The 72,089-nt window shown below is 44.4% G+C and overlaps 1 protein-coding gene and 3 long non-coding RNA genes across 5 annotated transcripts; 2 read left to right on the top strand and 2 right to left on the bottom strand.

The window, feature by feature from the left end:
- Nucleotides 1-25,404: 25,404 nt before the first annotated feature.
- Gm52067 lies at nt 25,405-40,669 on the bottom strand. Its single transcript, XR_003950714.1, has 2 exons — nt 40,594-40,669; nt 25,405-25,780 (listed from the first exon to the last, which is right to left on the bottom strand). It is a non-coding gene; the product is annotated as a predicted gene, 52067 (long non-coding RNA).
- Gm46405 lies at nt 40,249-55,745 on the top strand. Of its 2 annotated transcripts, none has more exons than XR_001780882.2 (2): nt 40,249-42,025; nt 55,429-55,745. It is a non-coding gene; the product is annotated as a predicted gene, 46405 (long non-coding RNA). The 2 variants fall into 2 exon arrangements; XR_003950713.1 differs by having other exon boundaries at nt 40,883-41,103.
- On the top strand, nt 47,223-52,003 carry Sox4 (SRY (sex determining region Y)-box 4). The gene has a single exon (NM_009238.3). The coding sequence runs from the start codon at nt 47,901-47,903 to the stop codon at nt 49,221-49,223; it is 1,323 nt and encodes a 440-aa protein (NP_033264.2). The 5' UTR covers nt 47,223-47,900; the 3' UTR covers nt 49,224-52,003.
- Gm46406 lies at nt 52,816-55,534 on the bottom strand. Its single transcript, XR_001780883.1, has 2 exons — nt 55,406-55,534; nt 52,816-52,942 (listed from the first exon to the last, which is right to left on the bottom strand). It is a non-coding gene; the product is annotated as a predicted gene, 46406 (long non-coding RNA).
- Nucleotides 55,746-72,089: the final 16,344 nt, after the last annotated feature.

The raw sequence follows: 72,089 nt of genomic DNA, 5'->3' as shown, positions 1-72,089 counted from the left end.
TTTGTGAAATTGTCTATTCCCAAAGTGCCTCACCAAAGTGACTCAGGTGTGTTCCATTTTCAGAGGGGGTGGGGGGTGCTGACAAATGCCAATCAAAGGACAGATTCAGAGTGACAATGGATTTTCTGTGCTTGGTTCTTTCCTGTCACTAATGCTTATGCCTCTGATAATTCAAAATGGGACCAGCCACTCTTCATTCACCCTGTCACTCAGCATAGCACTGGCTGTGTGACACGTAGTTAAATACTGTTGCAGCCTCCAGAATTACTGTCTGCATTTAAAAGAACAGAAATAGCCTTCTTGTGTTAAGAAGCACATCAGAAGAAAAACAGTGGAGACAGGATAAAAATCATGCAGAGTTGAAGGTGACCCTTTGATAGTGAATTATAAGGTATATTGATTTAGCAGGAGAGCACATTTGTAAGAACTAGAGTTCTAACTAGATTCATGAATGGTTTCTGTATGCACATTAGATAGATGAACAAACCTTAAGATACAAGCACCTAGTTGGTAAACATCTCAGACTATGAAAGATAGGAGGGACAGGGTCTTGCAATCACAGGGGCTATTAATACCTTGGGAAATCAAGAAGGGTTTATTGAGAGATTGGAGTGGATACAGGACTGGAGAAATGGCTCAGTAAAGAGCTTTCCAGACAAGTGTAAGAACAAGACTATAACCCCAGAGCCCATGTAAGAAAGGTGGACATTGTGATACACATTTGTTATCCCAGTGCTGGGGAGACTGAGGCTCACTGGCCAGTCAGCCATGCCTGCTTGGTGAGTTACAGGGTCATTAAGAGATGAATTATGTCTCAAAACATACGATGGATGGTTCTAAAAAAGACCAAACGTTGACCTCTGACCTCCATATCACCACACATTCGCACTAGCACACAAATGTACCCACACAAAAATCCACCTACACAGAGAGATAATTACATAAATAAACATTTTTTAAAGGTGGGTACAGCACACATAAAATATTCTTTTTGGTTTTTGTTTTGTTTGTTTATTTTGAGACAGGATCTCTCGGGATAGCCTTGGCTGTTATGAAAGTCACTACATAGACCATCCTGGCCTCTAACTCACAAAGATCCTGTCTCTTCCTCCTGAATGTTAGCATTAAAGGTGTCTGCTGCCATGCCTGGCTTATATATTCTTTTGCAAAGTATAATTAACACGGACTCAATAGAAACTTATGTTAGATTATTTATTTATCATCTTTTCTGGAAAAATTTTATGGCTGAAGAAAATTCAAATGTGATAAATTGGAGATAGTGAGACAAATATGTCACCGGATGGAATTATAAAGGAGACAGGAGATGAAGCCAAAGGCAAGGCCGAGAAGTTGGCCTGGAGCCTTCCTCCTAACCAGATGAGTAAGGTGACTCTCCTGTAGGAAGCAGCTTGTGGATTCTGTCTCTGCAACATGAGATCTGGTCAGAAAAGACAGAGGCTAACATTGTATTAGGTCCTTGTCTTTATGGCTATGACAAAATTCTGGACAGAAGGGGGGATTTATTTTGGCTTTCAGTTGCAGGGACACAGTCCACCATTGCTGGAAGACATGGTAACAGGGGTGTGAAGCAGTGTGTCACATTGTGTCTACAGCTAGGAAAGAGAGAAAGATGAACACTGCTCCTCAGCTAGGCTCCTTCTCCTTTCCCATTTTACTCAATAGGATTCCCCAGCCCATGGGACAACATTCTCCATATTTAAGGTAGGTCTTCTCTTCCTCCGTTAATTTTCTCTGGAAATGTCCTCATGCCCAGCAGAGTGTCTCCTAGGTTGAGTTAACAGTGAAGATGAACCCTCATAACCATTCTTCTAGACACAGATACTACAGTGATTTTAATGGCAGTCACAAGTTGAGTTGGCTTCTGTCAGTCAACACACACTTCTCTTTCCAAAGTACTATAATGTATAAGAAAATTATATAGGATCTTGGGATTGGGATCAAATCTTCATCAACTCACTGGCCAAGGTTCTTAGGCCAAACTAATTAGAATGCTTAATTTTCTAAAAAATAAGAAGAAGGTTATAGTAACAACCTACCTCAGAGAATTACTATCAGAAATAAATGGGACAACTGCACATTCAATACACACTAGCTTTTAGTATAGTTTCATTTGTTCCAACATAACATCTTACATAATCCAGGAGAGCCTCAAATCCCTATATAGTTGAAGCTGACCTTGAACTCCTGATCCTCCTGTCTATCTCCTAAGTGCTATGGTTGTAGGTTTGTACCACTATGCCCAGATCTAGATGTTGTTTTTATTGCTTACAGTATTCTCATGGTAAACACAATTTTAAACATTTTTTAGGTGTTGTTCATAAGCATTCTTTGGTCTATCTGTGGAGAGTCGGTATTTTAGCTTCAGGGTAAGACTTTAATTTGACCATCTTGAATCCTATACATGAGATTTTTCTTTTTTTTTTTTATTGAATTCTATACATGAGGTCCTTTATTTCCCTGAGATCCCTTTGAGTTCTAAACTCAATGCACATCTACGACCCTCATATCTCTTCTGAGAACCACAGCCAATTTCACACCAATTCTATTTTCACATTTTCTTTAGTGAAAAACACTGGTTTGGTTCTGTTGTAGCAGCAGAATGAATTGAAGTTCTTTCTCTGCCAGTATCACTTGCAGTTGAGCCGGGCAGTGGTGGCGCATGCCTTTAATCCCAGCACTTGGGAGGCAGATTTCTGAGTTCGAGACCAACCTGGTCTACAGAGTGAGTTCCAGGACAGCCAGGGCTACACAGAGAAGCCCTGTCTCAAAAAAAACAAACAAAAACATAAAAAACAAAACAAAACAAAACAAAACAAAAAAGATGTGGTAAAATGAAAAGTCTGTAGGTGGGCTTTCAGGTAAGTTAATTTAAAAAGCTATAGCCATCAAAATGGAAACCAGAGTCTAAGAATAATAGAGAATAAATCAAAATGCAAATGCTGTCTGTCTACCTGCTCCAGCCACCATCTCTAGAGGTCTCAAAATATTTGGAGAGGATTTATGAGATGATTAAGTGGGAAAGGGTTCTTGAAATTAGGCCTGCTGACCTGAGTTCAATCTCCAGTATCCATGAAATGGAAGGAGAGAATAGATTGCCACAAATTGTCCTCTTTCTTCCACATATATACTGGGGTACAACACACACACACACACACACACATACACACACACTAAATGTAAAAAAAAAAAAATAACTAAAAAATAACTAAGAAACAAAGTATTTGGAGGGTGGCTGGAAGGCTGCCTCAGTCAGCAAAGTACTGGCTATGCAAGCATGACAATCTGTATTTGGACTGTCCACACTCATATAAAAAATCAGGCATGCAAGCTCATGCCTATAATCCCAACAATGTAGAAACACAAACAGGAGCTCCTGGATATCCAACCTAGTTGAAATGGTAAACTCCAGATTCAGTGAGAGGCACTCTCTCAAAAAGAATAAGGTTGACTGAAGTGGAAATTTCCCATTTCTTTGGAGACTCGGTTGTATCATATGATTTTTTTCTGGAAACTCCTATGTGAGGATGTTTTGAGACAAATACTCCTGGAAAAAGAGCATATGACGTTTTGCTAGAGTGGACACTTGAGAGAACATGTAACATTTGGAAAGAGTGTACAACCCAGAAGACAGTGGACCATGCTGTGGCACTGGTTCACCTTGCCACTCTTTTCTGGCCTTTGTTGGGCTTTGCTGATGTTGGTCTTCACTGACAATTCTGTGGCATTGATTCACCTTGCCTTCTTTGCAAATCATCATTTGTCATGACTTCAATAAGAGAAACGCACCAAAGAACTCCTTGTGATATACCAACAGCTTCTTCCCACTTCTGTGGACTCAGGCTGATTGGCAGAGCCTTGAGTTTTCTTCTGGATTGAACTGCTGTTGGTGATTTGTGAATGCTGTTCATGAGTAGATCAAGCTGCTGATTCATATGGACTGAACTGCTGGTATCCTGGTGATGAAGATTGGAACTGCCCCAAAGAACTATTTCTACACAGGTCCACATCCCCCTTGCCTTATTAACCTTTCCTTTTTACTGCCTCTGGTGGGTGGTGGTCTAGAAGAGAGGTTAAAGTGTTCAAGAGCCCTTATTAAAGTAGTTTTTGAAAAATCTAAGCCCACAGTGGACCCCACCCCTTTGTCTTAGTTCCTCAACACCCAAGACACTCTCAAAATCTGCTAGCCACACAAGTCAGGGAATCAAGTAGGTAAAGTTTACTCCCCTTCCCATAATCAAATTCCAGTTCCCAAGTACTATCTCCAGTATTGTAGCAGACCACCTGCAAGGGCCTATCTTCACTGTATGCCTTCATTCCATGGGAACTCCACAGATCCTCATGGCAGAACCAGCTTTCCTCCTTCCTGTGGATCTCTTCAACCTCACACTACCCCCCCCCCTCTTGCCTTCTAGCCCATCCTCACACATTCATGTCAGCTTCTAATACCTAGAAGCAAGTTCTACCCAGGACACTTGACAGGATCATGATTACTCCCGACCAGGCAACCCATTTCTACTACATGCTCCTAAGATGCAGAGAGGACAACAGAAATGTACCCAACAAACACAAGAATAGATATCAGCACTTAAAATTCAAATCATCCCAAGCCCAGATGCCTATACTCCAACGTAAAAACACAATAATAACAGCCAGGGCATTATGTCCTCACAACCCAGTAATACTACTATAGTAGACCCTGAGAAATGCAACTTTGCTGATACATGAGACAAGAACTTCAAAATAGCTATTATGAATATGCTTGACATTAAAGAGACTATGGATAAATCTATCAATGAAAACACAAACAAACAGTGGAATGAAATAAAGAAAACTGTACAATCAAACTGGAATCTGAGACATTTTGAAAATCTCAAACCTAAGAATATGATTAGAGGAAGGAAAAGAAACCCAGGTCAAAAACACAGCATTTTTTACAATCATAATAGAAAAGTTTCCTATTCTAAAGGCATGCCTATAAATGTATAAGAAATATACAGAACACCAAACAGATTGGGCCAAAAAAGAAACTCCCATAACTCATAATCAAAACACTAAACACGCAGATCATCATTATTATCATCATCAACTAATGCTAAAAGCTGCAAAGGAAAAATACAAAGTACTGCATATAAAGGCAGACCTATTAGAATAACACCTGACTTCTCAACCAAAACTCTAAAGTCAGGAAGGGCCTGAACAGATGTTCTACAAATTCTTAGAGACCATATGCAAACCTAGCCTACTACACCCAGCAAAGCTTTCAATCACAATAGATGGATAAAGACAATCTATGATAAAAACCAAATGTAAGCAATAGCTGTCTAGAAATACAGCCCTAAGGAAGGAAAAAGTCAGTCTGAAGATGTTAATCATATCCAAGAAAACACAAAGAATAAATAATATCAGACCAAGAAATCAAAGGGGGTAGAGGACAACAACAAAATAACAGGAATCAACAAAGACTGCTCATTGGTATCTCTCAATATCCAAGGTCTTAATTTCCCATTATAAAGACATAGACTGACAAACTGTCAAAAACAGAATCCATCCTTCTGCTGCATCCAATAAACACAACTTAATATCAAGGATAAACATTGTCTCAGTGTAGAAGGATGGAAAAAGATATTTCAAACAAATGAACCTAAGATAGAAGCCATTTTAGTACCTAACAAAATAGACTTCAAACCAAAACTAATCAGAAAAGATAGGGAAAGACATTATATACTCCTTAATGGGGGAAAAAAAATCTATGAAGAGATCATGGTGGGTGCACTGAGTAAGAATGGCCCCCACAGGCTCATATATTTGAATGCTTAGTATCAGGGAATGGCACTGATTGAGAAAGGTTGGGTGGTATGGCCTTGTTGGAAGAAGGGTGTCACTGAGGGTGGGCTTTCAGGTTTCAAAAGGTCAAGCCAGGCTTGTAAAATTGAATGAAAAGGAACATACAACATACCAAAATGCATGGGACACAAGAAGGTCTGTTCTAAGGGGAAAGTTAGTAGTACTAAGGGCCGACAATAAATAAATAAGGAGAGATCTCATGCTAGTAAGCTAGCATACCTGAAAGCTCGAAAGCAAAAAGAAGAAATTGCAAACAAAAGGAATAGATGACAAAAACCAATCAATAAAGTATAAACAAAAGCCAGTCAGTGGTGGCAAATGCCTTTAATCCCAGCACTTGGGAGGCAGAGCCAGGTGGCTTTCTGAGTTCAAGGCCAGCCTGGTCTACAGAGTGAGTTCCAGGACAGCAAGGGCTATACAGAGAAACTCTGTCTCAAAAAACCAAACTAGATAGATAGATAGATAGATAGATAGATAGATAGATAGATAGATAGATAAGTAGGTAGGTAGGTAGGTAGGTAGGTAGGTAGGTAGGTAGGTAGATAGGCTAAAACAACAAAGAATAATCAAGGAAATAAAGCGTTGGTTTTATGAGAAAATCAATAAGACTAACAAACCTTTATCCAAGTTCACTAAAAGGCAGAGGGAGAAGATCTAAATTAACAAAATTAGAGAAAAAAGGGAGGACATAACAACACATACCAAGGAAATCTAGAGAACATAAGGACACCCTTTAAAAACTTGACTACATCAAATTAGAAAGTCTAAAATAAACGGATAATTTTGTTAATATATACTACTTACCAACGTTAACTCCAAATCAGATAAACAACCTAAATAAACCTATTAATCCCAGTGAAATGGAATTGCTAATTAAAAGACTACCAAACAAAACAAAACAAAAAATTCAGGGTCAGATGGCTTTAGTGCAGAGTTCTACCAGATTTTCAAAGAATTAACCCTGATATTCCTCAAATTATTCCACAAAATAAAAACAGAAGGAACATTGCCCAAATATTTTTATGAGGCTATGTTTACCCTAATACCTGAACCATATAAACAGAGAGAATTACACATCAATTTCTATTATGAACATAGATAAAAATTCTCAATAAAATACGTGCGAACTGAATCCAATAGCACATCAAACATCTACCATTATCAAGTAGACTTCATTCCAGATATCAGGGATGGTTTCAATATACATGAGTCAATAAATATAATCTACCAAACAAACAGACTGCAACACAAAATCTCCATTATCATCTCATTAGATAGAGAAAAGGACTTTGTCAAAATCTAACACCCTTCATGATAAACATCCTGGAGAAACTAGGGATACAAGGGATATCCCTCAACATCATAAAGACATAATTTACAGCAAGCCTACAGCCAACCTCCGCCTAAATGGAGAGAAACTTAAGGCATTACACTAAAATTAGGAACAAGACAAGGCTATCCATTCTCTTCCAAACCTATTTAATACAGTTCTTGAAGTCTTAGCTAGAACATTGAGACAACTGAATGAAATAAGGAAAATAAAAAATAGAAAGGGATGAATATCTTCATTAAAAGGTGATATGCCAGGCTGGAGAGATGGCTCAGCGGTTAAGAGCACTGACTGCTCATCCAGAGGTCTTGAGTTCAATTCCCAGCAACCACATGGTGGCTCACAATCATCTGTAATGAGATCTGACGCCCTCTTCTGGTGTGTCTGAAGACAGGTACATTGTACGCATATTAATTACATAAATAAATCTTTACGGGGAGGAGGAGGGGGAGGAGGAGGAGGAGGAGGAGGAGGAGGAGGAGGGGGAGGAGGGGGAGGAGGGGGAGGAGGGGGAGGAGGGGGAGGAGGGGGAGGAGGGGGAGGAGGGGGAGGAGGGGGAGGAGGGGGAGGAGGGGGAGGAAGAGGAGGAGCTGAAGGAAGAAAAGCTTGAGCAGAAAAGAGCAAAGACTGAATGAACTCTGTGACATGTGACAGGAGTCACTTTGCTGCTCTTTGTGTAGTAGACCATATGAAGGATACCTCACGTCCTGTACAGGGGGCAGACGCACCGCTGACCCTTTCTCTCAGGAGATGGTGTGCAGTCGGTAAGTATAGTTAGGAAAACTGGGAGCAATGTTGGAAGAGTCTTCCCACAGTACCAATAAAGACGCTGGAGCTCAGGGGCCTCGTCCCACTCAAGCGTCCAGTAAGTCCCAGAACTGGGCTCGCACTCACTGCGCCTGACCCCGGATTTCATTGATCACCTTCGCAATCTTCTTCGCCACAGATTAAAAAAAAAAAAAATGTTGTTCTTTGTTTTTTCAGATGGGGAAATTTTCAAATGATTGTGCTTTGCCTCTGAGTCTCCTGCTCACAGTCACAGGGAGCTGGGGGGGGGGGGGGGGGATGCACAAAAAGGCACTTAAAAGCTTCTGCAATGGTCACAGTGCTAAAACAAACACAGACTGATAAGGGTCCCAAGTTCCCCATTGGATCTTCGAGTGGGTCTCTTCAGTGTGCCCTTGACGCCAGGATCCTGGTATGCATGGATTTTCTGGGACTCTTTCCACACAGCAAACAGTTAGTAAAATGTTCTTACTGCTCTAGCTTGGGACAGTACTAGCATAAACATTTCCTTAGTATTTAATGACTCCACCTCCCTCCAACTGCTGCAGCTGCAGTAAGGCAGGCGACGCAAGCAGAGATTAGATACAGGATATGCACCTGGCTGGCCATAAATGCTTCTTAGTTGTTGGTAAAGGTTAACAGGCCCAGTTCTCTTTTCTCCTCAGACCCAGAATGCGGGGACATGAAAGGGAGCTGTAATTATTTATAAACAATAAAAACTTCTGTGTGAAGCTTGCAATGAATGGATGGGTTTATCTGCCCACTTCAAGTGAAGTAGACAGCTTTTGCTGTTTGTTGTGAATAGAAATGCCCCCATTTCCTCCTCCTCCTCCCTCTTCCTACATTTCCCCTTCCTTCCCCTCCTCCTGTCCCTCCTCCTTCAAGTGGTCCTGAACTATATGTGGTTAGACTCTGTTTTTTTCTCCATCAGAGTGCCTGGGAAATCTGTGCTGGGTATGATTCTTTCTGCCCTGGGTAGATTCTCGTCGTGAGGATCTGAACAGGTCTTCCTTTGGTTCTTTCTGACCCATCTGCTCCTAGCTGGCCTCTGTTCGTATCACTCTGGTTTCCCCGACCCAGCAACCACCCTGAAGTAAAAGAAGTATCTTTCAGCATGGTTGATGGGACAGAGCTGGCCGGGTTGCACTGAGTCCTTTCCTGAGTCTGCGACTCCTGACTGTTGGGACTCTCCATTCTGACCAGCGCAGCTGTCTACCATCTTCTAAACTCCAGTGTGGTCCTTTTGAGAATGCTTTCATTTTCTAAAGCTGCTCAAAGACTCCACCTTGGCAGATCGAGCAACCGTGCACTCTTACCCACACCCCTGCAAGCACCCCTACTAACACACTACACTCCTGTGACCAGTACATACAAGCACAAGCTCTTCTTAAAAATCTCTCTGATTCTGTAGAGTTCAGAGCACACCGGAACTTCAGATTGAAACCTGTCCTGTTGCTATCAGTTCTCTCTCGGTTTCTGGTAAGTTTTCCATCTCTCAAGTATGAGAGTCCACTATTTTACATGATAACATTTCTCTCTGAATTGGGAATACCGAAAGCTACCATGAAAACAGATGTTGTCTATCACTGTAGTGACGGCTACAGCAAAAAGAAGCACACACAGTGTACGCATTGGGCTACAGGGAAATGAAAGCACATAGAATTGTTCTATATTAGTTATTCTCTCTTGAAACTCAATATAAACTCCAGGGCTCCTAAAATTACACGAAGGAGTAACTTTCCAGAAGTTTAAAGCTCAATGAGACAGCGGTTACTGTAGAAGGTATTTATTTGTTTACTTATTTATTTATTTTAAAGATTGATTTTGCTAGGCAATGGTGGCATACACCTTTAATCCGAGCAGGCAGAGGCAGATGAATATTTGAGTTCAGCTCCAGCCTGGTTTACAGAGTGAGTTCCTGGACAGTCAGGTATGCACAGAGAAATTTTGTCTCAGAAACAAAAGCAAAAACAAAAACTTAAAGATTGATCTCATTTTTAATATGGGGGGGGGGAGGGAATGTGAATGCTTGGATCTCCCTGTTACTGGCGTTTCAGAAGGCCGAGAGGCACTCTGTAGTGTTGGAAGCCAATCCCAGGTGTTCTGTATGAGCAACAAGTGCTCTTAAGCACTGCGCCACCTCCCCAGCCTCCTGTAGAAGGTCGTTAAAGGGGTGACATCTGTTCAATTCATCTTGTAAAACTGGTAAACCCATAAGTCCCTTGGAAGGAAAGAGGAGGAAGCTAGGAAGCTACCTTTGGAGTTAAGCCTTGATAGTATATCCAGCATATGGACACTTTGTTGTTATTAATTTATTTATTTATTTATTGGTTTTTTGAGACAGGGTTTCTCTGTATAGCCCTGGCTGTCCTGGAACTCACTTTGTAGACCAGGCTGGCCTCGAACTCAGAAATCCGCCTGCCTCTGCCTCCCGAGTGCTAGGATTAAAGGCGTGCACCACCACACCCGGCTGTTATTAAATTTTATGTGTATGGGTGTTTTGCCTGCATGTCTATCTATGCACCACACATAGGCACTCCTGATGTCCTCAGAGACCAGAAGAGAGCACAGGATCCCCTGGGACTAGAGTTACAGATGCCCATGACTTGACACCAGCACGTTGGGAACCAAACCTCAGTCCTCTGGAAGACTAGCTAATGTTCTTAACTGCTGAGCCATCTCTCCAGCCCCTGGACACTTTTATTTTATTATTATTTTTTAATGGAACATTGTAATTAGATAAAATGTCTAACCAGCTCAGTTTTCTTCCTTCTTACAGTGCGTAACACTTCGTCAGCATAATGACTGCATTAGCAGTCATGAGCCACTCTTGAAAAATCCCTATTTAGTAAAACCACATTAAGAGAAATACAGAGTGTATGATGAGCACCCTGATTTAATTTTTACACAGGATTAACATATTGAGCTATCGTAGCTAATTCTAAAGCCGTGTTCTCTCTATTCAGACCTGTAAAATAATCCTCAGGTAATTGGCTGTGCTTTATACGATGCTTCTGGCTTCACTTCCTCTTTGATTTGGGCAAGCAATGGGTCCTAAATGATTCTCTGATTCACAGTCTAAAACACAAAGCCCAATGCTGGAGGAAATTACAGCTCTTTTTTTTTCCCTTCCTTCTTTTCTCTCTCTTTCTCTCTAAAAAGTGGGGCACAGAGCACACTACATCTCCTTCTCCCTGTAACTCCCCACTTGTATTTCCTCCTCAGACTTTACTCTTCCCAGTGAAACTGTTAGCTTGCATCCTGAAGAACTTCACTGGGGGAGGAGAAACAGAGCGACCAGCCTCCCATTTCCAGGACAATCTTGTCTAGATAGTGAGCACCAGAGCAGGCAAACATAAACCGCCTGCAAATAACTCCTCTGCAGCCTTAAGAATACTCCAGTTGCAGCCATTCTCAACCGGTGGGTCCCGACCCCCACAGGGGTTGCAGATCAGATATCCTACATATCAGATCTTTACATTACAATTCATAACAGTAGCTAAAAGTACAGTTATGAAGTCACAACAAAATAATTTTATGGCTGGGGGTCACCACAACCTGAGGAACTGTATTAACGGGGTCACAGCATTAGGAAAGCTGAGAACCACTGCTCCCGGAAGGAAGTTGCTGGGTGCTGTTGAGAAACACATTCCTAAGCAGACTTTACTCCAGTTTACTCAGTGACTCTAAAGAGCCTGAGGGGAACCTGATAACCTCTCCTGATGGAGCAGCCCAGGGAGACGCGGAGGAGGGAAAGGCCTGAGTGACTGACAGATCAGACTAGCAATACACACTTGACTACCAGTCTCCAAGGGCCTCACACATACACGGATCTCCACAACGGACAAAAATCAAGGCTTCTCCAAATCCTGTTTTGAACACCAGGTCATTCTTCGTATAATGGAACAGCACGCAGCTGAGCCCTCCCCTTTCTGGAGCCTGCCTCTAAGCAAAGGCTTCCTGGATTTGCATCCAGGTGCAGCGGGGCCGAGTGTGGTAGGAGCCCATCATCCAAATGCAAATATTTTCTACAAGACCGAAATTCTTTTGCTACTGGACTGTAGAGGCCAGCCTCTAGAAAAATTTGCATGTTGACTGGTAAAAACAGGCCAAGCCTTGCTTTAGAAATGAAGAGACAAAGAGATCATTGCGAAATCAAATCAACAAACAAATGCAATGCAAATAGACTCTATTAACTGTCTACAGAGCATTTCTTAAACAGGCAGAGAAGGGAATTTAGAGTGCAGGAAATGCATCCAACGAAAAAAGATACAAAAAGGAAATGAAGAAAGATTTTTTTTTTTAATGAATTACAACCGGCTTGATAATTACTGGTCCAGCTGGATCATGCACAGCCCAGTGGAAAACAGGCTCTAAGTCACCTCCTGGTGACCTGTGGCAGGAAATGACTCTGTTCCAAAATGGGAACTCTATGAAGGTTGCAGCTTAAGATGCAGTGATAGAGTTGCAGCTCAGGTATATGGGATATGTAGGTGTGCTGCTACTTTTACGGAAACTTGACACATGCTAGAGTCATTTTGGAAGAGGGCACCTCAATTGAGAAGTTGTCCCCATCAGCCTGACCTTCTGCAGAGCCTGTGGTCCATTTTCTTGATTGACAGAGGAGGTCCCAGGCCGTTGTGGGTGATGTCACCCCTAGGTTGAAGCAGGCAATGCAAGCCATGGCCAGCAAGCCAGTAAGCAGCACTCCAACCATGGCCTCAACATCAGTTCCTGCCTCCAAGTTCCTGCCCTGCTTGAATTCCTGCCCTGATTCCCCTCAATGGTGGACTGTTACCTGAAAGTGTACGATGAAATAAACCCTTTCCTCCTCAACTTGACTTTGGCCTTGGTGTTTTGTCACAGAAATAGAAAACCTAACTAAGACAGCAAGATAATATTAGAAACAAAAAATTAAATCTCCAGACAAGTATTTTTAAATTACTTGCTCATATAACACATGAAAATATTTTCTAGGTTACTTAAAAAACAACTGAGCGTGATGGTATACCGTATATTCCACTCTGTGGGAGGCTGAAAGAGGGAATTATGAATTCAAAGGGAATCTGTACTGCACAGCAAACAAAAACTTCTCTCAAAGAAACAGGAGAGAAGGGAGAGGAGGAGGGAGAGGAGGAGGGAGGGAGGGAGGGAGGGAGGAAGGGAGGAAGGGAGGGAGGGAAGGAGGGAGGGGAGAAAAACAAGAGCTGGTGAGATGGCTCAGGTAATAAATTGCTTGAAGCACAAACTTGGAGACCCGAGTTCAGATCCCTAGAGCCCACATAAAAAAATGGGCATGGTGGCCTTAATCCTTTCGCTGTAGAGACAAAGACTGTAGGACCCCAGCCAGCCTAAATAGACAGTTCCAGATTCAGTGAGAGACACTGCCTCAGAAAGTAAGGTGGAGGGGGATGGAAGAAGGCACCAGCATCAGTCTTTGGGCTACACACATGTAAACACACACATACCCCACATACACACTCAAACACATATACACTGATACAGCACACGTACAAAGTAAGATGTTTAAATACCCCTGTGCTCACTCTGAGTGATTCATTCTGTGGGTCATTCCATTGACATTTAAGTAGAGTAATATGTTTTGTACTATAATGAAGTTTAACAATATAGTTCTGTGGCTAAAAGAGGAGACCCAGAATAGCCCCAGGCAACATACTTATAGGACTTTCCTCTGCTTCCTCATCAATAAAAGAGATACAATTGCAGGATCTGTTTCCTAGAGTGAAATAAGTGAGGTAGGTCACGTGGGGTGCTCAGTCCGAACTGACACATTTTTACTGATCACATTTGCTCGATGACAATTATGGTTATATATATGTGTGTGTATGTGTGTATATGTATGTGTGTATATATATATATATATATATATATATATATGTATATATATATGTATATATATATGTATATGTATGTGTATATATACATATATACACATATATACATATATACATGTGTATATATATATACACGTATATACATGTATATACACATACATATACATATATATATGTATATATATGATACGAACTTATATGGGGACTGGGAGGAACCACAGGTACATTTTGAGTATCCCTGACTTCTTATAAATTATGGGCAAAATTAAGGTAATTTGTCTAGATTTAGCATTTTTGTCAAATTCTCAAAGTGGAGAATGAGGTAAAGAAAAGCTTCAGACAGAGTGAGCTTAATTAGTGGACATGCAGGACAGAAAATTTCGCCTCAGCAGCCTCACAGTCTAACAGGTGCAATAAAAACATAAAAAGTTATTTTTTAAAAATGTGACATCAGTTATAAAAGAATGAGCCCAAGATGCAACGGGACACAAACAATAGCCACCAAAGGAGGGCAGTGTGCTTCCCAAAGCTTCCTAGAAGAGTTCACATCTCAGATGAGTCTGGACCATGAACAGGAGACAGAGGAGCGACAGTATCCCAGGTAAGAGGTAAGGTACGAAGCACCTTAAGCAACATTCCCCACACACACCCCTACAAGGCTTCAAGGAGAATCAGGAAAGGGGAGGTAGCGGGACAAATGTCAAAGTCAGAGGATATGACATAGCTTTTGCTCTCATCATCTCACAACAGGTATGATTACCTGCATAGGACCCAAACTCCCAGCATGAATGGAGAACTCTCGAGCCCCCCCGGACCCCTTACCAAAGAGCTGTTGGCAGTTGACAGCTGCTGGGAGGGAGACTCATTCTCCTTTAAGAGTGTGGCTACTGATAGGTTTCCCATGCTCCAGTGGGCGGCCCCACTTGTGCACATATGAGGAGCAAAAAATGGACATGGGAGGTCTTGGAGAAAAAAAAGAAGAGGAAGGAAAAGAAGAAGAAGAAATAATGAAGTTGGGAGGTGATGCGGTAGATGGGATTTCAGTTAAACTCAAGGTGGGAAATGGAGGGTGAATATGGCTATATTTCACTGTATGCACATGCGGAATTCTCTATAAATAATTTAAAAGGGTACTCTAGGTGGAGTGAGGGTCACATGCAGAAGAGTGAGAGCACGCGGTCTGTTTAAATATGTTCAGTATGAGTGAAACACAGCTGTTGCCTCGTGGTTTGAGCACTGAAGGTTTATCACTACAACAACGCTTGACTTAACTAGCGCAGTTCTGGAAAGGCATGGAAGTCTTTCCATGACTGTTACAGACTTGAGCTTATTAGGCATGGTATGGATATCACTCTAGGAACACTATCACTTTTATCCAAGAAGGGAGAGAGCTGCAGAGAGGAAGAAGCCCCTACATCTGCTATAGACTGAATCACTCGGTTCTCAGGCAGTGGCCTTCAGGAGGTGGCGATAGGAACCTCAAGTCCTGCCCATCCCTCCCTTCCTCCTTCCTAGGAAGATATACTCTAAAGATAATTGGAAAAGAACTGAATCAGTGGGATAGGCTCCTGGTCCTCAATAGAAAGGACATACAGTTGTATCTTCAAGAGCTTGCCTGAATGATAACAGCCTATAAAGTTCAGACACCGACATGATCCAACAAGAAAAATAAAACTGACCAAGAAAGAGCAGCACAAAGATGTTCTGTTCCAGTCGGTATTGCCCAGAGGGGATCTTCCTATGATACCAGAAATGTGCCAGTCTCTATACTGTTTAGTGTGATGTCAGCTAGTAACCACACATGAGGACTTTCTTTTCTCCCTTCCTTCTCTCCTTCCTTCTTCCTCCTTTGTGTGGTGTGTGTGTGTGTGTGTGTGTGTGTGTGTGTGTGTGTGAGAGAGAGAGAGAGAGAGAGAGAGAGAGAGAGAGAGAGAGAGAGAGAGAGATGGAGGGGATCTAATCCAGAGTCTTATACAAGCTCCAAACAGCATCTCTGGCTCTATGAATCCTTTCTTAACCATAAAAGATATATAATTCCTGCTATTATAAGGACATGTATTTCTCAACCTAATGGAAGCCATGATCTATAAATACCAGCTACAGCCACTGATTCATGTGGTAGAATTTGGAAAATCTATTAGGAAGAGAAAAGGAGACAAGTGTGAAAGTTAACATGTCTATGAAAAGCATGTTCCAAGTGGATTATACTGGGCTTAGCAGCCCAGCTGAAATGATCTTGCGTGTCCTTCACACACATAGCATAAAGGGCATCTGTGGTCATTTCAGCAGTGGGCGCTGCTTTTTACACTTTCTGAAACTAAAGCTAATCGATTCTGTACCTTCCTAATGGTCCACCCTGGGGAGTTATTATTTCTGATGGCAATTAATCAAAATTAAAGCAGACCATACAGGATAGAGCAAATTCTAGTACTCAGACTCAGTTGGGAACATCTGCACATTGAGATTAATCATGGCCCTGCTTTGGTCTGACGGGTATATCAATATCAGAGCGAAAAGAGAAGGAACATTTGCAAGGAGTTCCCAGCCTATGCCGAGAAGCAAAGGTTCCGAGCCTGTGTCTTGGTGGAACAAAACCACCTGACACAGCTGCCCGAGGCTACCTATGACACTGAAAATAAAGTTGTTTCCTTCCAAAAAGTGTAGGGTGTTGAGACAATCTGTGTTACAAAGCATGGAATGTCATTGTGGAAACCCCAAAGCAGGTAGAACCTATATGAAATGGCCTGAATAGTATCAAAAAGTATCGAGTCATAGTTGTCTTCTTCCTCTTCTTCTTCCTCCTCCTCCTTCTCCCCCTCCCCTTCCCCTTCCTTTTCCCTGTCCTCCTTTGAGATAGGGTTTCTCTGTGTAGTCCTGTCTGTCCAAAAACTTGCTCTGTAGACCAGGCTGGCTTCAAACTCATAGAGACATGTCTGCCTCCACTTCCTAAGTGCTAGGAAGGAGTTTATACCACCACTGCCTGGAAGGAGTTTATTTCTAAGCTATTCATAAATATAAAATTAAAATTTAATCTCAAGTTTTTCAAAACCTTTTTATTCTATGCTAAGTATGGTTTCATCAAACCCAACCACTCTCCTGTGGAAACAAACAGCTGGTATAGAACTGTAATGGGGTGGCTCTTAGATTATGTGTGGGAGCTGGAGCGATGGCTCAGTGACTCAGACCACTGGCTAGTTCTTTCATAATGGAGAGATTCAATTCCTAGCACCCACATGGTGGCTCACATCCACCTGTAACTACAATTCCAGGGGCCCTAACACTCTGACTTCTGAGAACACATGTAGATACATGTGCAGAGCTACGCACAAACACACACATAATTTAAAATGCAAATAAGCATAACTGAAAAAATGTAAATAAAAAAGAATGGTCCCTGGCGTATAATCAGACCTTTACAATCAACGGTTGGTTTTATTCTCTAGGCTCCAGTTACTCTATTTGTTAGTTACTGTGGGGGCAGCTCCCATAGTTCAGTAGTGTTATGAAAAATAAGATATTATCAGTGTGTATTTTCTAACTAACATACATGATAGCAACAATAATGGTGATGCTGACCGAGTGCTTCATAGGGATCGATCTCTTTGTATCTGTTGCCTGCATGGTAAAACATACCTGGCTTTAATAACAATGCACTGTACAACTGAAATTGCTAAGAGAAGCCAGTGAGCTCAGCGGGTAACAGTGCTTGCTACTGAACCTGAGGACCTGGGTTCAACCCCCCCAAATCCACACAGTAGAATAAATAACAAGTTCCCCAACAGCTACAGTGTACTCATATGCCTAAAATAAACAAATAATTCTTTTTTCAAAATCTTTAAAAATAAATATTGAGTGGTGATCTCATTAGTACATATAGGTTCACCAGCCAGTGGTGGCCAAGGGTGTTGTCTCTGGCCTCCGAGTACACCCTCTCACAGGTCATGTACCCTCTTCTAACACACAATTAAAAATAATACATAAATGCAGAACTAAAATCACTTGCCAAGAGGGCAGCCTTGGAGTGTTCTGATCAATTAAGAATGATTAGCATATGGGACAGTGCATTTAATAATTAGCTTGACTTAATAATTTCACAATGTATACCTATACTGAAACATTTTGTGTACCATAAGTATACTTTTTTATGTCAATAGAAAAAAATATAAGACCAAGGAGTCTTTTTAAATGGAAAACAAGCCAGGCACTGGTGGGACATGCCTTTAATCCCAGCACTTGGGAGACAGAGGCAGGTGGATCACTGTGAGTTCAAAGCCAAGCCTGGTCTATAGAGAGGAGTTTCATAACAACCAGGGCTATACAGAGAAACCCTGTCCAAAAAAAAAAAAGTAGAACAATAAGGTTGGAGATTGTGGACTGGAGAAGTATTCAGTGGTGAAGAGGGCTTCCTGCTTCTCCAGAGGACCCCAGTTCAATTCCCAGCTCCTACATCAGGTGCCTCCCAGCTGGTGGTAACTCCAGATACCAATAGTCTCTGTTGGCCTCCAAGAGCATCCACATACATGTGCTATACACTCAGGCAGGCACATGTGCATATAACTAAAAATAAATAAATATTTTTAAGGAAGAATTTTATAAGCTACACTGTTTTTATTAATTTTTTAATTGGGTATTCTCCTCATTTACATTTCCAATGCTATCCCAAAAGTCCCACATACTCTCCCCCTCACTCCCCTACCCACCCACTCCCACTTCTTGGCCCTGGCATATCCCTGTACTGAGGCATATAAAGTTTGCACAAATAATGGGCCTCTCTTTCCACTGATGGCCGACTAGGCCATCTTCTGATACATATGCAGCTAGAGACACGAGCTCCAGGGCGTACTGGTTAGTTCATATTGTTGTTCCACCTATAGGGTTGCAGATCCCTTTAGCTCCTTGAATACTTTCTCTAGCTCCTCCATTGGGGGCCCTGTGATCCATCCAATAGCTGACTGTGAGCATCCACTTCTGTGTTTGCTAGGCCCGGAAGCTACACTGTTTTACAGACTTCTTTTTGTATCTTCAGGGGAAAAAAATTGCATATTGAAGTTTATCTGTGACTCTGTGTGTGTGTGTGTGTGTGTGTGTGTGTGTGTGTGTGTGTGTGTGTACACGTATGTATGACACATACGAGTGAAAGCTTCTGTTATCCAAAACGGAGACATCAAATCCCCGGGGGCTGGAGTTACAACGTTGGTGCTGGGAACCAAACTCAAGTCCCCTGGAAGAACAGCAAGCATTCTTCCCAGTGAGCCATCTTTCTAGCCCCACATTAAAGTTTAAACAAAGTCAGATCTGTCCCTCGGCCACCACTGGCTAGTGTACTTATACGTACTAATGATATCACTACTCAATATTTATTTTTAAAGATTTTCTTTAAAGAATTATTTATTTTAGGTATATGAATACACTGCAACTATCTTCAGACACACCAGACGATGTGTCTGAAGGCATCAGATCCCTTTACAGATGGTTATGAGGCACCATGTGGTTGCTGGAAATTGAACTCGGGACCTCTTGAAAAGCAGTCAGGGCTCTTAACCTCTGAGCCATCTCTCCAGCCCTAAAGATCTTTTAATTAGAGCAAGAGAGCAAACACTAGTTAAATTGCAAATGTGTTTCTACAGTGTTGGGTTGTTGTTGTTGTTTAAAAAACAGGTCAAAGTGAGTAAGACAGGAAGCATCAGTTAACCTTCATTTGTGTAACAAATATTTGTTGCATTTCTATTTTGTACCCTATGTTGAGTATGAAAATACAACTGAGAAAGGAAGAGAAGGGGAACGGGAAGGAGGTAGGGGAAGGAAGGAAAGAAGAGCATATAGGAGAAAGAAGAAGAGGGAGGAAGAAAAAGGGAAGGAAGAAGAGGGAACAGATAAGAGAAGAAAAGGAGAAGGAAGGAAAAGAGAGGAGAAAGAGGAGGGAAGGGAAAGAGAAAAGGAAAGATAGGAGGGAAGGGGACAGACACTCTGTCCTGATCCTTCAGATGTAGAATTTGCTGTTCAGTGAGAAAGATATCTGAATGAACAGTCAACAGAGGTACAAGAGAGGAAGGTCAAAGGGGAAGAGGCAGCCTGTCCTTATATAAGCCCTGAGGACAGAAAGAGGGTGGAGTTCTCACGGGGGGGGGGGGGGGGGGGGTTGGCAGCTTCACAAGTAAACTGAGACCTGGAAAGCTTAGGGGGTGGTGACATGATCACATTTGCATATTCAAATGACTGCTGGAGGAGGAGCACTGAAGGGAGGCAGGCAGACAGGAGGAGTTAGAGTGAGGCCGGCCATGGGATGTGGGCAGGGGAGAGGGGCTGAGGCAGAGGTGGAGAATTCATAGAAGTTGGTAATTGGCTGGAAGAAAGGGAGGAAAAAGGAGACTACTGTCTGTCTCGCTTCGGTTCTCCAAGACAGAAAGCCCGAGACAAGAATTCAAGTCCAAATAGATCATTTGAGAAGAATGGGGAATGTTGGAATGCTGGTAGGAGCATGCAGATGTGGCATCAGAAAGAAAGGCAGCAAACAGGGTGTGTCATCAAGCTCTGTAGACTGAGAATGTCTGCATTATGTCCCATGAAGAAATCCTGCACATGGGGAAAAAAAAAAAGCCTCAGCACTGCCTCAGTCACGAGACTGGGACTGGAAACACCACACAGTCCCGTAATTCACTGGCTGATGAGCTTTCAGTATTCAATATTTCCAGTTTGCCTTCTTGCTTACTAAAAGGTCCTCACGCCAAAAAAAAAGGGGGTGGGGGTGGGGGGATTAGACAGATAAATGACAGACAGATAAAACAGATTCTTGATAGTTCACAGATAATAGATGATATACAATAGGCAGATAGACAATAGATGGAAAATTGATAGTTGATTAACAGAATTGGATCTATTCAAGTTTTCCCTCTTGATAACAACTCATGTGAGATCATTACTTCATAAAGAGAAAATACAGGAAATGGCTCAGTTGATAGAGAACTTGCCTAGCAAGCACGAAGCTCTGTGCTCTATCCCCAGCACTGCATAATCTGGCCATGGTGTGGCTCATCTATAATACCTGCACTTGGAAGATAAAAGTAGGAAGATCAGAACTTTAGGCTACATAGCAAATTCAAGGCCAGCCTTAGCTACCCAGGGGTCTATCAGAGACAAAGGCTAGGAGCAAGAAAGAGGAGGGGAGAGGGATAGAGAGGAAGGAATATTTTGTCTGTCGATTTTAGGATCTCATTCTCTATCAGCCTATTGGTTTGTGCCCATAGCAAAACATATACGGTACTAGAATCAAATGACAAGGTAACCCACTGACATCATTAGTCAGAAAGCAAACATGGAAAGGAGCAGAAACTGGACAGGATCTCTAGTGGCCTTCCAACTAGTCTCCACCTCTCAAAGCTTCCACACTTCCCAATAACATCGCTTTACTGCAGCATTACAGAAATGCTGCAGAAATCCACTCTAGCACAAGTGACAACTCATGACAGCTGGAATTCTGGGACTTTCTGCATGACTTGCAGGCAGTTCAACAAATTGAAGACTCTCTTTCAGGTGGCTTGACTGGCTAGTCAGAGTCTCTGCAGAGTCCTTACGAGTTATACAGCCACAGGAAGGACAGACCTTGTGCATCTGGTCAGTTTCAGGAGCTTCCTATGACTTATGAATTGTGTACTTCCTGAGTCCTCATGAATCTTCCTTTAGAACTTCCTGAGTGTTAAGAAGCTTTTCTCCAGAATGGAACTCTTCAAGTCAGAGAAAATTGTCACTCAACAGTTTCCAGCTCCAGCGCCCCATACTTGGAAACAGAGTCTAATTACAGTAAGATAAGATCATTTAAGTACATTCTAACCCAATAAAACGGAGGCTTTTATAAAAGGAAGGGACAGGTAAAACAGAGGATCCCATGTGCCAATCAAGGCAGAGATGAAAGTGGTATATCTCCCATGCAGGCTCACCAGCAGCATCAGGTTAGAGAAGAGGATACAAGCAAGGAACCTTAACCCATGACATCTTCATTTTAGACCTCTAACATCTAGACTTGCAAAAGCATGGATGTCTACTGTTAAAGCCACCCTGTTTGAGCATTTTGTTAGGCAGCCCTAAGATTAATATACTCTCTGTTGTTACACATGACTTGGCCTGCACCGTAAGTACATGTCATGGGACTCAGAGTCACGGGACAGCAGCAAGGCACTGCAATCAACTCTGGGGCAATTTATGATCTCTAAATGCGGACCTAAGTTGATCCCTGGGACCCACAATATAGGAGAAAGGTGACTGCAGTGATTGTCCTCTGATTTCCACAGATACATACCATGGTAGGTGTGCATACAAACACATGAAATAACTCAAATCATTACAGGTGACTACCTGCTGTTTACTGTTCTCTTTCAGATCGAAGTCATGCCCAGTCGATGTACTTTGGTGCTGTTGACATATTATGATTTAATGTCCCATCTCCACAGTCCATTTGTGTGCCAATGAACAAGGCATATCTGCATGAACCCTTCCAATGATTAAGGCATATCTACATGAGCCCTTCCCTACACAAGGAATAGAAAATGGTGTATTGTTAGCACATGAACCAACATGGGCAATGTCAGGGCATCTTCCTTAGCCAAAGGAAGATACTTTTTTTTTTTTTTCACAAACTACTTAAGACTTAAATGAACCAACAGTTTCGAGGAGTCAAGGGGGCAAGTGCGACTGCCCTCAAAGGCTGGGAAAGTCATGAAAATAAGAAGGTGGCTAGATTGTATTATCGGACATCTTTGCTTACACATTAAGCATGCAACTTCACTTCCACCCAAGAATGTATGGTGTTCCCTTTTTCTCAAAACACGGAACGCTGTTGTGCGGGTCTTCATAGGACATGACTGTACACACGTCTCCGGGTATGCTTTTATTCTGAAACAGGCAACAGGGCAAGCACCTAGGTCACAAGCACTCAGCGGAGGGAGGAAAACATACAAATCCCATTTCAGAGTGGCAGACTGCCTTGATGCAGTTGATCCAGGCCAACCTGGAATGTGAACTCGAAGTTACTAAGCATTCCATTTTGCCAAAAGAGTCTCTTATGCAAAGTTCCCAGACCTTTAGATGTTGCAAACTATCCAGACAGGGTGAATCATATCTGGAAGCCCAGCACTGAGAAAGCTGAGGCAGTAGGAGTGTTTCAAGTTGGAGACCAGCCTCGGCTACACAGCATTATCCTGTCTCGAGGATGATGATGATGGTGATGGTGGTGCGTGTTTTTCTTTCTTCTTTCATTTTTTTTTTTAAATTAGGACAGGGTCTCACTAAGTAGCTAAAGTTGGCCTTGAACTCAGTGGTCCTCCTGAATCATCTTTTCAAGTGGATTAGAAATACGTGCCACCACATATTCTGGTTTACAGCCAGAATGGTGATGCCAAACAAAACATTATCTGTGGGCAGATAGAGTTTAGAGCCTTTGCCTAAGCAATGCTTTAAAAATTGTAGCAACTATGCACAAATATCAACAATGGCATTTTCAGGTCATTGAGGCAATTCAGCAGGTAAAGAAAGGTGCTTGCTGCAGAGCCTGGTGACCTTGCATCCCAGCCCTGGGACTCCAGTGAAGACCCAAGTGGAGAACCACAGGGTTCAACTCAGTGTTGTTCTCAGGCTTTCATAGGTGCATGCACAGAAATGGTGGCGGTGGTGGTGGTGGTGACGATGATAGAGGTAGTGGTAATGATAATAATAATATATTAAAACTAAAGTAAAGTACTTCTTAGTTTACCATCTGCTATCGTCTATGTAAGGATGCCCCATCAAAATTCTTATTCCGAACCCTAATCACCAGTGAGATAGTCTAGAAGTTGTAACCTTTGGAGGCCATGAGATCAGGAAAGTGAGATACCAGAACATTCCTTTGGTGGTGGTGGTAGGGTGTTCAAGACAGGTTTTCTCTGTGTAGCCCTGGTTGTCCTAGCATTCACTCTGTAGACCAGGCTGGCCTCACAGAGATCCACCTGCCTCTGCCTCCCCAGTGCTGGAATTGAAGGTGTGCACCACCACTGCCCAGTTCATTCCTTTTATTCTTTAATTGGAAAAAACTTTTTTTAATGTTATATTTTGATCACGTTTTCCTCCTTCCCTAATTCCCCTCAGATCCTCTCTACCTCCAGATCTACAACTTTAGGTTCTTTTTCTTTCTTTCAATTAATAATAGTAATAAGGAAGAGGAGGAAGAGAAGGAGGAGGGGGAGGAGGAAGGAGAAGAGGAGGGGGAGGAGGAAGGAGAAGAGGAGGGAGAGGAGGAGGGAGAGGTGGTGGAGAAGTAAACAATAACAGTAACAAAACAAGAAATAAGCTAACAAACAAATTCATAAACACACAAAGGAAAATCAAAACAAGCCAAAAACCAATAAAATAAACTTTAAAAAGCCAAATATAAAGCAAAACTAAAGAAAAAGTCCAAAAATTACTGCTGAGTTTGTTTGCATTGGCCAACAATTCCTGGGCCTGGGTCCTGCCCTCAAGTATGGTTGATATGCCAGTGAGACTCCATAGGAGAAAAACTGATTTTTTTTTCCCCTTTGCCAGTGGGCATCAGTTGTAGATGATCTTGGTTAGAGGTGGCACCCCATGCACACACCCCGCTTCCAGAGTGCTAGAGCCCTATCTGGCTTGAACCTGTGCAGATCTTACTACGCTGCCACAGTCTTATGTGGGTCAGTCCTGTAGTCTGGCTCTCGGTCTCCCTGACTCCTCTTCTACATAGATCCCTGAGTCTCCAGGGGAGGAGTTTGATGAAGAAATTCAAACTGCTGACCTTTGGAACCGTCCATCCTACGGAGATAAACGGAAAAAGTAGGAAACTGATCTTCAACAGACACTGAATCTGCTATGACAACAGTGAGAAGCACATTTCTATTGGTTTTGTTGCTTGATTCGTTGGCTTGGAGTGAGTGAGTTTGCGTGTGAATATGCGTTTGTTTGGGGGTGAGTGTGAACATGTATTCATGTACGTTGAAGTCAAGGACCAACATAGTGGGGCACTCTCTTCCTTGTTGTTTTGGTTTGGTTTGGGTTTTGGTTTTAGTTTTGAGACTGGGTCTCCCACTGGCCTGCAGCTCAACAAGTAGACTAAGTAGCCTAGTCAAGTGCTCCACATATATATATATATACATGGTCTGGGAATGCTTGTGTGGCAAGCGCTGGACCAACTCAGCCATCATCCCAACCCCACATTTACATCATTTATAAACCACTCAGTCTATGTATTCATCACAGCAGGCTGAGCAGAGGAAGCCCCACTGTGACTACTTTCAGTGTGCAATGTGCTATCCTTTAACGACACAGTATTAGGCAATCTCCACTACCATCAGATACCAGAATCTTTCCATCATTCCCAGGAAAGCTCGGAGTATAATAATTTATAGTTTATTCTCATTATCAATTTGTGTGTGTGTAAAAAGGCCTCACTATATAATCCTGGCTAGCCTAGAACTCACTCTTTAGACCAGGCTGGCCTCATACTCACAGATATCCACCTGCCTCAGCATCCCAAGAACTGGAATTTGTATACAGCTTAAAAATGAAAAGACAGCTTTACAGTGAAAATATTTCCCCTAACAATATTTATTATTGAAAAGGTAAAACCTTTCAGACCTCAATGTTAGGCAATCTGAGACACTTCTTCCAAAAGTCATGCAGGGTCTGTCTGCATCCTCTGCCAGAAATCCCTTTCCTGTCAGCTCTCAGCTCAGCTCACTACATCCACCACCCACTCCGTTCTGGTACTTTTAGATGTGAAGACTCTCTTCTCTCCTGAAAGCGCCTTCTCCTTTGACATCCACATCACCCAACTGGGTCACACTTTCCTCTTCCTGTTGCTGTCAGCAGCTGCCACCTCTCTTGTGTGCCTGAGATTTCAGCACCTGGATGTCAGTCTTCCAGTCTGCCTCAAGTGCTGTCATTTGGGGCAGCTTTCGAACACCTGCAGTGACCCATCATGAACAGATAGGAAGATGTTAGCTTGTTGAACTCTGGACCCCAGCAGTCTAAAAAGATTGAAAAATGCTCAAAGCTGTGTGACTCCCGCTCCAACTCTTCCACCATCTTGCACCTCCTTAGGACCTCTGGGGCACAACCCCGCACTTTCTCATGCACCTCTGTTGCTTTAGGCACTAAGTAGAAGTCCCTCTGTACAAATCCTGTGCAAACACCATAGTAATCATCTTGTTCTTTCCCCACTGGCAAACATACCAAACTCCAACCCTAGATGAACCCAACCATCTGGCCTCCCAGTGCCTTAGCTCCAGCAGGAGAAAACACACAGCTGAACTGATTGGTATCATTGAAAAGTCAACATCCCCCGACCCACCGTTGCTTGGCAACCTAATGATGCATCTCCAGTGAACTCGGTTGATCTGTTTCCCGAATGATTACTTGGAACATTCCCACTCATAGCAAGTCTTCCTTTTCTTATCTGCCCAAAGGAGTCCATCACTGAGTCCTATACAGTTAACTACCCACTTCTCTCCTCTGCTACTCTCCTGTCAGTCATTTCTAGGCTGGCTGGCCTGGCAGTCTCCTAAGAATTCCCCTACCCTATTACTGCCCTCTCTTTGAAGTCTCAGCACAGAGGCTAGAGCAACTTTCTAATATATTACATTTTCATCTCTTTATTTTGTGTGTATGTGTTGATGTGTGTGATTATATATGGGTATGGACATACTCGTCCATGCAAGGCACTTGGGTGGTCAGAGGACAACTTTTAGGAGTCAGTTCTCTCCTTCCACCATAGAGGCTCTGGGTCCTGACATCAGGCTGTTGGGCATCTTTGCTCACCGAGCACCACACTGGAACTTGGAATGGTATTTTAAAAGCAGCAAATAGGTCGTATCATTCACTTGTTTTAAAATAAAGTCATGACTACCCCTTCCTCAGATGTCTTAAGAAACCAAATGCCTCCTGCCCATCTGCCTGGGCTCTGGGTACCATTCCATTTTGATTCATGTCTCCATCTCATTGTGTTCTAGCATGAGGACCTTCACATGCCAACCTTTTTTTTCTTCAGCCTGGGCTCATTTTTCTTTCCTAGGCTTGGTTTGTTCTCCGGCCCCTCCACATTCCCTACCAATTGTCACCTAGATAACTTCCATTCATTTTTTTGGTCTCACAGTTGCTAGTTCAATCTTGGGGAAGTCTGTGTTGACAAACCCCATCTTTAAATTCATGAGTATTTTGGACTGATTGTTGGTATCTCTGTCTGTTTTTGTTTTGTTTTGTTTTGTTTTGTTTTGTTTTTTCCCAAAGCTCCAAAGACAACTTACACACAGCACTTTAAACCAGTCACAGAGGCCAAGCATGGCAGCACATGCCTGCATACTCAGCACTTGGGAGGCAGGAAGATCAAGAGTTCAAGGTCATTCTCTGACACTGAATTTGAGATCGGCCTGCACTGATCCTTTGAGAAAAAACAAATAACACTTACTCTATAATTGGGCTGAAGAGATCTTACCACTGCCACATATATCATAATAACTCTATTTTCTTATTTTAATTAAATACAGGGTAATACCCTTGCTAAGGTTTTTTTAAAGCGAGAAAAGATGATCTACCTATATTTTGTAAATGGCATGTATTGGAACACAACTATGGCCATTCATTTATATGTGTAGGATATGGCTAATTTTACACAACAGTGGTCCAGTTAAGAGATTGTGATGAAAGTATGGCTTGCAAACATTAAGACTGATGACAAGAACATATGCAGGAAATATTTGCTGGTTCCTGCTCTGCAGTATTGAAATAGGAGTCTCTTAGGGCCTTGGCATGGCATAAGTGTACCCTCAAAGCTTGGCCCACACTGTGACACTGTAAATGGATGGAGGGATTGTTAGAGGTAACACTTTGTTGGAAGTAATGTGGTCACTGGGTTCATATAACCCTCCTCGTTAGATCGGGTGAGAGAGAGCAATGTTAACAAAGAACAGTGTTGACCTACAGTACTCTGGCTTCCTATCTCACCATGGGACTGCTTTAGCATTATCTCCCTCACTGAGAGGTTTCCACCAGAGGCTGAAAAGAGACCTCTTTGTTTTATGATTTACCCAGCTCCAGATGTTTTGTTACAGCACCAGAAGGTGAACTGATAACAATACTTTTAAAAATATCTTCGTCATTCTCTGATTCATTTTATCTTTTTGTTGAGGTACATATATGCTAAGGACATAAATAGTCCTAGCAGCTAGGATACAGTGCAACCTAGGTATCTGTTCCCCATGACTGGATAAGGACAATGTGTACACAGATACAGTGAAGTAGTGTCCAGCCTTGAAAAAGAAGGGGATCATGTCACTTGATGACATAGATGGACCTGGAGGACAAGTGAAATAATGTCAAGTGAAATAAGCCAGTCATAGAAATCACATGATCTCACATGTGGACTCTGAACAAATGTAGCTCATAGATGTTGAGAGCTGAACAGTGGTTAGCAGGACAGGAAGGAAGGTGTAGGAAGGGTGAGATGTTGCTCAAAAGTACAAAGTCTCAGGAGGGATAAACTGTAGTGATCTACTGTACAGAATAGTGACTCTAATCATTTGTATATTAAGGCTATATCTCCAGTTTAGTAAACAACTTGTAAACTCTCAAAAAAAAAATAGTCCTGATGTTTAGTATATCACTTGATAAATTTTTATAGATGTATACAACATACTAGCATTCCTCTGGTAAATATATTTAATATTTCAAATATTCTACTACAGTGTCCTGTAACCTGTCTTAGTCAACTTTCAGGAGCAGAATTATCTACATACCCTCTGTCACTAACATACTGTTGATGATATCCAGCTTTCATTCCTGATGGTCAGAACCAAATTGTAGGACCCAGGGTATTACTTCAATTTTCTTGTATCTGTTAAAACTTGCTTTATGTACAGTATAAGGTCAGTTTAAGAGAAAGTTTCATGAGGTGCTGAGAAGAAGGTATATTTTGTATTTGGGTGAGATATTCTATAAATATGTTATGTCCATATCATTTATAACATCACTTAGCTCCAGAATTTCTGTTTAGTTTTTGTCTGGAAGACCTGTCTGTTGGCAAGAGTGGGGTATTGAAGTCTCCAGTGTTCCTTGGGTTCCCTTATGTTTGATGTTAAGAATTACAATGTCCTCGTGGTGGATCTTTCCTTTGATGAGTATATAGTGTCTGCTTGCCCCCCGCCCCCATCCTGACCTGTTTTGGTTTAAGGTCTATTTTGGGCAGATACTAAAATGGCTTCCTTGTAGGATTCATTTGCTTGAAATAGCTTTTTCTATCCTTATACCCAGAGGTGATATCTATTCTTGATGTTAAGGTGTGTTTCTTAGATACAGCCAGCAGGATGGATCCTGTTTTTAATACAATATATCCATCTGTGTCTTTTATTGAGAATTTAGACCATTGATGTTGAAAGATATCAATGTGCAATATTTGTTGATTTCTGTTATTTTGTTGTGTGTGAGGAGTAGGGAATGTTTGCCCTCTTTTGATTTGTTCCTTGTGTGTGGATAACCACTTTATATTAGAGAACCTTCTAGAACCTTCTGTAGGGCTGGACTTGGGAGATATATTGCTTAACTTGGTTTTATCATAGAATGTCTTATTTTCTCCATCTATTGTGAGTGAAAGTTTTGCTGGGTACAGTAGTCTAGGCTGTCATCTTTAGTCTCTTTGAGTTTGTAGAACATCCATCTGAGCCCTTCTGGCTTTTAAAGTCTCCATTAAGAAGTCACCTAACATTAGAAGGTGTTACTCTACTAGGTCTGCTTTTATGTTACTTGGTCTTTTTTTCTTTTTTAAAAATATTTATTTATTTATTATATGTAAGTACACTGCAGCTGTCTTCAGACACACCAGTCAGATCTCCTTAAGGATGGTTGTGAGCCACCATGTGGTTGCTGGGACTTGAACTCAGGACCTTCAGAAGAGCAGTCGGGTGCTCTTACCCGCTGAGCCATCTCACCAGCCCGGTCTTTTTTTCTTTGTAGCTTTTAATATCCTTTCTTTGTTCTGTTCAGTTATTTTATTATTATGTGCCAATGGACCTTTCTTTTCTGTTCCCGTCTATTTTGGGGATCTTCTTGCTTCTTGTACCTTTATAGGTACCTCCTTCGTTAGGTTAGGGAAATTTTCCATTTTAATTTTACTGAAAATGTTTTCTGTGCCTTTGTCCTGGGTTTCCTCTCCTTTTTTATTGCTATTATTCTTAGATTTGATCTTTTCACAGTGTCTAAGATTTCCTGAATGTTTTATGCCCAGATTCTTTTAGATTAATATTTTTTTTTTGACCAAGGTATTCGTGTCTTCTGCCATGCCTTCAGTGCCTGAGGTTCTCTCTCCATCTCTTGTATTCTGTCCGTAATGTTTGTCTCTAAGGTTCCAGTTGGAGTTGCTAGATTTTCATTTCCAGTTTTACCTCAGCTTATGTTTTCTTTATTTATTTCTACTTTCAAGTCATGAACTGGTTTGCTTGTTTGTTTGTTTGTTTTGTTTTGTTTTGTTTTTCATTTTCTTCCCATGTTGTTTTCAGAAGTTTATTTAAGGAATTTATTCATTTCCTCCTTAAGGACTGTCTTAGTCAGGGTTTATATTCCTGCACAAGCATCATGACCAAGAAACAAGTTGGGGAGGAAAGGGTTTATTCGGCTTACATTTCCATACTGCTGTTCATCACCAAGGAAGTCAGGACTGGAACTCAAGCAAGTCAGAAAGCAGGAGCTGATGCAGAAGCCATGGAGGGATGTTCTTTACTGGCTTGCTTTCCCTGGCTTGCTCAGCCTGCTCTCTTATAGAACCAAGACTACCAGCCCAGAGATGGTCCCACCCACAAGGGGTCTTTCCCCCTTGATCACTAATTGAGAAAATGCCTTAAGTTGAATCTCATGGAGGCATTTCCTCAACTGAAGCTCCTTTCTCTGTGATAACTCCAGCTGTGTCAAGTTGACGCAAAACTAGTCAGTACAAGGACCTCTATCATATTCATAAAGGCTATTTTAAGATGTTTTTCTTGTGCTTCAGCTGTGTTGCAGTGCCCAGGGACTGCTGTGGTAGGGTTGCTGGACTCTAGTGGAGATATATTATCCTGGCTGTTGATTGTGATTTCACTCTGGCATCTAGGCATCTGAGATTGGGTAGACTGTCATTCTAGGTGCTCATATCAGGTCCTGTTTTTGTTGGGTGGGTGTTTTGTTCCTGGGTTTCTGTTTCCTACCCGCTTCTTAGAAGGGTATGGTAGTTGTATATTGCCTGGTAGGAAATTCTTTTGGAATCCTGATAGGTGTGGCCACGGGGATTTCTAGTAAAATGTTTTTCAAAGTATTGGGAGCTGACATTTAGAAGTGGGGATGGGATAGGTGTGGAGGCTGAGAAGTCCAAAGGAGGGAAGAAAGCAATGCATTCCACCAGGATATGCTTAATCCCCTGGGAATGGGAGCAGAGAGTGAGGAGAAGCCACAGCAGAAGAAAAGATGATTGAAGATCTGCAGTTATCCTACCTGCTTCCCTGCCTAGAGTGGGCTGCAGGTTCCCAAGGATTGTTCGCCCACATTGGGGGCAGGGATAAAACAATGAGTAGTAGGAGGGAAGTTAGGAGATGAAGGTCTGTATGGTCTACTGGAGATGAGGAGAAGTGGGAGGGGAGACTTCAGCAGATGGTATCCTGCAGAGCTGGGAGTGAGACTGGGGGACTGGATTTGGAGAAGCAGAGGAAGAGGTGAAGATCTGCACTTAGCCTACCTGCTTCCCTAGCTGGCCTGCAGTGGGAAGACTTTCATATAATAAATGTCACAATTTAATATGCAGAATTATTTATCAAGTTGTTAGTTTATTGATAGACAGCAGCTTCTTATACTTCTCTCATTGTGGGTGTGTGCATTCATGTGCACGGGTGTGTACATATGTGCATGTGTGTGTGTGTATGCATGTGTGTATGCATGTATGGGTACACTAGTGCATGCTGGTTAATGAAAACAAGTTAGCCTTGGATGTTGTTCCTCAGTCACCACCCACCTTATTTTTCTGAGAGTCTCCTGCCAGCCTGGGACTTGCCAAGTAGACTATTCTGGCTAGTCAGCAAAGGTCTATCTGTCTCCTGTCGTCTGTCTGTCTCCATCTCCCCAGCACTAGAATTACAGGCAAGCACCACCAGGCCTGGGTTTTCATATGTAACCTCTACGGATGAAACTCAGGTCCTCATAATTATTCCACAAGTGCTTTCTTGACTGTACTATCCCCCCAGCTCCCCATTTTCTCAGGGGTGATTTTGGTTGGTTGGTTTTGTTTTTTTGGGTTTTTTTTTTGTATCTGTATAATCTTTTTGGATATACACTTTGGTTATTGCTCATTTGTGTGGCTTCTTTCTTTGACTTAGTCTTGCTAGGAGTATGAATGACTTCTAAGAAGTAACTTCTCGTTCTCTGTAGCACATCTGCTCCTTGCTTCACTGAGTTGTGCCCTTATCTTTGTAATTGCTCTGCCTTTTACGTTCACTGGCTTTACTTTACTTCAACTTCAGCCAAGGTGCAAGTGTGAGTTCACACTGAAGGGCGAGTGCTTTAGAAGTATGTTGCTTGGTTTTCAACCATATTAGGATATTCCAGAGGATACTCAAGTAACCTTTTCATTGGTGATTTTTTTCACTTGATCTTACTGTTATTAGTGACATATTCTGTGACATGCTCACAGAAACTGACATAAGACAAACATTTGAAAGGAGCTGCATATCTGCAGTATTACCCACATCAACAGGTATTCCAAATTGCTTGGAAGTTAAGATTTTCTTCTGCCTTCTAGCCCTCTACTCCAGACTCCCATCTTGGACATGGCCTCTTAGGCTTTATCTTTTGGCAGTGTAAGAAGTCAAACCCAGGCTCTCTTTCATGCTAGACAAGTGCTCTACTACTGAACTACATCTCTGGCCTCTTCCTGTATTTTTAAAGATTTATTTTTATTTTAGGTATGTAAGTATTCTTCCTGAACAGATCATATGTCCACTACACGCGTGCCCGGTGTCCTCCAAAGCCTATAGAAAGTTTCAGGCAGTCTGAACAGTTGTAAGCCACCACATAGGTGCTAGGAACTGAACCCCTCTATACTTCAGCCCCATCCATTTCCATTCTGTTGATGGAATTCAGGAAGTCTTTGGCTTTTCCTCTTCACCCTGAAGGTTCTGCCCTTCATTCAGAGTCGGATACTTGCTCTTTAGCTTCCCCCATCATCCAGGCTCAACAATTATTGAAAATATTTTGAAAGAGAAAAAGCTGTATGTGTATGTGAGAGCAGGGATTGGGGAGGAGAGATTAGCTAACAAGGGCCTTGGGAAGGGTTTGTTTTATATGTCACTTATGCTAGCATAACTTGCTCTGTTCGCAATCTCCTGGCCACACCTACTACCTTTCTCTACTGCACTAGCAATTCCCAAATGTCCTGTAGGTGTACCTGTCATCTGGTAATCTTGTAGACTGCCATTTGGCAACACCAACCCACACGAATTTTCTTCATTTTTCCCATGCTAAGGTTGCCCGCACTCTATAAAAGCTTGCTCAGATTCAGCACATGCACCTGGCAAGACGATGATCAGCAATCTCAACAGAGTTCTTGTCTTGGATAAAGTGTGGTCTACTTGATCTGTGGGAAGCCACATGTGCCGTTGCAGGGTGGCGCTGGCTACCCCTGGCCACCACACATAAGTTTGGGTAGACACCCAATGTGTACATATGCAGTAAAGTTTCTTGCCAAGATGAGGTTTTGAGAATATAACCAATCAGATGAGAGACATGCAAATGAGGTATATTAACTAATCAGATGTGAGACATGCAAATGAGGTAGTAAGCATAACCAATCCGGGTGTGAGACACGCCTCTCCTAGGCCTATATAAGCAGCACCAATTCTGGGCTTGGGGTCTTTTCGCCTCTGCAATCAAGCTCTCCCAATAAACGTGTGCAGAAGGATCCTGGTGTGGCGTCTGCTTTGCTGGCGAGTCGGGCACGCACAAGATTGATCATTGTCTTGTTCTGGTTCTGCAAGATGGCCAGAGGAAGTTCTATCACAGTTATTGCTTGAGGAGATCAGTTGGCTTCCTAGAAGATTACATTCCAGAGTGCAGCCTCAGAAGGTGGATAATTACCCTTTTAGGGGTGAGGAGAGGTCCAGGTGTGGCCCCGCCCATCATTGTCTCAGCTGATATATTGTTAATCTGTTAGTCAATGTGTTAATTACTGTCTTAGCTCAAGGGAAAAGCAGCCTGGTTCTTACAAGATGATCTGATCCACGGTCTCTCACCTTAAATAACTGTCCTCAGCCTGGGGTGGTCTCTCCTATAGCTAACAGTTCCTTGGGGGATCTTTCAGGCCATGTCCCTTGTCACAAAGATGTTTGGATCATTCCTATCCTTGGAAACCAAGGTGACTCTAAAGCATCTGTTTTCAACCTGTGGGGTCGCAACCCCTTTGGGGGTCTACTGACCCTGTCACAGGTGTTGCCTTAGACCATCAGAAAAATAGATATTTATATTACAATTCATAACACTAGCAAATTACAGTTATGAACTAGCAATGAAAATAATGTGATGGTTGGGAGTCACCAGGACATGTGGAGCTGTATTAAAAGGTTACAGCATCAGGAAGTTTGAGAACCACTGCTTCGAGGAAAGAGAAAAAAACAATGGGTTATCTCTGTGCCTTTGGCTTGGAAGTGCGGTGTGCCAGATTAAGCACGTACAGGATTTCACCGGTTTTTGTTTGTTTGTTTGTTTTGTTTTGTTTTGTTTCCCTTGTAGGCCTGAAAGAGAAGTCAGTGACTTTGGTGATGTCTGTCTTCTACTTATAGCTTTCTGCTATGAGAACATTATACTCATATCCAGAAGGGTTTGTACTTCTAGGGATTTGCAACCAATAGTCTAATGTAGTCAAGTTAAAAAAAAAATTACTGACAGAACATAAAATTGATTTTAATGTTGCAGATGAAAGTACAAAGGTATTTACTTAAAAATAAATGTATAGGTGTCGTGTATTGGTTATTTAGGAACATATATGGAACAACTGTCTTATAATTACTTATACACACTTCCCTTCTCACCTGAAATTGAAGGGCAAGCCATATCTCTAAGCCTTTTGGGCCAGACCATGAATCTAATTATGACCAATGGGCTATGGACACTCATGATAAACATCATTTCTGGGGGCAGCAGGGTGGGGGGACAGTAGAAAGTAAGTGAAGCTCAATGATAGAGTCCATGCTTCGTGTGCAAGAAACACTGGGTTCAATTCCCAGTGCTGAGGGGGGGGGGGAGGGGGAGGAGGAGAAGGTCAGTGGTACCGCCAGTGTTTGTCAACATCCAGGCAGTCCTAGGCTTATCCAGTCTGTCTCAGTCACAGCAATAAAGCATACCACATGCTCAGCTCCGGAATCATTCAGCCTGAGACACTGCCAAGGCAGGGAGGCATTCAGACTTAGAGTCAGTAAGAAAGAACGTTATGGGGCTACAAACATAGCTTAGTGGGTAAAACCCTTGCCACACAAGCATGAGGACCTTAGATGATCCCCAGAACCTACATTAAAAAGCCGGTTGTGTGAGCTGGGCGTGGTGGCACACGCCTTTAATCCCAGCACTCGAGAGGCAGAGGCAGGCGGATTTCTGAGTTCGAGACCAGCCTGGTCTTCAAAGTGAGTTCCAGGACAGCCAGGACTATATAGAGAAACCCTGTCTCAAAAAACCCAAAACAAAACAACAAGAAGCCAGTTGTGGTGGTGGTGGTACACACTTGTAAACCTGTTACTGGGGAGGCAGATCTCTGGCCCTCAAGGGCCAGCCACTGTAGCTGACTTGGCAAACTCAAGGACAGTGAGAAACCCTGTCTCAAAAGGCTAAGTTGGCAAGCACCCAAGGAACAAGACTGAAATTGTCTTCTTACCTATACACACATATGCACATAGACCCACAAACAGTTAAACGTGTGTGTGTGTGTGTGTGTGTGTGTGTGTGTGTGTCTGCATCTGTACACACACACCAAAATCTTTTAAGGAAAAAAAAAGTACTTTAATGAGTTGAGTCCCTGCTTCTCTCTCAGGACAGGCCTGTAGATCACTACTGTTGATCCTGTCCAGGCAAATTCAGGGAAGAGCAGCTAATGAACACAAAGACGTGCCATTGGCTGTGGGTTACTGTTTTATTTGTGTGTGTGTGTGTATGTATGTATGTATGGATGGACGGGTGGATTGTTTTTCTTAAGACAAAGTATCTCTATGTTGTCTTGGTTGTCTGGGTAATTGCTATGTAGACCAGGCTGGCCTCGAACTCACAGAGATCCACCTGCCTCTGCCTCCTGAGTGCTAGGATTAAAGGTCTGTTCCACTACCCCCAACCATACTGTTTTATTTTTAAAGTTCCAAATTTTAGAAGCTATAAAGTTCTATTTGGACTGTGAGTTACAATGGGCCAGAGTGACTGGAATGAATTGGCCTCTAAAGGAAGGTGAGTGGAGAGCACCCTTCAATTATAGGTGGTGAAGTTTCCTTAGGAAGTAATTTTCTCCCACCTTATTTCCCCTTGAGGCACATACATGAAAAAGAAAGCTGTATCTATTCTGAGTTAAGCTATAACATACCTTAAGCTCTAAGTAATCTTTGTGATACTATCTTGTTTGTTAATATCAGGGACTTTCCAGTCCCAAGAAATTAAAGCAGCATGCTAAAAGAGGGTAGCAAAGATTAACCTTCTCATTTATCATTCCACACTGCTTCACTGAGAGTTTGTTGAGAATTTGTTGGAACATTCTGGAAGTATCTATGAGCATATTTTGGGTTGAGTTTAATATTTCAGTCTATAGGTTGAGTAAAACCATCCTTTCTCAGAGTGACTTCTCCTCCCCTCTCCCCTGATTCCTTATGTGAATGTTCAAAACTACTTGCACATATAGGCAAAGCAAAATGAATGTTGACTAGGTGGATAAAGCATTTGCCGTGTGCACAAGTGTGAAGACCAGTTCAGATCTCCAGTACCTATGTAAAACCACACAGGCATGGTAACCACTTGTAATTCCATAATTCCAGGGCTTGGCAGGCAGTGACAGGAGATCCATGGAACAAGCTAGCTAGCTAGACACCCAATATCAGCTTCATGCCTGGTTACACCCACCCACACACACACACACACACACACACAAACACACACTCACTCACATAAACACATACACTCTCACACACACTCACACATACACACACACTCACTCACATGCACACATACACAAACACACATACTCACACTCACACTCAAACTTCACCAGCAGCCATAATGCTTAATAGCTCAACAGAATACTTTCTTGGATACTGCATATTTTTACTTACATATTATATATTTTATTCTAATGGGGTAAATTTAATTATTTGAGTTTTGTGTTTTAAGGGTTTGAGGGGTGGGGCTGGAGAGATGACTCAGCCGTTAAGAGCACTGACTGCTCTTCCAGAAGTCCTGAGTTCAATTCCCAGCAACTGTATGATGGCTCACAACCATTTGCAGTGGGATCCAATATCTTCTTCTGGTGTGTGTGAAGACAACTACAGTGTACTGATATACATAAAACAAATAAATAAACAATTATTTTTAAAAATGTTTGAGGGGTAAAACTTAAGAAGGGGTGGGGGAGAAGACAACAGCTGGAATATAAATAAATAAAAAGAAAGAAACTTTAAAACATTACATTTTCGTATATACAGTATGAAAAAGAAAAGAGGGCCCAGGGCACTCTCATTTTTCTGTTAACATACCTTCTCTGGCTAGCTACTTCTTCAGCCAAAACACAAAAGCCATCCTTAAGTACAGCTATGTCTCTAAGATGGGACTATTGGTAACTGTGATGGTTAACTTTGCCAGTTTCACTGGGCCATTAGGTACCCAAATATTTGTTGGAACATTCTAGAAGTATCTATGAGCATATTTTGGGTTGAGTTTAATATTTCAGTCTATAGGTTGAGTAAAACAGACTGCCCTCTGTTGGGAACAAAAAAAGGGGTCCAACATCCAGCCAGAGTTCCTGTGCTCTGAGCAGGCAGACGCAGGCAGAACTGCCAGACACTTTCCACTCAGCCCCAGGTGGACATCTAAGCCTCTGACCCCACTCGGCGGGGGGTGGACAAGGGGCAGCCCCCAACTGGGGACCCTGAGGTGACACCCTGTCGTCCCGGGGTTATAGGAGAGAGGGAATAGGGAAGAGGTTCCCAACACTGACCAGAGTCTTAATGGAGCAGAGACTCTCTATGGTTTAAGAGCTTTATTATAGAAATGCAGGGAGAAAGAGAGAAGGTAGAAAAGGAGAGAGAGAGAGAGAGAGAGAGAGAGAGAGAGAGAGAGAGAGGGAGGAAGAGGAAGAGGAAGAGGAAGAAGAAGAAGAAGAAGAAGAAGAAGAAGAAGAAGAAGAAGAAGAAGAAGAGGAGGAGGAGGAGGAGGGAGAGGAGGAGGGAGAGGAGGAGGGAGAGGAGGAGAGAAGAAGACAAGGAAAAGAAAGAGAAGAGAGAAGACAAAGAGAGGGGAGAGGGGGGAGAGAGTGAAGGGTAAGAAGTAAGAGCATAAGAGTAAGAGAGAGAGGTGGGGGCTGAACAGCCCTTTTTATGGTCTTTACTGCTGCTAGGTAACTGGGGAGGAGTTTAACCTGAAGGTCAGAATCTTGGGACATTGCTTATGTGACTACTGACCATGCTTCTCTTGTGGAGGCTGTGGGAGGTGGTAACTTAGGCAGGGGCCAGAGCTCCAGGAGCATGAGGGAACGCCTACTGTGTCATGAAGGTAAATTATGACCATCAGGGTTCAGACCTCAGCTCGACCGGAGACCAGCCTGCAATTCCCCACAGCCCTCCCTAAAGTGGGTTAAAAGACAGAAAAGAATTAAATATCTGATCCTCTCCCATATCTACAAGACGTAACTTCCCTTGTCCAACCATCTTGTAGATTGGATGTTGTTTTTCCCTTGCTTTTTAATTAGAACTATGTCATTGGTCCTCCTGTGTCATAAGTCTACAAAGTGCATGTGTGCTGGCTAATCTTGTGTCAACCTGACAGACAACTAGAATTATCTGAAAGGAGGGAACCTTAATTGAGAAAATGCCTCCATAAGATCCGGCTGCAAAGCATTTTCTTAAATTGTGATTGATGTGGCCGGGCCCAGCCCATTGTGGGTGGTGCCATCCCTGGATTCTGGGCTCTATAAAGAAAGCAGGCTGAGCAATCATTGAGGAGCAAGCCAGTAAGCAGCACCCCTCCACGGCCTCTGCATCAGCTCCTGCCTCCAGGTTCCTGCCCTGCTTTGAGTTCCTTCCTGTCCTGACTTTCTTTGATGATGAACAGCAATGTGGAAGTATAAGCTGAATAAACCCTGTCCTCCTCCCCAACTTGTTTTTTGGTCATGGTGTTTCATCACAGCAAGAGACCCTAACTATGACAGTATGTCTTAGGAATTATCAGCCTCCATAATCAGGAGCAAAATTCCTTATAGCAACTCACTAATATGCCAATGGTCAAAGGAAGTTAGTGACCAAATCCAGAGAGTAAGGGGTAGAAAAGTCTTACACGGAGGTACCATTGCCAGGAGGTTGGATTATCAAGACTCCCAACACACTGGCTGCCAACAAGGAAACCCCAAATATCGGCAGAATTCTCACTGATTGGCACTTGCCTGGTAACTATAGTGCAAATTTCAAATCTGGAAGGACAAATTTGGAATCTGTGAACAGTTTGGGTGTCCCAGTAAGATATAACCTTACTATGTGTTTTTTTTTTTCACTTGCTTTGTGTGTGTGTGTGTGTGTGTGTGCGCGCGCGCGCGCGCACATGTGTTGGCATGTGTGCCACTGGTGTAGGCATGACAGTCAGAAGAAAACATTAGGGAGACAGCTCTCACAAAGGGTCTCTGTTAGTTTTCCTGCTGTGCTTACTATCACAGGTTAGATAGCTCACAACCACTCAGGAGTCTCCTGTCTCTACCACCAGCTCACAGCCACTAGGAGTCTCTGCCACCAGCTCACAGCCTTTCAGGAGTTGCCTGTCCCTGCCTCCTGTCTAACTTTCGAGTGCTGAGATGACAGGTACCTACATCTAGCTCTCTTATGTAGGTCCTGGGGAGTAAACTCAAGTCATTAACCTTGTTGTAGCAAATGATTTTACCCACTCAACTGATGGCCCAGTTGCCTTGATGGTCTGTGTGGTTGGTTGGCTGGACTTTTTGTTTCGAGATAGGATCTAAGCTAGATAACTTAGGCTGGCCTTGAACTCATTATATAGCCCAGGCTGGCCTCCAACTCAGTGCTTGCCATACTTCAACCTCCCAGATGCTAGGACTATATGCATGAGCCATCAAGCCTAGCACCGTGCATATTTAAATTGTATGGTTTGTATTATACACTATATAGATTTTAACACATGGTACATTGGGAATGATGTCGATTTTTAAAATACATATATAGTAGGTAATGTCACACACAAATTTTCTTTCATTTAAGGTTACATTACACAATGCATGGTGGCACAAGCAAGTCTTTAATGCCAGCTCTTAGAAGCAGGAGGTAAAAGAATCCAGAGTTCTAAGTCATTCTAACTGCTCAGATAGTTCAAAGCCAGCCTGGGTTGCATTCAAACTTGTCTTTAAAAAAACAAGTGACTCGACATTTGTACAACACAGTGATATTTCAGATGATGTTTGTGAAATTGAGTTAAATTTGAGTGTTGTAAGGATGAGCCTTCATTTATTTGTCCCGACAAGCCAAATCAACTTACTTATGGAACTAACTTAAAGCAGTCTGCTTCTGTAAGTCCAGGCTGTCCTTCAACTTGTGTTTCCACAAGCTCTTGCCTCAACCAAGTGCTGAGATTTAGGTGTGTAAACCATTTGAAATTATTTTTCACTTGGGCTGTGTGGGACAAACAGCCCACAGAGTCTTGTGCTTCAAGGACTTCTTTTAAAAAAAAAAATCATAAGCTACTAGTCTCCAGTTACTCGGCCAGACACCTCCCTCCTCTTGCCTTCAAATTTGCCTCTTTACAAAAGCTGCTTTGCTGGCAGTTCAGTATGAATTTATTTTACAGCATATACAAGGTTTTCTGGTAGCTTGCAGTTCCTGAGAACTGCAACCGAAGGCTCTTAAGCTGAGCGGGGGACACACAGTAGGGCACTCACTACGTTGATTGGCAGTTGAAGTGGCAGTTGGTGTGGAGTCGTCGCTGCCACGGGTACTCTTATCTTTCCTGGCCACACCCCTGGGCCCAGGAGGCAGCTCTGAACAGATGGTGAGTCTCCGGTGCCAGGTGTGCAGCGCGCCCTGCGCTGTGTGAGGCACAGGGCTCTTTGGTCCTTGCCGCACCCCACCCATCCTATGCCCGCGAGCGCCCCCAGCGCAATGTGTGTCTCGGTGCTGTCCGCACGCGCGGTTAGCCGAAGGTGAAAGGCTGGGAAAAAAGGAACCCTAGTGCCAGGCAGAACCCGCCACCGGGCCAGCTGCTCGTGGCGAGCACGTTCCTCCCCTCCTCTGACTCCCATCACTTGGCAGCCACCCCAATCGCCTGCTCGCCCCTCTGCAGCAGCACACACGCCTTCGCACTTGCTCCCCTCCCTATTCTCTTTTCTGACACTTCGTGGCTTACATGGACCACTCTCCAGCGGGATGCCCTTGGTCCCCGCCCGTCTCTTAGCCTTCAAGGTGGCTCTCCTCGTTCCCTAATATTTGGGGAACTCTAGGCGGCTTTTTTTTTTTCCATAATCGTAATCATTTGCTTGCCTCCTGGGACTCCAAACTGTAATTGCTTTTACGTGTCTGTGGTCTCGAGGACAAGGAATCCACTGAGAGATGGTTTGGGGGTGCTGGGCTGGGAAGAGGATGCTCTATTCCGATTCCGAGTACCGTTTGCGGGGTGGGGGCTGCAAGGAGGAAAGTGCGCTCAGCCTTTCCTTTATCCACCCTCCCCCCGTCGCCCTCGGCAAGGGCTTTGGGGCGCCTTCGAGGTCCTCTGTGGACACACAAACACCTCAATCTTCCTGATCAGGCTAGAGCCTGGAGGTGGGGAACTATCTGGTTCCTTCGTTCTGCCCCTGGGAAGAAGCCCTGGCCGCTGTGCGTGCACTGCCCCTCCCGCAGTCACAGTGAGAGCTGAAGCGTGAGTCCCAGACCGATGCAGATGGCACGCTATTTAGTCCAGGAGAGGCTCACAGAGGGTAAGGGGCTGCTGGGCACCCGAGTGCACCCAGGGAACCAAATGGCTGTCGGTTCCGGTCAGTGGCGGAACTGGGCCCCAGCGGCTAGGTCCAGGCTGGAATCGGGGGAGGGGTGCGTAGGGGGAGGGACTGGGCGAGATCCCCCCTCCTGGAGTGGCTGCTCCAGCTGCCACTTGCAAGGAGGCCCGGGAACTGGAATAGGTGGGGGGGGCGGGGGGCGTCACCAGCCCATTCCTGACCGTAAACCTCCTCAGAAGGCAGTGGTGAAACGCCGCTGCGAGCGTCGCCCGAGCCACGTTTACAGTAGGAAAGACTTTCCTCCGAAAAGCACCACCGGAGTCGATTGCAATTTAGCTCCTCCCAGTAAGAGTCACAGAGAGGCAAGGCGAGGCCGGTGCACCGGGAGTCCTAGGCGAGCTTGGGCAGGACCCCTGTTGCTGAGCTCCACGGGGCGGGCGTGCCGGGCTACGGAAACCATTTCTTTTCAGGAGCAGGGTTGGCCTTTGGGACTCCTGTGGTCATGCACCGTGTGTTTCTGCCGCCGCCGAAGCAGAGCGCGCAGCTGGCGGAGAAACCGCATTCTCGCTCCTACCCGCCCGAGGGAGATGACCCGTGACCTCCCGAGTGAGGTTACCAGATCCGAAAGGGGCGTCTCGGCTTCCCCAGCCATGGGGGTTGAGGGGGTGGGGGGTGGGAGGTGGGCTGGAGAGGTCGGACGAGCAAACAGGGAGCAGCAATCGGTTACCCTAAACTTTGTCTTACGGGGAATGGGGGGATGCCCAGAATTCACCAGCACACCCACCGGTCCTTGAAACCCGGAGAAGTGTTGGGGGTTCACTGGTTCAGGAGACCAGGAAGGGACGGTTGGATCTTCCCCCACGTTTTCCCACGTCGCTGCATGCTCAGGCAGGCTCAGCGCTGCCACCTGGCGGCTGCCTCTCCCGGACTGGGAGGAGCTGTCTGCACGCACCAGTTCCACAGATCTTGAAGGGTGTGCCAGGCCTCTATCTGGGGAAAGGGCAGAAGCTCCAGTTAATGCTTCCTATCTATGTGGCCCGTGCAGACACACTTGTTTTCTGCTTGTTCTCAAGAGTAAGAGGGAAATGCGTTGGCGTTGAACGGCATGGGTATAAAGAGCTGACTTGAGCCTGCTGGTTATGAGGGGTGAGAAAGTGGTGAAATTATTAGAAATATATGTTTCTTATCTCTGTGTAGTCTAACAGTGAATATGAACGACAGCTTTCATTTATCCTGCTTAATATTTTTCGAATAAGAATTCAACACACTGGTCTGGAGAGATAACTCAGCCCTTGATAAAGGCTAAGGCTCACAACCAAAACCTAAAAAATACTGTTTCAATACAGCCCCCCTTTCCTAGTCCAGTTTCAATACAACTTCCTCAGCACCAAGAATGGAGTAGTGCAAGGGGTTGGGGGGTGGGGAGCAAAATCAGCCCCAGTGAAGGGTTGACCTGAAAACAGGGCTGATGGCATTCAGTTTCCCAGAGCACTTCCAGTCAACGAAATTAACAAGAAGGCGTCCTCCACCTCTGTTTATTTGAACTGAATGTTCAAAGCCAGAGGGGCTCACACACTCAGTTTCTACAGCCAAAGCAAAGCACGATTCTTGGAAAATAGTGCCAAGCCAGACTCGTGAAACTAATTTCCATGCAGGTTTTCCTCCCTCTATGCTATCGGGACACATTAAGAAGTCGAGGTAAACCTTCATCCATACCCCATCCATACCATTCTGTAGATGTGAGGTTTTATGTTGTGCAGGTGTGTAGGGGCAGGAGAAGCACATTAGCAGTTATTACCCTCTCATGTCGAATGGATTGCATTTAATGGAATAAAATAAATATCTGCCTTAATTCAAGACGTGAAAGATCTAATATCATTTCCAATAAAGACCATTAGTTGATGATTCTAAGGCAGGACTTGTTTGCAAAACAATCCTGGCTCTCTGTTCATAGAACTACAAGGGGAGCGGAGGGAAAGAGCACTGAGCACTGACTTACTAGGGGCCACCAAATAGCTAGTATCTGGGGGGAACGGGGAGGTCTCTGATGGAGAACTGATTACAAAGCTTAGGGCATTAGGTAATGAGACCCAGAAATCTTAATATCATGATTTGGTATTAAGTCCAGTGCATTCTGGTGTATATGTACTTTAATCAAAAGCTATTTGTCACATCTTTTGTCACATGTTTCCATGCTCTAAGAACAAAAACAGTCACACTTCAATAACTCCAAACTGTCAGGTATATACTCTACAGGATTACATTGTACAATGGTGTAACTAGGTCAACGGATGCTACCAACACATATTTTACCAGGTCTAAGAGAAACATAGACACAGGGGGTGCATCTCATAGTCAGGGGGACAAGGAGGACCTTTAGCAGCTCGTGAGTTGGCTCAGCCGGTACAGGCCTCTCTAGGCCAAACCTGGCAATGTGAGTTCAATCCCCAGTACCTGGATAGTGGAAAGAGAGCACTGGCCGCACAAGATGTCCTCTGACCTCCATCTATGCACAGTGCCAAGCAGTGGACTCGCATACAAAAATTAACTTAAAATGGTTTATCCCCTTTTCCTTAAAGGCCTTTTGTCCTTTGATGGCATATACTATTACAGTACACCTTAAAAGTCTGTTGGGTTTTCTGACATGCATCTAACAAGAAAAATCAGGGCAGGAATTACTTTTTTGATATGCTCTTTAAATTAAATATGTGCATTAAGCATGAGTGTAACTATGAGGGGTGATTTACACCACTGGAAATACCACCAATTACACCAACACTCATCTTTGCCAAATTATCCAACATTGTTGAATACAGATTGTACAAGGAATACATCTCCTTATTTTTGTCATAATAAAAATACTGATTTTGTAGACAATAGACCTTTTAGGATAACCCAGATGCCATTTTGATGGCATCTTAAGAAGGTACATCTGTGGGTATCAGAAAAAAAAACAAAAAAAAACAAAAAAAAAAACACATATGCCTTGCAAAACACTTTTCTTGGTGGAGGTTTTTTTCTTGAAGGAGTGCATACTATTTTAGGATTTCCTCCTCTGGGAATTAAAAAAGGGCTGTGATGGGTAGCAAATAGTCAAAAAAAAAAAAAATTACTTGCTTTTTACCCACAAAACATTCTTGCCTGCAGTTGATCTTAGAGACCCAGTCAGCTGTCTCCATAGGGTACTCTTTCCAGTAAATGTCTAATTCTTGACACCCTCGGCCTCCTTCCAGCCTAAATACTCTGAATGTGTGACAAGGTAAATGGAAATATACCACCCAGCACTACTGTGCTCTCAATCAAGAGCTGGCTCTAAGTTGGCCTCCTCTGTTACTAGCCTGAGGGAAATCAGTTTATCATCGTATTAAAGGTGAGTTTTCACTAGAGTCCCAATGCTCAGATCTTGGGAAAAGGGTGGTTTGTGTAACTAAGTTGTTCTATATTCTAAGTATTATCTGCATGTGTTCGCTCTTTGAGACAAGGACTTGGGTAGCTGGAGCTGTCCTGGAATTCTTTTTTTTTTTTTTTTTCCCTTGGTTTTTCGAGACAGGGTTTCTCTGTGTAGCCCTGGCTGTCCTGGAACTCACTTTGTAGACCAGGCTGGCCTCGAACTCAGAAATCCGCCTGCCTCTGCCTCCCAAGTGCTGGGACTACAGGCGTGCGCCACCACCGCCCAGCTTGTCCTGGAATTCTTAAGCATCAGCGGATGATCTTGAACTCCTGATCTTCCTGAAGGCACCTCCCAAGTACTGAGATAACAAACGGGGACCACCAAAGGGGCTTTCGATTACGTTTCACCACCGGTGACCACCTCCCACCTTAGTCTCTCGAACATCGTGCTGCTCTTACTAGAAGTGGCATTTGCATTAGGGAGAACTCGGAATGTGTGTTAGAATCCAGAGGGCTCAGGACACACATCCGTGGTTTATAATCACACACTCACCGGGCACTAACACAAGCCCTCTATAAAGCTCACAAGGTTCCCAAAGCACAGAAGAGGAGGACAATGAGACCCAGAAAGAAAGATCAGGAGAGGGACTTGAGATAGGTCCAGCAGCCCACTCCCCTGTGCCACCCCTTTCTCTTCTTGGTCTTTTAGGCCCAATTGCTTCAAGTAGCACAGACACACGGGAGACAATGGGTAAGAAAGAGAGGGGGAAGGAGAGCACATAGCGAACCCATCTATCCTTTGGATATTGTGGAAAACAAACATTTAGAAAGTGAAGTCAATCCCATCCTGTATTCACCATGATCGCCCTATACAGAAATCACACAAAGTCTCTTATTGAGGTAATTATGGGCCACTGCCTTAGCGTTCCACAGAAAATCTTGTTTGGCCTACCCAGGATTTATAGGGGAAGTGAAATCATTAAATAACTAGTTAACCTCTGTTTGGCAAAAAGAGTAAGTAATTACTGAAAAGGGGAGAAAGAAAAAAAAAAAAAAAACCCTGCCTTTCACAAACAGCACAGATAGCATCCTGAAGGGATTTACACAATACACCAACGTTTGTTCTGTACCCAGAGTTGTTAAAATAATTGTGATGACAGGTGTCTAGGTACCACTTTCTTAATGGTTTTCAATATCCATTGATTTATTATTGTGGCTCCCCCCACTTACATCTCTAGCTCTAAGAAGGGGCTAAGAAAAGAGATTTTGCACCAAAGGCTGATTCTTTATTCCTGGGCTGAAAAGAACTAATAAAAATAATCACTCGGCTTTTAAGCAGAAAGCTTCCATTTACAGTATTTCACCCTTACCCCCCCTCCAAGCCCCTTGTTATCTAACATAATGGCTAGAATACATTTCCGTCTCTCCCCTTAATAACTTCATGCATTAACATCCTCTTCACACATGCGCGTGCGTGCGCGCGCGCGCGCGCGCACACACACACACACACACACAGAGGCAAACGCGCGCGCACCCAGCAAAAGGCGGAGGTGGGGGGGAAAGAGGCAGCAGAAATCTCAGCTGTACTTCTAGCCCTTTTAAAAAGTTTGCTCTGTAAATTGGAATGAGGTCAGATTTGGAGCTTCTCATTGCACGCGGAGATTATTATTGCATCGGGTTCCAAGCCAATGGGAAGGACGGGGGAGGGGCTTGGCACGAGGAAGCGTTAGTTACAGCGGCTGATTGGCTGTCTGAGAAAGGATAAAGAAGCGCGAGGCGGAATTGGGGTCTGCTCTAAGCTGCAGCCAGAGAAACAGAGTGAGGGGAAGAGGGCCGTCTCCCTCCCGGTTTCCAGTTCTTGCACGCTGTTTCTTAGAGAGTCTGCAGTGGGGGAACTCTGCCGGTAACCAGCTCCCCTTCTTGCAGGAGGGAGGGAGAAACATACATTTATTCATGCCGGTCTGTTGCATGCAAGCTTCTTGGCTTCCTACCTTGCAACAAAATAATTGCACCAACTCCTCAGCGCCGATTCCGCCCACAGAGAGTCCCGGAGCCAGAGTCGCTTTGGCTTTGCACTGCAGGAAAGGGACTTAGGCGCTAGAGACGATGTCGCTTTCCTGAGCTACCGCGAGCTCTCGTGAACTGCAATCGACTGCTTCAGGGAAAGGGGTGGGGGAAAGACTTGCCCCGGAGGCGGCGAGAAACTTGCGTTTGGAAGATACTCCGGCTACCAACGTTTGGAGAAACTCCTCGCCGCGGCCGACTCCAGCCTCGGTGCCCGCAGGGAGCACTTCAGCGGTGAGGGAGGACGGAGGGCCTCGGGGACTCTAGGTTGGCGGCGGGAGGCGGCCGCCCCTGGCCCGCGCGCCGCTCAGGGGACCCTGGTCTCCGCCCCGGGGAGCCCGCAGGGCCCGGCGACCGCGCCGCGAGCGTGTGAGCGCGCGTGGGCGCCCGGCAAGCCGGGGCCATGGTACAACAGACCAACAACGCGGAGAACACTGAGGCTCTGCTGGCCGGGGAGAGCTCGGACTCGGGCGCCGGCCTGGAGCTGGGCATCGCGTCCTCCCCGACGCCTGGCTCCACCGCGTCGACGGGCGGCAAGGCGGACGACCCCAGCTGGTGCAAGACGCCCAGTGGCCACATCAAGCGGCCCATGAACGCCTTTATGGTGTGGTCGCAGATCGAGCGGCGCAAGATCATGGAGCAGTCGCCCGACATGCACAACGCCGAGATCTCCAAGCGGCTAGGCAAACGCTGGAAGCTGCTCAAGGACAGCGACAAGATTCCGTTCATCCAGGAGGCGGAGCGGCTGCGCCTCAAGCACATGGCTGACTACCCTGACTACAAGTACCGGCCGCGAAAGAAGGTGAAGTCGGGCAACGCGGGCGCGGGATCGGCGGCCACAGCCAAGCCAGGGGAGAAGGGCGACAAGGTCGCGGGCAGCAGCGGCCACGCGGGAAGCAGCCACGCGGGGGGTGGCGCGGGCGGCAGCTCCAAGCCCGCGCCCAAGAAGAGCTGTGGCCCCAAGGTGGCGGGCAGCTCGGTCGGCAAGCCCCACGCTAAGCTGGTCCCGGCGGGCGGCAGCAAGGCGGCTGCATCGTTCTCTCCAGAGCAAGCTGCCCTGCTGCCCCTGGGGGAGCCCACGGCCGTCTACAAGGTGCGGACTCCCAGTGCGGCCACTCCGGCCGCCTCCTCCTCGCCGTCCAGTGCGCTGGCCACCCCAGCCAAACACCCTGCCGACAAGAAAGTGAAGCGCGTCTACCTGTTTGGAAGCCTGGGCGCTTCGGCGTCTCCCGTCGGGGGCCTGGGAGCGAGCGCCGACCCCAGTGATCCACTGGGGTTGTACGAAGATGGAGGCCCGGGATGCTCGCCCGATGGCCGGAGTCTGAGCGGCCGCAGCAGCGCAGCATCATCGCCAGCCGCCAGCCGATCGCCCGCTGACCACCGCGGCTACGCCAGCCTACGCGCAGCCTCGCCCGCCCCGTCCAGCGCGCCCTCGCACGCGTCCTCCTCGCTCTCCTCGTCCTCTTCCTCCTCCTCGGGCTCTTCGTCGTCCGACGACGAGTTCGAAGACGACCTGCTCGACCTGAACCCCAGCTCAAACTTTGAGAGCATGTCCCTGGGCAGTTTCAGCTCCTCATCGGCGCTCGATCGGGACCTGGATTTTAACTTCGAACCCGGCTCAGGCTCCCACTTCGAATTCCCGGACTATTGCACGCCCGAGGTGAGCGAGATGATCTCGGGAGATTGGCTGGAGTCCAGCATCTCTAACCTGGTCTTCACCTACTGAAGGGAGCGCGGGCCGGGGAGAAGGTGGGCCAAGAGGCAGGAGAGGAGAGAGGGAAAAAAGAAAACAAAAAACAAACAAACAAAAAAACAAACAAAAAAATGTTAAAAAGAAGAAGAAAGAAAGAAACAGAAAAAAAATGAGTTAAAAAGAATAGATGGAGAGTAGAAGGAGAAAGGGGAAAAGAAAAGGAAGAAAAAGTGCATAGAGCTGGCCTGGAACACGTCCCGCCGTTGGAGAAGGAGCGCGGGGGCGTTAGTGGACCCGCGCTCCCATCCCCCACTCTCAGGGCTGGGGACTCGAAGGAGGCGGAGAGTAGACGGGGGCGACCTTTTTTTGTTGTTGTTATTGATGTTGGTGGTGGCTAAAAAAGCTACTTCGAGTTTCCTCCCCAATTTTGCTTGAAGAGACTCCCCCCCACCCCACCCTTCCAACGAGCTTCCGGACTTGGTTGCACCCCCAGCAAGAAAAGAAGCCAAGCAAAGCTTCTAAAGACCGAAGGAATCTTTCCCTCACCCCCACCCCCTCGCCTTGGTGATTTCTTGTTTGATTTTGCCTCATGGTCAAGAAAGGAGGGGGAAAATCCAGCGTGCCCCATCTCCTACCCACCCCCTCTTTGTATTCTCTTTGTATTTTTCCCCTTCTTAAAATTTCTTTTTCTGCAATGAAGACAGAAAGAAGGCTCTGGGGTGATGCGTTTGGCATTTGTGTTGAGCTTAGGGGAGCATTGGCATGGAGAAACTCCACGCTGGCGAAGTCCCGGGCTGGGCTTTCTCCTCCTCCCCCCACCTTTTTTCCCCTTGTCCTTGCAGCTGGAGATGTGCTGGGAGTAGCAGGCCAGCCTCGGAAATGGACATGGGGACCTCGTGGAAGCCACAGCAACCTGGTTGGGGATGCAGAAGGACCCGGAGCACAGAGGGCGTTGGGGTTCCCGGGCCTCCGCCTGGGGTCTGTGCAAAAATAAAGAATTAAAAAAAAAAAAAAAATCAGAGAGGTGAGGCTACCCAGAGCCGGCGGGAGGACAGGAGACTGTGGGATGTGGTCCAGGGGCCGCGGAGTGGTTTGGGGGGGAAAAGAGATTTTTTTCTTCTCTTAATGGGAATCGTGATGGTGTTGAGTTATTTCACTGGTGGGGTTAATATAGCATGTTATCCTGTCTATCTTTTGAAGATTTCTGTATAAGACTGTTGAGCAGTTTTTAAAATAGTGTAGGATAATATAAAAAGCGGATAGATGGCGCTATGTTTGATTCCTACAACGAACCGATCACCAGCTCCTTTTCATTTTTAACTCTTTAAAAGGATTCAAACGCAACTCAAATCTGTGCTGGACTTTTGAAAAACCACAATTCAGGACCAAATTTTTTCTCCGTGTGTGTTTATTCCTTATAGGTGTAATTGAGAAGACCCGTTTATTTTTACCCCCTCACGGACTCTCCATCTTTGTATTTTTTTTTCCCTTGTAAATGTAATCAGATGCCATTTTATATGTGGACGTATTTATACTGGCCAAACAGTTTTCTTATTTTGTCCCCCCTTTTTTTCCCTTTTCATTTGCTTTCTTGTCTTTTAACCTCGTTTCTTTATCTTCTTTTTTATTTTCTTTCTTTTTCTTCGTTTTTTTTTTTTTTCTAGTGTTGTTACCCACGCCATTTTACGTCTCCTTCACTGAAGGGCTAGAGTTTTAACTTTTAATTTTTTATATTTAAATGTAGACTTTTGACACTTTTAAAAAACAAAAAATGACAAGAGAGATGAAAACGTTTGATTATTTTCTCAGTGTATTTTTGTAAAAAATATATAAAGGGGGTGTTAATCGGTGTAAATCGCTGTTTGGATTTCCTGATTTTATAATAGGGTGGCTGGTTAATATCTCACACAGTTTGAAAAATCAGCCCCTGGTTTCTCCATGTTTACACTTCAATCTGCAGGCTTCTTAAAGTGACAGTATCCCTTAACCTGCCACCGGTTTCCACCTTTCAACCCCCTGGTCTTATAAGGGGAGGAGAGTTCAGCCCAGCACCATAATGCTTTAAAAAAAAAAATTTTTTTTTTTTAACGAATTGCTGTTCTGTCCAGAGGTTTTTAAAACTGGTGCATTCACAGCAAAAAGGGATTCTGTAGCTTTAACTTGTAAACCACATCTTTTTTGCACTTTTTTTTATAAAGCAAAAACGTGCCGTTTAAACCACTGGATCTATCTAAATGCCGATTTGAGTTCGCGACACAATGTACTGCGTTTTCATTCTTGTATTTGACTATTTAATCCTTTCTACTTGTCGCTAAATATAATTGTTTCAGTCCTATGGCATGGTGATAGCATATGTGTTCAGGTTTATAGCTGTTGTGTTTAAAGATTGAAAAAAGTGGAAAACATCTTTGTACATTTAAGTCTGTATTATAATAAGCAAAAAGATTGTGTGTATGTATGTTTAATATAACATGACAGGCACGAGGACGCCTGCCTTTTAAGAGGCAGTTCCGTTAAGGGTTTTTGTTTTAAAACTCTTTTTTTTCCTTTCTTTTTTTATTTCTTTTTTTTTAACCATCCATCCTGTGCAATATGCCGTGTAGAATATTTGTCTTAAAATTCAAGGCCACAAAAAAAAGCAAAAAAAAAAAAACAAAAAAAAAAACAAAAAACAATATTTGGGGGAAGAGAAAAAGAAAAAAAATCATGCCAGCTAATCCTGTCCGTCACTGCCTGTCAGGTTGTTCCTATATACCTTCTGTAAATAACTTTTTTTGAGAAGGAAATAAAATCAGCTGGAACTGAACCCTAAATCTTGACTTTTGTCATCCTTATTCCTGGGATCTCTCCTTTCACTGCAGGCTGCTGCTTTGCTGCTTTGCAGCTTCGCGGTGGCATGGAAGCTGGTGCTGATTCAGTTAAGCCATCTTAATGGCAAACCCTAAGTTCCTCTTGGCCAGATTTCGCAGGCCTGACCCCGAGTGATGGCATTGGCCACGTGTGTGTCAACCCTCCCTCCGCACGCCAGCCTTCGAGGAATTCTCTGCGTCTACTGTACATCAGCAGGCACCCTTTGTCTGGAAATTGCAAAGAGGGGGGAGGGGCAGGCTTCTCTGCTCTCAATCCAGCCGGCAGGCTGAACTTTTTTAAATGTATTTTTTGCTTTTGTGTCTCTAAGCCACCATCCCCTTTACACACCAAGATTTGTTTTGCACAGACCAAGAAGAACAAATGAGCCTGTTAAATTATTAGGTCTTCTAGGAGAAAAGCCTTCCATAGTTACAAGATGGGAAAACCAAAATCAACTTAGGCTTGCTTTGTTGGGGTGGGGTGGAGGAGTCCCCTTAAATGCAAAGGTCAGTAGGGTGTGGTGTAATCCAAGTACTTGAGAGGCAGGCCAGGCTCAAGGATCCTGAGTTTAAGGCCTGAGTGGACTACTTGATTGAAACTCTGTTTCCAGAACTACCAAAGTTACTATGGCCCTAAGCTGTTCATCTTATGCCCCGCCCAACATGGGCGTCACTGTGAGTAAAATATAGCCTACCTGCTCACCACTGGAATGACAGGCCAAGTAGGAGAGTGTAGATTTTTATAGGCACCAGACACAGCATTAGTGAAGCCTGCATGCAGCTGGACAGTAGTCGGTGTTTATTTTAGAGATCAACGGTCTCCATGGGCAAATAGAAGTATCTTCCCTTCCCAAGGCTCATCTTCACAAATGTGTGCTTTCCATGTTTCCTAGTCTTTCCGCCCTGGAGAGAAAGGGTTAACATGCAGCACTTGGAAACAATCCTTTCTGAGGATCGGAGGCAAGGTGCTTGCATCCTGGGATCACAACAGAAAGAAGACTTAAGGGCCAGTACCGCAAGCATTTTTGCACAGTAAAAAAGCCATTTGCTAGGGGTTGGCTGTGATCAACTTACACTACATACTTGGATGAAGTATTCAAGGGGGGGAAAAACTGAAAAAGCAATTCCCTCTCTAAATACTGTTCTAATATCATTTTTCCCTGAGACCTTGAAACAGTATGGTGTAAATTTTTCTTTTTTAAAAGAGCTTTGGGAAAGAGTTGATATGCTTGTTTAATGGTTGATTATTATGGTGAGGATAATAGAGCATCTTAGGGTCTTGGAGAAGAAAGCCTTTGATAGTTACAAGACGGGGTGGGGGTGGGGATGACTTAGGCTTGCTTTGTTAGATTTGGGGTGGGGGTTTCCCCTCAAATGCAAAGGTCAGTAGGGTGTGGTGTAATCGAAACACTTAGAGACATGCCAGGCTAAAGGATTCTGACTTTAAGGCCATAGTGGACTACTTGAGACCCTGTTTCCAGAACAACAAAAGACCTTGTTCCTTCCCCCTTCTCCCCCGACCAGACAAAAACATCGAAATCCTACTGTAAATGAATCCTGTATGAATCATTTTTAAGTGATGCATATTTTCAAATAAGTTTGTATTTTTGTAGGCTCTTCTGCTACAGCCTTGTTTATTTTCCCCTGACTTTGCATGGGAGGAGCAAGCAGATGCTTTCAAATATTTTCTTTAAGAATCCTAAGGCTCAGGGTGAAAGTGGAGCAGTGCACTTAGCTAGCGTGCTAGAGGCCCTGGGTTCTGTTCCCAGGCCCCTGAAAAAAACAAGGAATTCTGGCACATCACCCTTTTCTCTTTAAAGTGTTGATACCGCGTGCTTCCTAGCAGGGGCGTGGCAGATGTGAACCACTGGAACCCTGTATTCAGGAAGGAGACTTACATGCCAGACTGTGCAAGGGAAAATAGATATTAGAAAACCACTTCACGGTGACTTTCAGATGGTGTGGCTCAGCAGAAAAGAGTGAGCTCCAGCTAGCTTTTCGCTCTTGTTCTTAAGACCCGGCTTCAGGCCCTGTGCTCAGTCAGCAATGTGGATTAGTGACACTTGTCACCATTGTCAGTTCTTAGCTGAATCCCCTGAAGAGCCATGAAAATAAATAAATAAATAAATAGGCAGCCTCCAGGCTCCTCTGGTGGGGTGAGTGCCTGCAGGGGCCTCAGGTTACTGCTGACTCTAGTCTGAGTAGGTGTCCTAAGGAAAGAACAGAGTTGGAAGGCCAGCAACCACTCGGTTTATCTGCTGTATAGATGGGATCAGAGTGCTTCATCATAAATCAATCGTTTGGTTGGTTGGTTTTGGGTTTTCCGAGGCAGGGTTTCTCTGTAAGGCCCTGGCCTAGAACTCTCTCAGTAGAGGGGGAGCGCCTTGAACGCAAGGATCTTCCCGTCTCTGGAAGTGAGTGCTGAGCCTGAAGATGCGCACCCAACACCACACCCTCTCACCTCGGATCTTAACCCACTGACCTAGAAGGTTTTGGATAGCAGGGCATGGCGGTGCTGTCCATTTAAAAAAGAAAACTTCCAGAAAAATCTAAGACCCCCCAAATCTGTTAGATTTCTCAAGGTGGAAGTTTTCTGTCATTTTTTTTTTTAATGGATACTTTGAGTTGTTTTTTTTTTTGTTTTTTTTGTTTTTTTTTGTTTTTTTTTTTTTTAAAGATTTATTTATTTATTATATGTAAGTACACTGTAGCTGTCTTCAGACACACCAGAAGAGGGAGTCAGATCTTGTTAGGGATGGTTGTGAGCCACCATGTGGTTGCTGGGATTTGAACTCTGGACCTTCGGAAGAGCAGTCGGGTGCTCTTACCTGCTGAGCCATCTCACCAGCCCTTGAGTTGTTTTTAAGATTGATTTTATGGAAGTGTTTGCGAGTGGTGTGCACATGTGCATACAAGGAGCCTCACAACAGCAAGGTGTCCTGTTGCCTGGAGCTGCAGTCACAGGCAGGTGAGCCACCTAACTCCATACCAGGAACTAAGTTCAGGTTCTCTGGAAGAACGGGAAGTAGTATCAACTGCCAGAGCCTCTCCAGCTTTCCTGTTGATTGTGGTTCACAGCCCTGGCCCCAGGACTATAAATACACCTCTGGCTTCTGATCTCTTGTGTTTCCCCCACACACACACACACACACCCCACCCCCGGCCTCTCTGATTCATCCTAGAAAACAACCTGAAAATCCATGTCGGTTTTTTTTTTTCACCCTGCCCACCATTTGAAAGCTGGGGTGGGCAGCTTGTCTGCATTTTCACCCCACCCACCATTTGGAAGCTGAGTTGGGCAGATGGGGGCTAGGGGTGTGTGTGAGCATCTTTTGATATCTGCATGGTGTTTCAGACCACACTAACCATCATTATTATCCTTTGTCCAGGGTGAGGTACTCGGTTCTCGTGCAGCTTGTCAAGACTCTGCACAAAATGGTGGTGGCTCTCCTCCTCCAATCTCCACCACCCACCACTGCAGCACGAAGCCTTTCCTGGGGAAGCTCTCCGGATGGTGGAGCCCAGGAGGCAGAGGCAGGAGGGTCTCTGTGAGTTCACAACCAGTCTGCATAATGAGTTCCAGAACAGCTCAGACTACATAGAACAGGATTAACCCTTTAATGCCTGTTTCTCCACACTTACTTTGTAGTGAGTTCTTGCATAAAACCTGTTCTTCAAGCTTCCAAAATATATTCATTTCCCAAAATATTTGCATTTTGTGCTATCTTTGGCAAGCAGCGTTGAATTTAGTCAAAATAATCCATGTGTGAATACTGGCTCTGAGCTAGGCTGGCTGGAGCACGGTGGTCAAGTTTCTTAGTCCCTTGGAGCCTCCGTTCTAAATCGTTCCATAGAAGGCCACCTGACTGAGAAAGCTGTTGTGAGAATTGAGTGTGACCCCATATGTGGAACACATGCAGCAATGCCTGGCAGCAATCTGTGCTCATTAGGTACCAGCCCTTCACCTTGTGCGGCTGATTATAAAAAGGTAAAGGTTGTGCAAGCCAACCACAGTGCCAGCCACTCAGAAATCAGACAGCACTAAATAACAATAAATATGCTGTCTGCTTCTCAAATCCTTAATATTAGTATGAATTGAGGACAAGGCTAGAGCTGGAGCCCAGTGGCTAAGTGCTCGTGAAGCACACATGAGGCCATGAGGCCCTGGATTGGCCTCCCAGTATCAATCACAATAAGACAGACCTGGTGAAGCCATGCCAGTACTGGGGAAGATAGCTCAAGGCTATCTTTGGTTAAATAGTAGGTCTGGGGGCAGCCTGGACTTTGTGAGCTCTTGTCTGAAAACAAAAAGAATGGTTTGGGAGCGTGTGTGTGTGTGTGTGTGTGTGTGTGTGTGTGTGTGTGTGTATTATTGGGAATTGAACCTTGAGTCTGGGACATGCTAGGTTCTCTTCCATGGATCTAAGTCCCAGCCAGAATTCTTTTTATTTTTTTAATATATTTTTAAATTATTGCTAGTGAATTTCATGCAAGTATACAATGCAGGTTTTGATCAAATCCATCCTCTACACTCCCCCCGCCCCCCGCCCCCTAGCCAGGACTCTTTAAAAGAGCAGAACCAGACCACAGTCTTAAGTTCTCCATATATTCTCAGTGCAAACCAAAGTGAAAATGACTACCCTCACAGTGTGTTAGCATGATCTCAATAAGTATACAGGCAAAAGATTGATACCACCCTTTTTACAAGGAGATGTGGCGATGATTCAGTAGTAAACCTGAGATCATAGAATCAGAAGGGGAAGAAGGGTGGGGCTGTGGCTCAGTGGTAGGATTCTTGCCCTAACATGTATGAGACCCTGGGTTGGAGCCCCAGCACTCAACTGCATTAATTAGGAAAGAAGAGGAAGGGGGCCCTGGAATCTTATTTCCTGAGCCCAAGAATGAACTTAGATCCAGTGTCTCTCCAAGTGTGGTGGCACATCATTCAGAAGACAAAAACAGGAGGATTGCTTGGCGACCAAGTTTAAGGCCAGGCTGGCCTACAAAGTGTATTCCGGGATAGTTAGAACTGTTACATAATGAGACTCTCTGTCTCTAGAAAACAAAAGCAAGCCAGGAGCTGGTGGGCCGTGCATGCCTTTCATCCCTGCACTTAGGAAGCAGAGACAGGTAAATCTCTGAGTTCCAAGCCAGCCTGGTTTCCAGAGTGAGTGCTAGACCAGCCAAGGCTACACAGAGAAACGCTGTCTTGAAAAACAAAACAAAACAAAACAAAAAAGAAAGAAAAAAAAAGAGAGAGAGAAAAAGGAAGGAAAGGAAATGAAACAAAAATGAAAATTAATTAAAACAACAACAACAACAAAAACAATCAGAATAGGTGTCCCCGTTTGAGAACTAGAGAAGCATAGGTGGGAGGCCTTGAGTCTTTGGTAAGGATTGGCCATCACCTCAACCCTCCACATCCTTCCTTCAGCTCTGATCCATTTCTCCAAGGCTGTCTTGTACATCTCAGTTTGAAGTGCAAGCTTAAGTAATTTGTGTGTGTGTGTGTGTGTGTGTGTGTGTGTGTGTGTGTGTGAATACATATTAGTTGAACAAATGTGTGTTAAAATATGAATGCACGGTCTTCATTTCAGGAGTCAGCAAGGCAGAAGAAATGATCTAGCTATCAGTAGTGGATCTTCTGCTCTGTCATTCAAAAGGTGGGGTGGGTGACCACGCTGCTGGTTATTCAGAATGCCTTCACACAGAGGCTCTAGGCTACCCATCCTATCCTAATGAGATTGGCCGTTGCTACAGTTAACTTGAAGGGTTTTATGGTTTCCTGCATGTGTTGTTTTCCTGCTTAATGTTAAAAAGAAGAAGAAGAAAAAGCTCACGTCACTAAACTGAATTTCCCAGGGGGCTTTTGTATCTTCTGCAGTCTGGCTTATGCCTTGGTTATGATGAGATACCTCTATGTGTGGATATCTGTAGATACAGGTGATAACAAAGTTAGCCCATTTTCTTTGCTTCTGACAGTTTCCATTCAAGACAGTTGGTTTAAATGGAGTCCTGCCAACATGCCAGGCACAAGTCAAGTCGTGGCATGAGCTTTGCAGCCAGAGCCTTTCCTTCAACCTGCAGACTTTGTGGTAAAGGCCAAAGTTACAACTGATTTATACACCACCTTGCTTTGAACCGCCCCTAAGACACTCCAGTGACAAGACATCGACATCTGATTGGAAGGTTTTGGATTTTATTTTTAATGACTTGGAGAGAAGGAACAAATGAAGTATAATTTACTCAGCCCTCTTGCTTCTTTAGTTATTTTCAATACAATTATTTCTCTATTTCCTGCTCCAGGGTGGAGTTTGGAGGGAGGGAGGAAGGGAAGGAGAGAGGGAGGAAGAGAGGGAAATGGAAGCCCTGTCTGTCAACTTTAGCAGGCTCATTCTGTAGTGAATGCACAGTATGTGGTGGTGGCATCCAAGTTAAGGAGCAGGCAATTGCTTTTCTAAGAGCCAAGCAGCCTGTGCCGGCTTAAAGGATCAATTAAGTCCTGTTGTCTGTGTGGTTAATTGTCACCTTCTTACCAGTGGCTGTCCTAACTCCCTCAGCTCTGGCACCTAAAACCTGTGAAAATAGTTTCCTGCAACTCTTCGTCCTCCCTCCCACGCCTCTCACTTTCTCACCCCCCTTTCCCACACTCCCTATGTGGGCCTTTTATCTCTCCTGTTTGCCATTCCCCGGAGAAGGCAGACTTTGAATAATTTATCTAAAGTTCCTGGGAAGTTGTGGGGCTGTAGTCTCAAAACACACAGCACTTTGTTCCTCCCCCAGATAGAAAGGCCAGAAGTCTGTCTTTGACCTAGCCCCTCCTCAGTGAATCCAGGAAATGAAGTAGGTTACTAAAGCCATGGAAAGTCCTCTGTGTTTCTCAAATAGTTTAGCCAGAGTATTCCCAAATCGTTTCTTTTAAGGTATTGGGGGGGGGGGGGGTCAAGGTACAATCCGAACACTCAGGATATGGAGGTAGAAGGGTTGAGTTCAGGGCCAGCCTCTGCTATGTAGGGAATTTGAGGCTTAGCTGGGCTACAAGAAGACACTTTGTCTTTTTTTTTTTTTTTTTTTTTTTTTTTTTTTTTTTTTTTGGTTTTTCGAGACAGGGTTTCTCTGTATAGCTCTGGCTGTCCTGGACCTCACTTTTGTAGACCAGGCTGGCCTCGAACTCAGAAATCCGCCTGCCTCTGCCTCCCGAGTGCTGGGATTAAAGGCGTGCGCCACCACGCCCGGCAACACTTTGTCTTAAAATGATGAAAAACAAGGCCTAAAGAGTACTTGCTGTTCTTTCAGAGACTGCAGTTCAGTTTTCTATATTCACAGGTGAGGCTCACAACCAGCACACTAACTTCCCTTAACTTCAGGTCCAAGGTACCCATGTGCTCTTTGGGCCTCTGTCAAAACCTGCGTATGCATAATACACACACACACACACACACACACACACACACAAAGATACACCAGTAAGTTTTTAAAAAATGATTTTTTTTGAAAAAGCAAGAAAGAAAAATTGTGAGGGAAGAGAATAATTGGAAGTGAACATTATCAAAATATCCATGCGCAAAAAATCCATGTACAAAATATCCATTGTATAAAATAGTAGTCATGATGATTTATACACTAGAAACAAGATAGCAAGCCAAGGATAGTGGTGCATAGTTTTAATCCCAGTATTTCAGAAGCACATAATCTCTGTGAGTTCAAGGCCAGCCTGGTCTACATAGTAAGTTCCAGGTAACCAGCACAAAGAGGGGAAAAAAAAAAAAGATACTGACCAGAGCATTTTACTGTAAACAAACACAAGATGGATAAGCAAGACAAAGAAACACTAGCTAAAAAGATTTCCACATTCTACTCTTACAATGATGTCATTTTATAGTCTTCTTTTCAGAGATACAAGAATCTTTTTTTCTCTTCAGCCACCGGAAGTAGAGAGTTGCTGGATCTCAAAATGACTGATGTAGGTCTTAGACCACGTTTCACCCTGAAGATTTCCAAGTGTTAAAAAAACACATGCTAAGGACAAAACTGGGAGCCTTGTCTCAAGGACCTATAGTTAAAAGTTAAACCAAATTTGGAAACTGATTTGTTGTTCTAACAGGGTCGTATATTTCTCAGGCTATCCCGGAACTTGCTATACAGCCAAGAACTTCCCCCACCTTCCACGTGCTGAGACAGCAGCAGACATTCGCCACCATGCCCAACTGATGTAGCACTGGAGATCAAACCCAGGCAAGTTGTCTACCAACTGAGCCTCATCTCCAGGCCAGACAATTATTTTACTCTTCAGAGAAAGTGAATCGATTGTTCCAGCATGCTGCAAGTCAAAGCATCTGCAAAGCATGCTGGGTGATATTTCCATCTCGAGTATATAATGGCATATATGAATCAAAAAGAAGAATGACTATAGAAATAGCTTTGCTATTAGCCTGGGGACAAAGAAGAGGGATTTCAATGCTACTGAAATGAATGAATATGAGGACCAAGATCCACACTCTTTGGTCTTTTTACTTTTCTTCTTCTTCCATTACAACTCACCAGTTCTGAATGAATGATTCTCATTTAGGTATCAATGGCTTCACTCTTACTAAGTTCTGTGATGTCAAGGCAGAGATCTGCTCAAATCACATGAAGTCATGGTGCCTCCTTGCAAGGAAACTTTTAAGTATGGGGAAATGGAGATGTCACTGGACTCCATGGGAAACAGCTTTTGAGGTCCTCGAAATTATCATGAGCACATAGAGCAGGTGATCACTTAGCATCAAGATGCTGCAGAGACTGCTACTCAGGCATTCTCTTAGTTTTCATATGTATCTTGAGCTCTTCCATGTTTTACCTTCGGGGTCCCAGTTAAGACAGCTATGCCCACCCAGTTAACTCACCCATCACTTGCCTGGTAATGAACTAGCTTCTTCTGGTGGATTTCCGGCCCACTTCTGGACCAACCATGGGCGTCTACCCACTAATCAACTGAGTACACTCTTTTTTGACAGGGTTTCTCTGTATAGCCCTGGCTGTCCTGGAGCTCACTTTGTAGACCAGGCTGGCTTCGAACTCAGAAATCCGCCTGCCTCTGCCTCCCGAGTGCTGGGATTAAAGGCGTGCGCCACCATGCCCGGCTGAGTACACTCTTTACTTCACTCATTGCTTTTGCTTTTGCTTTTGGAGTTCAATGATCCCACTGTGTTTCCATCCCTTCTTTGGTCTCCATATAGTAAGAAGACCTGAGACCCTAGATGCAGCCTTGTTTCCTCTTGTGCTGCCCACGGTGTCTTCAAACACAGTAGCTCTCTCTTTACTGGATGAACTTATCCTTTTTTCCTGTGGCCGTACTTTTGACACTAAGGTCTTGAGATAAACAGCAGGAATAAGTAAACCACATTCTAACAAAAGTTGCCAAGGCTTTATAGATGAGCACTGTACTAGATCATCCAGGACACAACATCCTACCACAATCAGGATTTGCTTTGCTAATCCTTCCCCAATTCAGGTAAACCTAAGACTAGACCAAGGGAGGAAACTGAGCCCACTAGTCCCAGGGTGAGCCCCTGGCCCTATGCTGACATCAACTGATTGGAGTGTCTGAAGAGAACCCTACAAGACAGCTGTTCATAGAGATCAGAATCTACAAGAAGAGATGCTGCTGTTTGGATCCAGTCATTTGCTTGGGAAACTGCATTGTCCTGCCTGAGGTGTTGGGGAAGGGGAAGTCAGCTGACAGGGAGGTTGTAGACAGACTTTGACTGTTCAACACAAGTCTCAGTGGATCAAGAGCAACTTGGTAAAAACCTAAGACACACGGGAAGGCTGTGGAGGAGAAATGTGGGGTGCAGACATCAGAATGGCAAGAAAGAATTCAATATGGAACCTTCTTTCGAAAGAATGAAGCTCTCAGAATGACTCACACAGGTGACTTGAGAAGACCACATATCAGTGGCCAGGAGGTGTTTACTCAATCCACAGTGACAGCCAGAATTGAATTAAGTAGAGAGATAGCTGTGCTGCCTGCCCCCCTGCTTGCCTTCTAGAAACACAATGAAGAAGTTAAACTTTGGAATTTGGTGGGAGAGGGTGTCATTCCACTCCAAGCAATTGAAATTGACTAAGGAAGAGAGTCACATTTGGGTTTTTTTTGTTGTTGTGGTGGTTGTTTTTGGTTTTTCGAGACAGGATTTCTCTGGGTAGCCCTGGCTGTCCTGGAATTCACTTTGTAGACCAGGCTGGCCTCGAACTCAGGAATCTGCCTGCCACTGCCTCCCTAGTGCTGGGATTAAAGGCATGTGCCACCATGCCCGGCGAGAGTCACATTTGAAAGTTTATTCTAAAAAAAGTTTATTCTAATTCTCTATACACACACACACACACACACACACACACACACACACGTTAGTGAAAACTGAACCCAGGATAAGGTTTGGATTTTTTTTTTAAAATTAAAACATGTTTTTATTTTATGTGTATGGGCATTTTGCCTGCGTATGCGTCTGCTTGCTGCGTTCATGATACACCTGAGAACTGCCAAGAGCATCATCAGATTCCCCAGAAGTGGAGTTTCAGATGCTTGTTAGCCACCCTGTGTTGCTGGAACCGGACCCAGGTCCTCCGGAAAAACAGCAAATGCTTTAACCGCAGATTCCCCTCCCTCCCCTCCTCCCCGTCCCTCTTTTAGTAACTAAGAGGCAGTAAAAAGTTATCATCTCATATTAAGGTGCACTTCATTGGTCTTCCTCCCATACTGTGATGTCAGTCTAACCACACCATTTTCCATTTCTACCATGGGGTAAATTGGCAAAAATGTATTTGGGCCTAGACTTAAAGAATATCATGTCCCAAAATAAGAGGGTCCCGCCACCACCAACAGGAGACAGAGTCTCACCATGTAACTGTGGCTGTCCTAGAGCTCACTATGTAGACCAGGCTGGCCTCAAACTCACAGAGCTCTGCCTGCCTCTGCCTCCTGAATGCTGGGATTATAAAGGTGTGGTCACCATGTCATGCTAGGACGCCACTTTTATATAGGCATCGCAGTAACCAAGATACAGCACTCCTTTCTTCAGACAGATGAGCCCAACTTACCCCAGAGCATTCTCTCCCTCACCTATTGTGCTTAAATGATTCTGCTTTTAAAATGGAAACAAACCAAATATTCCCACTGCCTTGGGTGATCATGGAGCCACTGGTTGTGGGATTTTAAACTTAAATTAAAAAGAAACCTCTCGGCCGGGTGTAGTGGCGCATGCCTTTAATCCCAGCACTCGGGAGGCAGAGGCAGGCAGATTTCTGAATTCGAGGCCAGCCTGGTCTACAAAGTGAGTTCCAGGACAGCCAGGGCTATACAGAGAAACCCTGGGGAAAAAAAAGAAAGAAAAAAAGAAACCTCTCTCTCAGTTGAGACTACCAAATCCATCCACCAACCATTACATACTATTTACAGGGCTTTTATGCCCTGAAAAGCTATCAACAATCTAGGTCTGGGAGATGGCTCATGCAGTAATGCATTGGCTGCATCAGCTGAGAGCCTGCATTCAGATCCCCAGTGTCCGTGTAAAAACCAAGTGTAACGGTATACACTTGTAATCCCTGTGCTCAGGAGGCGGAGGCAAGAAGATCCCTGGACCTCACCGGCCAGCTAGTCAGGCTCAGCGAGTTCCAGGCTCAGTGAGGAAACCCAATCTCAACAATAAGGTGGAAGCTGAGCACAGTGGTTGGGAAACAAGGGCAAGCAGATCTCTGTGAGTTGAGGCTAGCCCCATCTATACAGTAGGTTCCAGGATAGCCAGAGTTACATAGTGAGATATAAAAGATAATGAAAAGAGCAGGTAGAGAGTGATGGGGGAAGACACCTAAAGTAGACATCTGCATACAGATAGGTACACATACTTGAATGTACATACATGTATAATACACACACACACACACACACACACACACACAGGACAGAGTTATCCATGACTCCAAACTCACTATCTTTGTCAGAGTCTCCATTATAGCATGAAAGTTCCCATCCATTTAAAACAAAATAAAACCCACATCTGCCATTTAGGTAAATATATAATTTCACTAGGATTAAAATATTTTGAATAAATGGTCCTTGCTCTCTTGACAACTAGATTTGGCTCAAGTTGAAACAGAGATGTAAAGCTGTTCATTGGTGAAGTGTGGGTAGTTTGACAAAGAAAAAGAAAGAGAGAAAGGAAGGGGAGGGGAGGGGAGGGGAGGGGAGGGGAGGGGAGGGGAGGGGAGGGGAGGGGAGGGAAGGGAAGGGAAGGGAAGGGAAGGGAAGGGAAGGGAAGGGAAGGGAAGGGAAGGGAAGGGAAGGGAAGGGAAGGGAAGGGAAGGGAAGGGAAGGGAAGGGAAGGAGAAAGGAAGGAAGGAAGAAAAGACAGGAAAGAAGGTAGAATAAGAATACTGAGAAAGAGGGCAAAGAAGCCTGCAGTAACAAGCTGCCTTTTGGTCACAGGCCTTGAGATTCTGCTGGGGAACCTGCTGAAGGGTGGATTCCTCCTTCCAGTTACTCCCCCTCCCCTTTCCAATCCATGGTCTCTGGAAGAGTAAGTGTCCAGGGACACAGGTGTAAGTCGGTCTTCTTGACAGAACTGGCTAGTTCTCAAGGAATTAGAGCATTTTATGAATGAAACCCAGACCCAAGTATTTCACGTCTCTTCCACAACTTGAAGCAGAAAGACGGATGTGAGAGAGGCTTATTAATGGCTTTCCAATCCTTGCTGTAACTAGCGAAGTTCTCATACTTGTCGGAACAATTAAAACAGAATAAGCCTGATAAAAGACCCCGAAGATCCCCACTCTTGTGTCTCCTGGGCATAGCAGCCTGTGGAAGTGTCCACCTCTGCATGCGTGCAGAAACCCCCAAGTGCTTCCTTCCCTGTGGTTCACACGTGGCTCTGTGTTTTTGGAAGAGGGCAAATTTCCTCCTATCTCTGTGCCATCTCTGATTCAAGCTAGTCCTTCTGGGAGTAATATTACCCAAGTGTTTATACCCTGAGCCGAGCTCTCCACAAGTGACTGCATGTTTCCTGAAACCAACCATTGGCAGCTGTTACACAGACATTTTCTCCTTTTTAGATACCTATAATTACACCAATTATGCCAATCATTGATGTTTATAAAGGATTTAAATTTTTACACACCCAGAAGAGCCTGTCAGAATGCTGCATCCAAGGCAGAATACACCCCACAGAGGGGCCTATTTGACCGTCACAATTGCTTCAGAGAGTCCCTAAATTGAGAGTTAGCCCTGCGAGTGAGGCTTCTTGTTAGCCTGTATGTCTCAGGCAAGCTAATCCTGTCACTGGGGTAAAAATCTGTTTGGTTACCAACCACAGAACTCAATTTAACTTTTCAAAGGGAAGAATAATGGGCCCAATTCAATGAAATAGGTCTTCTGAGTTTACACCCTCTTCACTGCTCAGCACCAGATAAGTGGGGAGGTATTCTGCTACCTTAAGTCTCTGCCTCCCAACGGAATGAAGGACAAGGAGCACCCAGTTAGCATGCCAATCTGGCCCTGGAGAAACCAGTCTCCCTGCAAGTGCCTCCTAGCTGTGATGGCAAAAGAAAGCTCAATTTGTATATATATCTGCCTTTATTTAAAGGTTTTGCTCATCATTTTTTTTAATATAATAATCTTGAGAGTTAAAAAAAATTACTACATGGGAGCTAAAGATGTAGCTCAGTTGGAGAGCGCTTACACAGAGCCCTGGGTTATAGATCCACGCTACTGCATATGGTAAGGCGTGTCTGTAATCCATAGCACTCAGGAGGGGAAGGCAGGAGGACTAGGAAATCATGATCATCCTGAGCTACGTATGAAGGCAGGCTGGGATGTGTGAGGTCCTGTCTCAAGACAAAATAAAATTGCAAGAGGTTAGTGGTATGTGCCTACAATTCCAGTACGTGGGAGGCTGAGGCAGAAGTATTGCAAGCTAGAAGCCAAGCTAGAGCTACATAAGGAAGCTGCCACCACCCCCACCCCCCAAATTCCATGGGGATGTGGTTATAGCTCAGTGACAGCTTAGCCTGTCTTTAGACTCATGAGTTTAATTCTCCACAGAGCTGGACAGGCCGATTTGCCTACCAGTACACCCAGCACTCAGGAGCCTAAAGCAGGAAGTTTGCCCTAAGTTTGAGGGCTGCATAGGAGTTCTGGGCCAGCCAAGGGTACCTATCAAGATCCTCCCTCAAAAAGTCAAACAAACACAGGCATACACAGACGCACATGCACCTAAGTAGCCTGCCAGGCAGAACAATTGTTTTTTTGTTGTTAGTGTATACAAGGTTTATCTGGGCTTCCAGTAGAGCATGGACATGCTCTGTCTCCACACCTGGAAATTCAGATTTACCACGCTGAGGTGAAATTCAGACCCCTGCATGGCCTTAGTTAAGCACACATGTTTCTAATGCAGGCAAAAACATGTCAGAAATTCATTATCAATGTGTTTGCAAGCCCTTGCTTCAGAGGAGGCTTGTGTTGTGGGTGATACCCACTCCCATTAGGGGCGGAGGAGATTCTGGGGAAATGGCAGATGCCTAGGTTTAGCCACCAAAAGACAGAATTAATGCAATTACTCTCTGTGCTAGTCCAGAGAGAAGGAGAGGGGTATGGGGAAAGCGGGAGTGGGAGGGAGGGAGGGAGAGAGAGAGAGAGAGAGAGAGAGAGAGAGAGAGAGAGGTGCTTCATTTCCAGTCGGCCGCAGAATTTACTTATAATTGTGCAGTGTTTAAAGCAGCACATTTGAACACTCGATGTTTTTACAGACGGCTCACAAATTCAAGGAGTTATTATTACAGATATATTCAGTGTTTTTACAGACATTTAATGTCCCTTGGAACATTACATTCCTTTACAAATCCCCCTTCTGTCAAATTCTCTAATTTAATAGGATTATCCCCTAATGGAATGCTTTAACAATATTTCTCAAGTTAAGGTCTGAGAACCATCTATTTATTATGCAATCCACAAACCATATGCCGACCTTTCGTGAAAATGTTATCTGAAGCTGTCCAGGATGTTCATGTAGAGCTTCAGGCTCGTGTGCACAGTTGCAGGATTATCTTCACCAAGATGGGAGCGACTCAATAGCAGAAGCTCGCTTTCAGAGTTCACGTCGGCGGGTTCTGGGCATTATATGGATTCACTACTTTACTTGACTCTAGCCAGATCATGTGCAAATGTATCCAAGGTCACGGAAGCCAGTGAGCAACAGGAGAATGTGACCTCCTTCATGAATACAAACCAGGGGCAGCATGGAAACATGGCGTTGTGCCCGGTGGTAACTGGCACTCAGTGAACTACTGAGAGCTTAAAGCGTCTCTTCAGATAACTTCCCAGCCAGGTTTGCCAGTGCTTTCCCTGGGGACAGAGGGTCAGGCAACCTTCCAGCTGAGTCCTCTAAGTTCTTGAGAAGGGATGTTGAAGACCACAAGCTTCATCATTCAGCAATGAGCCTCTTGCTGACATTAAGGCTCAGCTGGCAAAGTACTTGTCTACCACGCACAAAGCCTTAGGTTCAATCCCAGTGCCATGTAAAGTCTATGCAGGGCTGTGCACAGCTGTCGTCTCAGCATTCCAGTGGTAGAATCAAGAGTACCAAGTTCAAGATCACCCTTGGATACTCAGTGAGTTCAAGGCCAACTTGGATATAGGAAATAATGTCTCAAAATAAATAAACTAGCAAATTACTAATCAGAATAGATGAGGTGGCTCCATGCATATAAAGGGACTTGCTCCCAAGCCAAATGACTTGTGTTGGATCCTTGGAACCACGTGGCAGAGGAAGAGACGTGACACTCCAAAGTTGTCTTCTGATTTCTACATGTGGACTGTGGCATGTGTGTAGAACCTCCCCCCCCCCCTCAACCCCAGGCACAAGCATACTCACACAAATAAATAAATAAGATATGATAACTTAAAAAAAAAACACCAAAAAAAAAACCCCAAAAAACAACTACACAATCCATATGTGTCTCACAACCCCCACGTCTTTCTAAAGTCGCAAAATCTTCTTGGAAGTTGGTCATGCTTAGATCTATTCGTCCTCTATTCTGTGGATCACTTTTGTGGGTATAAAGGCCCCAGCATCCCTACCTAATGTTTGTGGAACTCAACTTTCGAAAGTGGTTTTGGCTGGCACAGGATGACTCTGATCCTCTTGCTTCAGCAGTGCACAATCATTGGTCCAGCTCAGCTCCATTTCATTGACACACTAGCAGGGAGAAAGGTTCACCTTGTGTTTGGGGTCCTCTTATCTATGTAAAAGATGACAGCTGGTTGGGCAGCTGGTTAGGCCAGTCCTGTGCACAAGGAGAGAAGGGGAAAGAACCGTGCGGATCCTTTAAAGTTAGGGAACAGAAAAGAATGTTGTCCTTGCTTTCTTGTCCCCTGATGTAGAGAGAGGTCTTCATCTTTGACCCCTCTCTATCAGCTTTGTTTCTCAGTAGTTGGATGTCTTTATCCCACCCACCACCTCCACCACCACCACCACCACCCCTACCACCACCCCCACCACCACCACACCCCCCCACCACACCCCCCCCTCCTTTTTTTTTTTTAATTGGCTTGTAGAGAGGAGGGAGGTGGAGGAGGAGTTGAGGGCTCAAAAAGAGAGTCCTGCAATTAGCAGGAAGGTGATGGTGCAGTTTTTACTTTATGTTTGTAAGTTGAGTAAAGTTAAGATGCAAATTGTGATTTTCCTCATACACATCACACACACACACACACACAGACACACAGACACACACACACACACACACACACACACACACCTCAGTCCCTCCCCCTCCTACTGTTCCTGTTCCTTCGGGTGTTTTGGCCCAGTTGGAAGCTGATATTTAAAAGACATTTGATCTGCCTAATGGAAGCGGAAGAAAACAGGGATGACATCAAGGGGATTTCTGAGAAAGAAATTCTGAAACACAAGGGACAAAAGAATGAGTCACCAAGGCAGTCATGAGAACCGGCCTGCTCAGGCCTCAAACAGCTTGTTGTTGTTGTTGTTTTGGTTTTGTTGTTGTTGTTCTTGTTTGTTAGGAGAGATTGACAGTGTCCTGTTCTGGAGCATTTGGGGGTGGGGTCAATGGGGAACCTCTGGCCAGTCTTTCCTCCTGAGAATGCACCTGGGGGTGGGAATGATATTCAGGGATAAGTTCTGAAATGCACCTTTGGAAATATAGGTGGTTGGTACTGGAGGAACTACAAAGGTAAAATCCTGTGACAGAGGCTAGTCTGTGTCCTTCTCACCCCTGTGACAGAAAGGGGCAAGTTCTTTTTCTCAGACTCTGGCCTTCCAGGAGTGTCTGAGTAGCCAAGAGATGACCTAGGGCAAGTCTGGGGTGTGTAAGCAGGGAGGGAGGCAGGGTGTGTGTGACTGGGCAATTTTCCTGCTGGACAATGGGGGAGAGGCCATTGATGAGCAGCCAATTCCTGTTTCCTTCCTGTTTTGTGGGCGGAGGGTATGGGATCAGGAGCAGCTGGGGTCAAGAGGGAAAGGCCACCAAGAGGCTGACCATAGCCTGACATCCTAAGCAAGGAGACAGGTTGAGAGGAACAATATCCACGGACTGGTCCAACTCTTGTCTCACACGTGCTTGTCAGCAAGCATGAGGTCCGGAGTTCGATCCCCAGCGCCACTCCTAGAACACACACACTTACACATACAAATATTTACACACATGGATACACTTACACCATGTACACACAAACACAGATGCACAGACACTCACACACACACACACACACACACATACACACACACACACACCATGCATACACACAGATACACACACACACACACACACACACATAGCATGTCTGAAGAATCTGCAGATCTTGAGTTTCAAAGTAGAAATAGAGACTGCCATGAGAATCTATGCGTTGGAATAGAGACTGCCATGAGAATCTATGCGTTGGAATAGAGACTGCCATGAGAATCTATGCGTTGGTTTATTAAACTTGACATTTGCCTCGGCTTGAGAAGGCCCATTTGAAAACAAGACACAGTTTCACTGAGCATGGTCGTTCTCCATGCTATTTCAGACTTACATTTTCAGTGACCACAGCGTAGGATGAAAATCTCGAATATTTATGGAATTTACTGAGGAGCCCTGTAATCTGTCCTTCTGTCTGAGTCAGTCTGTCTGCTCACTAGGACACAGTCCTACAGGGACTCAGAGTCAAAGTTGGGCAGACTCGGGGCCACTTCTCAGCTCGCACCTTCAGGTTCCTTTCCTGAACTGTTGAAACTGGGCAAACACAAGGACAGAGCTGTTCTGCTTTTTCCTAAACTAAGCCTGGGCAGGTCTGTCACTGCTTCTTTACTCTTTGCCCCTGGGGCATGCTTTAAAGTCCCGCCCCTTCCCCAAGCACGTGGCTCCAAATCAGGTTCAGGTTGTGTAACCTTCCTCCCCATCCTTTCTGGGTCCCTGTGTTTTGTTTACAGTTTCAGCCTTTTAAAAACCTCACTATGTAGGACAAGGCTTCTCCCTCAGATTCCTTTGACTAGTCTCCATGGTTCCTTCTCTAGGCTGGCTCTGTTGTTTTGGTTTTGTTTGGATATTTTTGGTTCTGGTTTTTGTTGGGGGAGGGGGCGTTGCTTGTTGGTTTGTTTGTTTTTGATACAGTGTTTCACTCTATCCCAAGCCAGTCTTGAACTCCTCATAGTATCCCTGCTTCTGTTTTCAGAGGGCTGGAATTACAGGCCTGCACCTGGCTCCAGGCATAATTCAGTCCCCCAGGGATGCTGGTGGGAGAGTCCTCTGATCTCCTGTGTCTGATTTTCCCGGCTCTGCTCCTCTCATTGGGCTCCAACGATCTGAAATCTGCTTCCCAACCCCAGGCAGAGTGAGCAGGACTCCACTTGCCTTTGCCTTCCTTGGTGGGATAATGAAGATTCCAGGATCTCCCTCCCACCTGCTTCCTGAGTTTCTCATCCTGTCTGTTCTACGGAAGAATCCTTTTCCAGACAAGCATTTAAACCCACAAGAAACACTCACCTTTCACTTCATAAGAGAAACTTACTTACTTTAAAATGAATTTAAATCTCCGGTTGTATGAATATATGTGTATGCACATCTATGTGTTTGTATATATGTATGCTTGTGTGCATATATGTGCATATTTTATGTCTATGTGTGTTTGTATATGTGCATGCTTTATGTCTCTGTGTGTTTGTATGTGTGTATGTGTGTATGTATGCATATATATGCATGCTTGTAAGCATATATATGTGTGCATATGCATAAGTGTGCATGTATGTATGTGTGTGAGGTACATAAAGCCAGTACTCAATGCTAAATGTGGATTTTATTATAAGTATCACTACTGTAGCTACAAGAAGCCAACTGTGTGGTTTCTAGTTGCCTGAGCAGCCCTTCAGTGTCTTGGAGACCCAGTCTCTTCCCTTCTTCCATTTCCACCCTTATCAAGATGCAATGAGAGCTCTATCACCTCTGCCACTGTATTGTCACAAAGCAGCCAAGCATGATGGGGGTGGGGTGGGGTGGAGAGGAACAGTTTTCCTCTTGTCTGTGCTCTCCATCTTTGTGTCTAATCAGGAAAGAAAAAAATGTCCCTGAAGTCCTCAATCCATGCCTGAATATACCTTCTATGCCCTAGATGCATATGTTTATAATATTATTAAAATGTACAAACAGGCGAGAATTCAAGCATTTGCTCTAATTTCCTTCTCCTCATCATTCACAAGGTTAGATTGGTGAGTAGAGGAAGAAGTCTTTGTGTAAGAGAGGAATATCTTAGCCAGGTGTGGTGATGCACACCTTTGATCCTAGCACTAAGGAGGCAGTAGATCTTGAGGGTAGCCTGATTTTCTATAGAGTGAGTTCCAAAACAGCTAGGGCTACACAGAGAAACCCTGTCTCAACTAAAACCAAAAGAGAGAGGTAGGGGAACACCATAGAACTGTGGTTTCAATATGACTTTTCTGAAAGGAAACACTAGAAATATAAACTAATAAAGCATTGACTGTACCTTAGAGGTTAATTCTAACCTCTAGCAGCCACATTTTAAAAAGAT

The sequence above is a fragment of the Mus musculus genome, chromosome 13 (genome assembly GCF_000001635.26).
Source record: "Mus musculus strain C57BL/6J chromosome 13, GRCm38.p6 C57BL/6J".
In the NCBI taxonomy this organism is placed as follows: Eukaryota; Metazoa; Chordata; class Mammalia; order Rodentia; family Muridae; genus Mus; species Mus musculus.
This window is presented reverse-complemented; position numbering and strand designations above follow the sequence as displayed.

Excerpts from the sequence above, each read along its gene's own strand:
- Sox4 (NM_009238.3), top strand. The coding sequence starts at position 47,901 with ATGGTACAACAGACCAACAACGCGGAGAACACTGAGGCTCTGCTGGCC.